The sequence below is a fragment of the Salminus brasiliensis genome, chromosome 13 (assembly GCF_030463535.1).
Source record: "Salminus brasiliensis chromosome 13, fSalBra1.hap2, whole genome shotgun sequence".
NCBI lineage: Eukaryota > Metazoa > Chordata > Actinopteri > Characiformes > Bryconidae > Salminus > Salminus brasiliensis.
In genome coordinates, this window is record NC_132890.1 from 5,962,788 (window position 1) to 6,029,033 (window position 66,246).

The window sequence follows — 66,246 nt, forward strand, 5'->3', positions numbered from 1 at the left end:
ACCATCAAAAACATAACGTGGCTTTCTTTGTATCTTTCTCTCCCTCTCTCTTATTCATCCATTGTGGCTCTCAGGGAGAAATAGGATTGGTAAGAGCATCTGTGGTCTGTAAAGTAGAGCTAGTCTAGTTTGAGTAGCGCTCTCTTTGTCCTGTCTTTTCAGATTTTCACATTAGGAACTTTAATAACATTAATAATAAAAACCTCAGTTTCTCTGTTGCTGTTTTTTAGTAGTTATTAATATTTGATCAGTTTTAGGATTTTACAAAGGCATGCAGTTGTTGTTGTAGAACTTAAAACCATGGACCTATTTAGTGTTGTTTTTGCTCTGTAATACTGTACATTGTCTCCGGTATCTGATCCCATCTTGAGGAGCACATCTGCCAGGCTAGCAATGCTTTCGCCTTAATTGAAAGTCAATACCTGAAGAGTTACAGCAAATACTGCCCTCTGCTGGAATGAAAAGGCATCTGCACTGTCTTGACAAAGACTTTGGAGAAGCTGAGGGTGTTAGAGTGTCACAGAAATAGATTTTAATGTGCCAGTTTGAGTTGTGTATTTAATATAGGCATAAAAAAGCAGTTTATGATATTTGAATTATATGTCTAGTTTTGATAACATGAATTATGATGCCACTCTGTAGGTCCTCCTCCACTGAACGCTGTAGATGATCAGGTATCCTCAGCCTCCATCTTTGAGCATGTGGACCGGATATCCCGAGCAGCGGATGCCCCCAACAAGCGTTTCTCCAGTAAAATCCAGCTGATCGCCATGCAGCCCATGCCTGCCCTGCCCTTACCCAACCCTGCAGTCCCTGACAAGACTGCAGAGAATACCAAGTTCAACAAGGAGGTGTGCTGGATTTAATTTCCATCAATAATTCATTAAAATACCCTGAGCAATAGCCAAGGTGCTATAAAACAGAAGATGCCCCATTTGTGAATTTCAACCTACTTCAATCCTCCTCAAGTTGCTAAATACAGCATCTTTAAAGCTAGATTAGAGCTGTTGAGGTTAAATGACAAGAAATGTGATCAGAGTTTAAACCTATGGAGGCATGGAGTTGATTTATTATTGTCACAATTTTGCCTTTAAGGTTTAAAGGTGGGCACATCCTTTCTAGCTCTCTTTTAGCTCTTGACTCTCTTCTCTGTTCAGATCCAGGTTGCTTTAAGACAGAAGTCTGAGATTGAGCACCATCGTAATAAGATCCGTCTGAGGGCTAAGAGGAAAGGCCACTATGACTTCCCCGCCATGGATGATCTCATCGATGGCCTGGGCGACCCCAAAGAGCAGGACCGCATCTACCAGAAGGCTCAGATGCAGATTGATAAGATCCTGGACCCAGACATCCACATGCCGCCTCTCTACACTGAGCCTAAGAAAAGGTTTGAAAGGACATGGACAATAACTCAGTAGCACCACACTTGAAGGAAGTTGTATATTCCTTTATGTTCATTGTCAATATGTGTGTATGTGTATGTGTGTACATTTCAGTGGCAGAGAGAGGCGTTCTCCCAGGCAGAGGAAGAAGCAGCAGATGAATGGGGATCTGACAGATGCAGACAGAGACCGACTCATCACCACCGACAGTGACGGCACATATAAAAAATATCCCGGAGTCAACAACATAGCATATGTGGTCAGTTCACTAACTGCAAACTTCATGCATAACTTTTACTTTCTTGCTTTGATTTTTTAATGCTGTGGTCACTGAATGCTACCGGATCCTCACAGCAATGCTCCAAAATCTAGTGGAAAGCCTTCTTCCCTGGACAATAGAGACAGCTACTCCAGCAAAAGCAGGACATCCTTGATTTAGGAAAAAACATGAATGAGTAATGTCCAAATACTTTTGTCCATACAGTGTAGCTAAGTAAGCTTAAGTCCCAACAACTGGTTGTAGAACTTAACACGGATATCAGCCAACCGGTCTCTGTAACGTCTGGCACTAATATCTAATCCACTCCTCCGTCTCTTCCAGTCGGATCCAGACCAGGGCCCTGAACCTCACAGCCCATCCCCAACTGATGATGTGTTCCTTGGCCCAGTGTCGCCCCCACCAGGCCACGCTCCCCCTCCTCCACCCTACCTGCCCCCTCAGCCATCTATAGAGGAGGCCCGGCAGCAGATGCACTCCCTGCTGGATGATGCTTTTGCCCTGGTGTCCCCATCCTCGCAGGGCAGCAATGCTGGCATCACTCTGCCTGGTGTGGGAATTAGCGGTGGACCCGCAGCACCCTCTAGCCCTCCATCTCGCGGCCCGCGGCCCTGGGGCCCTTCATACCCAGCTCTCAGTCCCTTTCCTGGGGTAAGATATTCTCCCTTTTTTGGTAGGATCTCTGTTCGATAAAGCAGTACTGTTGATCAGTAGTTAACTATTATATATCTAAACATTCAGCTGATAAATACTGAATTATTTATTTATTCATTACAGTTTTGTCAGGGTAATGCCACTGAACAACACCTTTTCAGAAGCAGTGCTCTTTTTTTTAGCCAAAAAGGCTGGACATTAGGTATCACTTTCAGAACAGCAAGCAGAACAGACCGAAAGCTTTCTAGTCCTAAACTTTACAACATAACGTAAAGTTTAAAAACATGACTCTTAAAGGACGTCAGTGTAAAAAAGAATTTATTTTGGTCATTTTAGAGCATTTCAATTGGTCCATTCATCATGAAGTTTGGACACAGTGTTAAAAACAACTACAAGGTTACAAGGTTTTTGTGTGACAGCCCACACCTCTCTGATTAAAAAAAATAAAGCGGAGCAATGCAGGAAGCAAACCTCCTTTACAGCCTCTTATCTGATCTCAGGCCAGATTAATTTTCTTGTGATGTGAGAGAGTTGCTAAAAGCACTTTTATTTGATTAAGTTCATGATTGAGCTTCACTGCATCCTGTTCAGGATCAGCCTCAGAGATATGCAGTAATGACGAAAGCAGATTAATTGCAGTCAAATGACACTGGTGCATCACACATTTGGGGTTTTCCTAGACGTCAAAGAGAAAGGGTCCTATAGACAAAGCTGAAAAGGTCCTTTACACACTCCTGGAGGCAGGCAGCTGTCCTAAGCATTTTATTCTAGCCCTATTTTTCTTTTATATGGTGGCTTTGGTGTTTGATGTCTTCTCTGCTGACCAGTCAACGTGAAATCCATAAAATGCAGTGCACGCAGTGTATTTTATTCCTTTGGTGTAACTTGTAACAGTAGAATCCTTTATAGAGAAGTGAAATACCTCTGTAGCTCAGTAAAAGCTTTTGCTCTGCAACGGTTCAGTGATTTAATTTGGCCTGAAAGATCAGACTTGGACCCACAGCTCCAACCCTGGTTGCGCACACAGGCTGGCAGTAGGTTTAGGAGGTAATGTAGTGAGTGCTGAATTGTGTGTTTGCACTTGCAGGCTTAGAGGAGCAAGACATACTTGAGGAGTGTGATTTAAATCTTTTAATTGTGTGTGTGTTTGTGTGTGTATGTGCTTTCTTTTACAGAGATACACTGAGTTAGGCTTGCCACCTTCTACAGTACAAGGCTTACTGCAGAGGTGAGTTATAAAAAGTCACAACGGGCAAAGAGGAGTATAATCAAAACTGTCATGAGAAAGAAATTCTCCTTAGATGGGATTTTATTTTTAGCTTAATACTGAAGAAAATGTTAAAATAAATGGTAATTTTCCAAAAATCATGAGTTGATATTCTTCAAAAAATGTCCTTCTGTAGTAAGTATGAGTATATACTCATACTTATCTTACACTGTCTCTAAAAGTGATCAGTTTCTATGGTTCAAATGGCTACATAAAAAAGGAAAAAATGATAAAATCTTAAATAATTTATAATACATTTTGAAAACTTCTTCCAAACGATGTAGTTTTTATCTTAAGACTCTTCATACGTTTTTCTTTTTTTTTTTTTCTTTTTTTTTTTTTATGAAAAGCTTTTGTGGATGATGAAATGTGAAAGTAGCCGTGCTGCGTCACACATTGCATGCTATTTAAATCTTATTAATTAATTTATAGTGCTGTCTACAGTGCGCCACACCCTCTTTACAAGCTGTGGTATTTTTGTGGTATGTTAATGTTAGAGTTTATGCATAATAATATATAGCATGTTTTGTATGTTTACTGGAGACATACAAAGATCAGACACTATTTGAGGGTGCTGATGGTCCTATGAGTTTGATTTAGTTGTAATTTACATCAGTTAGGCCTTTGGTCTCCTACAGCAGTCTCTGCTTTGCCATTTTCATGGAAGCTACTATCAGTGATCAAAATATGCTGCTTAAATGGAACCTATCAGATTTAATAGGAAGCAGTGGGAGGGGCTTATTTTGTACACCAAATAACAATATATCATAGCTAACAGGAAAACAGGAAATCATAGCAAACCTCAAAAATATATGTATCATTACATTCTTGCCAACCTTACTAACCATGCTGTGGCTAATAACACCAAGAAGTGTCTAGTCTTCTCGCAGATCCCCCTTCGCCCTCCCCCTTCCCACTTTCCCCTGTCCTGGGCTTGCCCTCTTCCTTTCTCAGCCAGAGGCCACTTCATGGTTTCTCATCAATAATTCAAACTCAGGCCATTTTTATTTCATCACTCCAGTGTAGTGTGTCTGAGCCTCTGGCGTCAGACAGCGCCTTTAAAACTGCTGTCGAGACATCACACAGGAAGTGACATAGCCGTGTTTTATATGAACAAACAAGGACATTCTGCACTTATGTATTAGAGTGCTGCTTAGTTTTAATTAATTGTCATCCCAGGCAGGGGCTGGGGTCCGGCTACCCCCCAGGAGATGGATTAGGAGGAGAGCAGCTGCAGTCTGAGGTGCTCTACAACAGCAGAGGGACCTACATGGACGAGCTGCCATCTTCTGTCAGGCCACGACCAGTAGGGGGCACTACAGGTATGCACTGTCAAAATACCACAGAGATAAACAACATTGTCCTAGAAATGAAATGGAATTGTGATATTTGAGATTTCATTTTGTAGTCAGACATTTACGTCCCTGATGTTTCATATCCGGATGTGTTTGTCTGTGTTTGCCTTTGTGCAGGTGCTCAGCTACACCACTTAACCCAGGTGGGTCTGCCAGGACGTTTGGGAGATGGCAGACAGCCTGGTAGCTTAAACTGTGGACCTTATCACGAAGAAGACTTCAACAGACCTGCTAACAGAGACCCTGTAAGAAACCTTCTAGATATTTTTCTGTTTCTATTTTTTTGTCAAACTGAAACTGACTTTCTCCTCTCATGTCTCCCTGTCCTGTCCTGTCTTTTCTTCACCTTCATTTCATCCTTCCTTCCTTCTTGTCCTCCCTGTCTCATCCAGGTTTTCAGCTCATTTGACTACCCCCCCATTTCTTTGTTCCAGACCTCCAGAAATGGTATGAGGGAGCCCACAGCTCCCCCTGCCCACCTGAACTCCATCGGTGTGGGCTACCCCCCCTCCGCCCCACCTGAGGAGTCTTCTCCTCCTAACCACTCCTCCGCCTCGCTCATCAAAGCCATCCGGGAGGAGCTGATGCGCCTGTCGCAGAAGCAAGCGGCCGTCCCGGGCTACCACAGCTGAGACCTGGCCCTCCGGCCCCTCCAGGCTCTCCACACAGCAATATTGCACTGCACTGTACTTCCCATGGAAGTGGCTTTTTTTTGTTGAGAGAGGGAAGAAGCCCTATAAGCCCTGTAGGCCCTGCTGCCCTGCCACAAGGAGCGCTGTGGTAGAAGAAGGCATTCTGAGATTCATAAGGACATGACCAGTTCACTGGTAGCCAAAGCTTTACCTGAGATCAGTGCAGCTGAACAATGAAGACCTGTCACTTACACTCTTAAAAAAGATTAAGATATCAGAAAGGGTGACGCTTTTGAAGAACCACTTTTGCTTACCTATAGTTCTTAAATTGGTCCTGAAGAACCTTCAAATGATTCAGATTTGTTCCTCCAACCCTATTTGCAACACATAGAGGGGATAGAGCACAAATGTGGACGCCTGTGAAGGTCTGGGGACCAGTTTGAGAACCACTGCCCTAAAGAATACTTCACTGGATAATTTTTTTTAACTTAGTTGAAATCAACTCAGTTGCAGGTTCTTCAGGGGAGTGGTCATTCTTAAAGATTGCTCCTTTTTAATGGCACCTTCAGTTTTAAGAGTGCACTCCTGTGACGTCACTGCCCCCTTACATTTGGCCTCTTGGCCGCGGCTCATCACAGATGGACAAATACAATGCTGTTCTTAACATAAGAAATGACCCAAGACGAGGGAAGAAGAAGAGCGGTCTTTGACTCAGTACTGGACTTGGACCGTTTTCTCTTGTTTTTACTCATAAAAATGTTTACCTTACTTACTGACGCTTCACGGTAACCCAGGGTCTCTGGTAGCAATTAACTACAATTGACTACAACCAAAACCCGACCACCACACATTCCTTACTGCTTTTATTGCTGGAGGTGGTGTGTGTGGTGTGTCTGTTTGTAAGGGGTTGTACTGTTATTTGCTTTTTCTCACTGCCTTTGCATCTGAGCATCTGAGTTTTCACCAAGCCTCTGGTGGACTTTCTCATCAGCGAAACATATGAAGATACCTTAAAGAAATGCTTTGTACCAGCATCCATTGCTTTGTCATGCACTATTTTTCTAGGTTTTGATTATTTGTGAGTAATAGTATCCCATGGGCACTTCCCTTCACTCCACTCCATCCTCTCATGGTGCTATTATTTGGTTTTTCTTTTCCGTTTTCTGGCCATGAACCACACACTGCCTTCTGCTGTAAGAGATATGAGCTCCTGATCCTTCTCTAAATGTCAGAACAAAGGCTTATACACCTGAATGTCACACAGGCAATGGATATTTATATTAACCAAACTACAAGTCCTAGATCTACTATAGCTTTCGAGAAGTGATTTGAGAAGGGTTAATGTGGTACGCACATTGCTTTTGCTACCTACCGCACAGCATATTGCTTGAGATTGCTTTAGAAAGTCCGCAATCAAAACAATTTGCAAGAGGATGCACGAAGGGGCAGCGTTTTCGTTTGCTCCGCTGCCGACCTGAGGAAGAGTGGTCTGTTTTCTGCACACTTTCTTCTCAAAGCTGAATGAATTTAACCCTTTAAAAGTCAAGGCTGAAAGACACAGTTCTTTCGTCTGACCACAAACTGCACCGTCAGTAAATGAACAATAATTAAACCACATACTTGGTCAAATTGAGTGTGTTATAATTGCTGTTACAACCGTATTCATTCTCGGTAGAATGCGATTGGTTTGAGGACCAAAAAGTGTAACGACTCTGAAAGTCTGATGAGTTTATCAGTATATATTTTTTGTTCCAGTTTGAACGCTTTAAACTAAAGTAATGAAGCAATGCAGCGCTCCGAACTACATTCCAGTGAAGGTGTTTCACACACTTTGCAGTATATTCACAGTTCAGCTGTTTTTCATCAGGCTGTCATCAAGTGACGATATGCTCCACCATTCACTGTGTTTCAAGTATGTGTATTAGCAGAGTACAGTATTCAGTTGCTTTTCCGCTAGTGTTGAACGGAGTCGGAGACGACCTCCGTCCGTGTTACTGACCCTCACTGTACCTTTCCTTATTATGTGCTCTAAAAAATGTGTTCCTGCTTTTCCCGAACAATCCTGTGTTTGGAAGCTGAAGTACTGTTTTTGATTGTTTTTTGTTTTGTTGTTTTTGGTTTACAAACAAAAAAAAGAGAGAGTTGTGTTACTCAGAACACTTCTGAATTGTTTCAGGTTCTGTTGTTGTTTAAATATTAGAGTTTTCTGCTTTGTATTTTGTTGAATTTGTTGTTTTGATGGAACTCCCTCTGCCCGTAGTTACAGATTTGACTGATTCTTTATTTAAATGACATTAAAAAATAACAATAATCATTATCTGTGGTGTGAGTGGTTCACTGAAGTTGCTGCCCTTATGCTATCTTGTCCAAATACTGTAGAAAACATGGACACCACAATGTCTCTCAAAAGTGAAGCCACAACAGGTCTAGCGCCTCTGCTGGCTCGTTGCAATATGACATGTGGCTCCGCTCATCCTCATTTGTTCAATAAGAAAACAGCCCATTTTCCATCTCATTTTCCTCCTCCTAACTGTATTTCTGACTACAGTGTCCAAATCCCACAGTTAGTTTTCCCTGTGCTAATGATGGCCCTTTTATTTTTGGGCGGGGTTTCACTTAGGCATTAAGTGATTGACAGCCTTGTCTGGAAGAGGCTGGTTGATGGAGCTAAGTTGTAGTGGAACTTACATGAGCTACACTTTCACAGTTAAATCATCCACCTACTGGACAAACTGGTAATCCAGGATGAAATGCGCCTTGCTTCAGCGCTCTAAGCTTAATGAAGGTGGTCTGAAACATGCCTGGTCTGGGAGAAGGAGGAGGGTCTATCAAATAATAGTTGAATCTGGCTCCGCCCACACCTGGCGTTAGGCATGGTGCCAAGAGGTTCATGTTGTTTATCTGCTCCAGAGAGTCCTATGCTATTGGCAGTACTTCTCTACAGAGACTAGACAAGCTGTGTGTTAGTAATGGGTGCAGCTTAAAGTAGCTGAATGCATTCATTAGAAGGGGTGTCCACAAACATTTGGACATACAGTGACAATTGCACAAAACAATGCTCCTATACGCTTCCCCCCGGCACAGAACTGCTTCTAGTGTCAGGCTGAAGATGGAGGGAGGTAGAATGTGATGGCATGTAGGAATGGGTCACTACTCATATTCCAGCAGTAAATCCCAGGACCCCAGGTGAAGAAGACCCTCTCAAATACAGGAAATAACTGCTGGAGACTGTGCCATCACTGCATTATCACATATTAGAGTTTCTGCAGGCTCATTCTGTACCCTTTAGGTCATTTTAGGGGCCTTGGATTCTGGGTTCGATCCTCTACATGGGCCGGTTTTCTTATGGCGCTCCAGTTTTCTCCTACCTCACAAAAAAACATGGTGGATGAACTGGCTATGCTTAACTGTACTGTGGTGTAAGTGAATGGGTATGTATGTGTGTGTGTGTGTGTGTGTGTGGAACCCTGTGATGGACTGGTGCTTTGTCCAAGGGGTATTCTTCACTTGCCTGGAACCCAATGATTCTGCGTAGGCTCTGGACTCACTGGGACCGGGACCAGAAGGAAGTGGATCAGAAGATGGATGGATGGATAAATGCTCATGTACCAGATGGTCTTTGCCTGCTGTCATTTAGCAGTCTGGCATGTAGGCACTGGCACTGTGACCTGATGGCCAACTGCACCATCTACTGTTCAGAGTGTGTAGGTGCATTTGGAGTCACTTACACGGTACAGTATTATGCAAAAGTTTGGACACCCTTGGACAACCTCCAAATTCTGCCTCCAAGTCTAAATAAGTACATTTCATCTACAGATCATCTGCAGGTTTTAAGTGGTTTGTATTGCATGTTCAAAAGTTTGTAGACACCTGCTTATCCAGAGTTTTATTTTCCTTCAAAAATCAAGGATATTAATAAGTGAGTTTGTCCACCCTGTGCTGCAGTCTAAGCCTCTATTCTTCCCTGAAAGCTTTGCACTAGATACACATGGCACATTGCTATGAGGATTTGATTGCACTGAGCCACAATAGCATTATTAAGGCAATTTTTTTTAATCACAAATACCACTCCAGGTTATCCCATGGCCCAACACAAAGGGGAGGGGGCATTGTTTTACCCCTCTATATGTCCAAGGCCTCTCTCTTGGCTCATGGATCTTAGGCTCATGTGTGGCTGCTGCAGAGCAGTGTTTCTCAACTCTGCCCCACACATCGCTGTGCTTTCACTGCTCAGAACACACCTTATTCAACTAATCAGCTCATTAACAAGGCCTTTTAGAGTGTCAATGTAGGGAGTCCACTAAAATGGGCCGGGCACTGTGCCTACAGGACTATGGAAAATTGGACAAGCTGTATTCACTAATTAGGAGGGGTGTCTGTTTTTTTGGGGGGGGGTTCTTTTTTTGGGGGGGGGTATATTGTGCATTTTGGAAGACTGGTGGTTGTAAAAGCACATGTTAAAGAAAAATGACTTAAAAACATTAAAATAATATAAATTTCAGTTTAAGAAATTCAATAAGACTTTATAAAAGACTCAATGCATTTCCAGTTTGTGCTCCAAACATTCATGATCCAGAAGTATGAAACATTTACACCACTTAGCTCATGTTTCTGCTGAGCACATATGGTGACTCTGTGCACTCTGGCAGTAGTGGAAACTGAAGTCCTGTTTACATCCCCGAACAAAAGCGTTCATCAATGTTTTAATAGCTCTCTACTGTCCAATTTGTACATTGTGTAATATAATGAGTGTGTGCTGGCAGCTGCATCTGTCAGTACCCCTGAAGAAAATGCATTTTCAGACCTGGTTTATAGGCATTTGATACTTTCATAATCTAATAATTGAAGTCCAAAACTGTCTAAACTACACTATCCATAAAGTTCCTGACCAAACCTATTGACCTCGTCCATAATCATCACCTTTACAACAGCAGAAGCTGCCACCAAGGCGACAGACACTCTTCATCACTGCCTTTATCTACATATATGAATATTTCACTGTCAGTAACCCCAGAGCATCTGATGTTCTTTTTTCTAACCTACTGCTTTTGTCTTAACGGTGGGCCGCACAATGACTCCCATAACACCTTGCCACACTCTTATTCCCTGGCTTGATTAGGCTTCGCATGGGGGCTATCACTTACTGTGGCCGGGGAACCGGACACCTGATCAACTCCAGAGGCAGTGGACTGGAGCTCTGCAGGGACAATGCAGCCCAGCCTTGGCAGGGGGAGTACCTGCTGAGGTAACTGGACACCCTGGACACCCCCACATGCATACCGCTCTCTAGTTGCTTCACAACACTCTTGACGGGACTGATGAACAGGACATCATGGAAAGCAGAAAGAAAGGCTTAAGCTGAGGAAGCAGTTTGGTCCTGAGCCTTTTCAGCAAGGTGATCCAGCTTGTGATCTGAAACCTGGAATCGTAATGGAGCAGAATATGGGAATGACTCTCCAATGAACAAGCAGGTTCCTGGGGCCAAGATAAGGGGACATGCACCCCTGAGCTTGGGTCTGGGATTTGACATTTTCTAGACGTTTTCACCAGTCCCCATCACACTTGGGGAATTGGCTCTGGACCTGCTTTGCTTCCAGCTGTTGATGGTGATGGTGCTGTGGTTGTGATGTTCTTTCAATTCATTTTGGTCCATAGTTTCCTAAAACTGTGATGTTTTCTTGATATAACTGTGGTCCAGTCCACTGTTCTTGTTCTACATCTTCTCAAATGCATCTGTGGGATAGATCTGTTTTCTCCAGTCTCCATCACACGTTTTGATGGAGACACACATGCATCTGCTACTACTGAGAGTCTTCTGCATCTAGGGTGTGTTGTGTTCTGGTACGGTGATGCATGGGCTTCCATGCTCCTCTCTCCAGCAGTGCTTTGGGGCTCCTGCAGATGTTGCAGATGTTTCAGCTGACCCTGCTCTCCATGTGGACTCTCTGGAGCCCTGCAGAACCCAGCCTGATGCCGTCACCACCACCACCACCTCCACCAACCCCACTATTTTCACCCAGCCTGGTGCAGCAAAGGCCGCAGAGCTGCAGCTCCAGCCTGCGTTCAGCAGCGTCTCAGTTCACACCACAACTAACGGAACCCTGTTCACAGAGACGGTCCCAGGTGACAAGCACACCCTACACTCTTCTCCCAGCTCTGAGGGCTTCTCCGAAGATGACAATGTCCAGGAGGAGAGTCCAGTTCTGGAGACGAAATATCCACATATACCACGACCATCCATCATCAGACCACCAAAAGTAAGTGCAGGATCTTTTACCTGTTCATTTGAAATACACTCCATGTCCAAATGTTTGTGGACACTGCTTTTTATGGATGCATTCAACTACTTTAAGTTGCACCCATTGCTGAATACTAAAACACACACACACACACACACACATACAGAGCTTGTCTAATGTCTGTAGAGAAGTACTGTCAATAGAATAGGACTCTCTGAAGCAGATAAACAGGGCCTATTGGCACCATGCTGCCTAATAATGCCAGGCGTGGGCTAGAGGGGTATAAAGCCCCCCAGCATTGAGCTGTGGAGCAGTGGAAGAACTGTGTTCTCTGGAATGATGGATGGTGCTCCTTTCAATTCTTTTAGGATGAGCTGGGTACGAGATGGGGTGGAGATCATCCAACATCCAGATCTCACCAACCAGACCTCGTCACTGAATGCCATCAAATCCTCACAGCAATGCTCCAAATTCTAGTAGAAAGCCTTCCTCTCTAGACAGTACAGACAGTTACACTAACAAAAGCAGGAACTTTTTTTTTTAGTTTTTCAGAAGGAGCAATGAGTGAGCAGGTGTCCCAATACTTTTGTCCTACAATCTTCCGCTGCATGATCATAATTACATTTCTTATATGTTTCTGGACAGAATATACATTTACATAGACACTAATGTGGCTTCAACAGGGCCACATTAGTGTCCTCAACCAGCCATGGTTAGTATGAACTTGTGGACCACAGTTCATAAGGTCATTGAACATAATCCCCACTAGAGGGACCCAACTTCACATCATGGAGAATGCAGGGCAGGCCAGTGAGTGAGCCAGCATTGCTTCATTCACCATCATCTCTGTTTTAGATAAAGGTCCTAACAAAAAGTCTACGTCTCATTTAAACCACCTGCCTCATTCAGAGTAGGTCCTCCTTGCGCCACCACAACAGAACTCGAGCATTCGAGGTATGGACTCCACGAGACCTCTGAAGGTGTCCTGTGGTTTCTGGCACCAATATGTTAGCAGCAGATCCTTTAAGTCCTGTAAGTTGTGAGGTGGGGCCTCTATGAGCATGAGTGAGCCTTGGGCACCCATGACCCTGTTGCCTTTACGACGATTGTTCTTTCTTGGAGCACTTTTATTAGGTACTAAGCACTGCATACCAAAACAACAAACCCACAAGACGTCCCTGCCATTTCGGAGATCACAATTGGGCTCTTGTCAAAGTGGCTCAGATTCCATGTTCACTTGCTGACAAATATATCCCATCCATGGACAGATGCCACCATAGATGAAGATAATCAATATTTTTCTTATGGCTGATCGGTCTAAACTGCAGAATTGGACCCCATTGTCTTCCTAAATTGAACAAATCCTAAATAAGAAAACACTGAACGTCAGAATCTATAATCTGAAACCTGCTGTGTGGGGTTTAAGAAGCAATTCTTCAGAACGATTGGTGATTGAGGCCCAGTCAACAGTATTTAAGACCAAGTGGAGACTAGAGGAAGTATCAATATCAGTCATTTCAAATCTTATTTTTGTGTTAAATCTTATTTGGAGTGTGTGTACGTGTGCTCTCCGGTGTTGACCAGAGGAAGATGGGTTCCCCTTTTGAGTCTTGGTTCCTCTCAAGGTTTCTTCCTCTTGACTGAGGGAGTTTTTACTGCCTCTGTGGCCACTGGCTTGCTTTAAAGAGGCTTGGATCTGTATCTCTGTAAAGCTGCTTTGTGGCAACATTGGAAGGGAAAAGCCTATAGAAATAAATTGATTTGAATTAAATGGCTCACACACATTTTGCCATGAAGAACACACAGTAAAATTGTGGGAAGGGTTAAGAGTAGTCCAGTTAAAGTCAGTTCAGTTTAATTCCATAAGCTTTGTTGACTGATAAAGACCTAACATGGATTTCTTTGTGTGAATTTCTCTCTCCCTCTCCCTCTCCCTCTCTCTCACTCTCAACACACACCCTGTCCCTATGGAATCCATGCACGCTTCCCTCCATAACGTCCACTCGGAGAGCTGAATGATATCATTATAATGTTATTTGTAATTCTGGAAAAAGTCAGGCCCTGTCTCTCAGAAGGAGGAGTGAGTTCTCTCTCTCACTCCACACAGCTCCAACAGTTCGGCCTCAGAGGAGCTATTTCTTGGCCCGATGGTTTTTACAGCAGTGAGTGTGTGTCAGCATTACACCATGTTTGGTGAAACGGGTCACATTACAGTTCGAAAGACTGTCCTCTGATATCTAAGCTTATCAACTTAGATTTGTCCAGATCTGAAGTAGAGCTCAGTTGTTACTTGCAATTGTTATCTGCCCATAGTCATATTGCACAGGTGCAATATAACAATCAGCCATAACATTAGTACCGCTGAAAGGTGAACTAGAGAACATTGATTATCTTCATCTACTGTGGCGTCCATCAAGGAGTGGGGACTACATAGTAGACAACATAGTATGCAAGTCACTTCTTGATGTAAGGTGAGGTGATAAAATCAGGAAAGGTTTTGGGGACAAGCATCACAAATCTAAGCCACTTTGTCAAGAACCAAATTGTATCGGGTAGATGACTGGAGAACATCAGACGATGTCAGAACATCTCCTAAACCTCAGGCAGGTCTTTTGGGTTTTTTTTCTGGTTTGTAGTGTTCAGTAACTTCCAAAAGTGCTACAAGAAAGGACATCCAGTAAACCAGTGTCAGGGTCATGGGCTCCTAAGGCTCACTGATGCTCATGGAGGCCCCACATTAGGAACTTAAAGGACCTGCTGCTGCTAACGTCTTGGTGCCAGATACCACAGGACACCTTCAGAGGCCTTGTGAAGTCCATGCCTTAAACAGTCAGATTTGTTATGGCTGATCGGTGAATAATGATAGCTGGGTAAGGCCTCTGTTTGCTCTCAGAACAACCTCAACTCTTCACTGTTTACGACTGCATTCAGCATTGCTCCTGCCGAAGAACACTGAACTCATTGTCATGTTCCTGAAACCAGTTTAAGAGACTTTTGCTGGGAGTAGCCATTAGAAGATGAGTAACCGAGACAAGCAGAATGTTGTGGCGACACTGTGTTTCCAGGTCATGGTAGGCTGAGTGTTTGGCAAAACAGCGCCACCACTGGATGGGAGCTCCTTGTGAATCATAATACATGCATGAATATCTTCAAGTATATGTTTTTTTTGAGGGTGCACTTTAGTGGTATATGTTTTATGAGATCTTGTAGGTTGTAGCCCATCTGTCTGCAATTTAGAGATGCTTTTCTGTTCACCACAACTGTACAGAATGGTTAGCTGCGTTACTGTAGCCTTTCTGTCAGCTCCAGCCAGTCTAGCCGTGATCGATCTAGTCTTGACCTCTTTCATTATCCAAGAAGAAATCCATTCAGATGGTTGATGTGAACATGACCTGAAGCTGCACTGCTAACCTATTGCACTGCTGACACATGATTGGCTGAATACATAACTGTGTGCATAAAGGTGTACAGGTCTCCCTAACCAAGTTCATGAGCTAATGGCATACATGTCATCTAAATCAAGTCATCTAAGTGTGTGTGTGTGTGTGTGTGTGTGAAGTAGATTGACAGATGTGTTTTTGTTTCTTCACGCTGTGTCAGGAACAGGAGTGTCCACTGCGGGAAGTCCAGTCAGACTGCACAGATTATATGGAGACAGAGGATGGACCTCTATCAGGTACAGATAAGCGCACACGCACACACACACACACACACACACACAAATATACACACATGCGTATGTGTCCTCACTACGATGAAATTCCATGGACGGAGGATGGACCCTTATCACAAAAAAGTGCAGGTTTCCTCTCCTCCTCTTCCTCTCTGTGTGGTTCACAGAGGACCAGAGAGGAAGCCACACACACAGACACACACACACACACACACACACACACAGGATGGAAAAGGACAGCAGTGGTGCAGTTTCAGTGGAAAATGTAATGACTTGGAGTCAGAAAGTGGGTTATGTATCAATGTAAAGCTGTGTCGCTGCAGTGCTGTAGGGCTGTAAGGCTGTAAGGCTATAAGGCTATAGGGCTATAGAGATGTAGTGCTGTAAGGCGTAAGGCTGCAGTGCTGTAGTGCTGTAGTGCTGTAGTGCTGTAAGACTGTAGTGCTGTAGTGCTGTAGGGCTGTAGTGTTGTAATGCTGTAGTGCTGTAGTGCTGTAAGACTGTAGTGCTGTAAGGCTGTAAGGCTGTAGGGCTGCAGTGCTGTAGTGCTGTAAGGCTGTAAGGCTGTAAGGCTGCAGTGCTGTAGGGCTGTAGGGCTGTAGTGCTGTAAGGCTGCAGTGCTGTAGTGCTGTAGTGCTGTAAGGCTGTAAGGCTGTAAGGCTGCAGTGCTGTATGGCTGTAGGGCTGTAGGGCTGTAGTGCTGTAAGGTGCAAGTGTAAGATGGAGCAAGTCTAATTGCAGCTCTGCAGTCTGACTGACCATCTCTGATAAACACAACCAAACTTAGCCTTTTATTTCTCTCTCACTATCATTACAGTCGGGTCAAGTCAGGGACATATAGTACACCCCCCCCCCCTTCTCTCTCTCTCTCTGTCTCTTCTTTTTTAAACAGCTAATGCCCAGTATTTATATTTATTTATGCACATTCCATATTCCTGCACAGTGAGAGCTTAATGTATACAAGTGTGATAAATCAGTCTGCTGATTCCAACCATATCTGCACTGATACAGACATATATACACATATACAGATATATAGAGTGTAACCTGCTGATCAGATCTGGACTCTTCATTGGTCATCACACCCAATCAATGAAACACCTGTCACTGTCTGACAGGTTCACACATACTGAAGCTGTTCTATTGAAGGGGGGGGGGGGTGCTGAAAAGGCTGTAGCATAAGGTCCTAATTTAACACACATACACACACACACACACACACACACACACACACACACATACAGAAATACTGCAAATGTTACAGAAATACTTCAGATTTAGACCATATCACAGACCATAGACAGTCAGTCTGTAAATAATAGCAAGCAGTTTTGAACTGATATGAAAATGTGGCCGGAGGACTGTAGAGATCTGGAGCTGGATCTCTGTTTCTTTCTTTTTAAAGTAGGCCTTTACACAGCTGAGGCAGAGCAGAGCTCCTGAGAGCAGTGGGTTTGTGGGATTTGTTGGTGTAATAGATGATCTGATTACGCTCCAAAGCCACTCCCATAGATACCCAGCAGACCCCGCCATATGATGGGCTCCTTCTCCAGCCACTGCAGCCAATGACAGTCCAGCTCTCCTGTCTGATCCCACTTCATTCAGAGGCATTAAGTGGACGTCCTGCCGCTGCTTTTTAAGGATTATTGCTGCAGAATGGTTCTCCTGTATTAAAGCTAAGTCCTGCAGAAACTGATCTGGCTACTGCTCGTCAGGCCAGATCAAAACCTGGTCTGAACTTGAGAAACACAGCAGCTTTTCCATTAAATGGCCTTCCCTTGCTCTCTTGTTTTGAAGGAGCATGCTCGCCTGTGTGTGTTTATGTGAGGTCTTTCCTGTTCGGAGCTGAAGTCCTTGCTGATTCAGCATATTAATAGTCACTTGGTCAGTTGGTCACCCTGCTCTCTATTGTTTTCTCCATGTCAGTCTGCTCTACTGCGTCATGTGTGATGCACACACCGCGTGTTTACTGAATAATACACAGCCCCAGAGAAACAGAGCGACAATAAAATACTGTTTCTGTTTGAGTTCATGTGTTTCAGTTCCTGTTTTTTTAATATGCAAATATATCTATCTGTCTATCCATCCATCCATCATTCATCCTTCCATCCGTCTATCTATCTATCTATCTATCTATCTATCTATCTATCTATCTATCTATCTATCCTTCCATCCGTCTATCTATCCTTCCATCCGTCTATCTATCTATCTATCTATCTATCTATCTATCTATCTATCTATCTATCTATCTATCCTTCCATCCGTCTATCTATCCTTCCATCCGTCTATCTATCTATCTATCTATCTATCTATCTATCTATCCTTCCATCCGTCTATCTATCCTTCCATCCGTCTATCTATCCTTCCATCCGTCTATCTATCTATCTATCTATCTATCTATCTATCTATCTATCTATCCTTCCATCCGTCTATCTATCCTTCCATCCATCATTCATCCTTCCATCCGTCTATCTATCTATCTATCTATCTATCTATCTATCTATCTATCCATCTATCTATCTATCTATCTATCTATCTATCTATCTATCTATCTATCCTTCCATCCATCTATCTATCTATCTATCTATCTATCTATCTATCTATCCTTCCATCCGTCTATCTATCTGTCTCTCTCTCTGTCTGTCTGTCTGCCTGCCTGCCTGTCTGTCTGTCTGTCTGTCTATCTATCTATTTATGCATCTATCTATCCATCCCTCCATCCGTCTATCGATTGACCTATCAATCTATCTGTCTGTCTATCTATCTATCTATCTATCTATCTATCTATCTATCTATCTATCTATCCTTCCATCCGTCTATCTATCCTTCCATCCATCATTCATCCTTCCATCCGTCTATCTATCTATCTATCTATCTATCTATCTATCTATCTATCTATCTATCTATCTATCTATCCATCTATCTATCTATCTATCTATCTATCTATCTATCTATCTATCTATCTATCCTTCCATCCATCTATCTATCTATCTATCTATCTATCTATCTATCTATCTATCTATCTATCTATCTATCCTTCCATCCGTCTATCTATCTGTCTCTCTCTCTGTCTGTCTGTCTGCCTGCCTGCCTGTCTGTCTGTCTGTCTGTCTGTCTATCTATCTATTTATGCATCTATCTATCCATCCCTCCATCCGTCTATCGATTGACCTATCAATCTATCTGTCTGTCTGTCTATCTGTCTGTCTGTCTGTCTGTCTGCCTGCCTGCCTGTCTATCTATCTATTTATCTATTTATCTGTCTGTCTGTCTGTCTATTTATCTGTCCATCCGTCCATCAATTGCATGCCTTTCTCCATATCCCTGTCTCTCAATTGTCTACCTTTACATATAAATCGCCCCACCTCTCTCTCTTTCTCTCACTCTCTCTCTCTTTCTTACTCTTATGGCTCATGCATCAGGACGTCCACAGATATGAAAATGTACCACAACATTTGCAAAGCCCACATGGAATAGGTCTAAACACCTGCTTGCCTGCAGAGCTGTGTAATGTGTGCGCTGGTGTGTGCGCTTACACGTGTGTACAGTGCTTCTGCTCATGTAATGACTGTGTGTGCTTTCACATAAATACATGTCAGGTCAAACCCTGCAGGTCGTGACTGCAGAACATGCCTGCAGCCCCCTGCTGCGTGATCAGATCAGGACTGAAGTCTGATTGATTGGTATTTACATTGCGGGAGTAAAGTAGTATTATTACATCACCTCCGCATCTCCTCTCCTCCGCATCACTTTCCCCATTCATTTCACTTAGCTCCATTAGCCTAAGTGCTCGGCCTGCGCTGAGCTGTGAGCTGTGTGTGTGTGAGTGTATTTCACAGTAGAGTCAGTGTGAGTGACAGATACAGCCTGGTGCAGGGGCTGATTTAGGACTGAGTGCTGTTTTTAGGCCTACAGACCCTTCCATTCACTGTAAATACACTGCTGTCCACCGTAATGAACTGCGTCATCTGCTGTCATTTATTAGAGAATAGGTCAGTGTCCAGACATGTTAATTGTCTTAAGTAGAGGAGGCTGATCTGAAGGAATGCTGAGCAGAAGTCTCTGCACAGACATGTTTTATTTAAAGCAATAATTTTAAGGAAATTGCATTTAAAAGAGGACATGCTGTATTTGTAATCGCTGATGCTCTGATTAGAATTAGAATTCCATGTGTGTGTGGGGTTTGTGTGTGTGTCCTGATCTCACCTTTTGTACCGGAAACAAAAAGGCACTAAAGCTTAAAGTGGATAAGATAAGATTGGGAAATCCCAATCAGTGGTGTTTTATTAAGTACTAACAGTAGCGCCTGTGATTCTGCAGATAATCTTTTATATCAACAACCATAAAATCATCATCAGCAAATCAGCCCTGAGGCATGTTACCACTGCAAATGCAGGGCCAAATTGTAATTAGCAAACTTACAAATTCTCTGACTCTTCAAAACTTATAAAAAACACACGGACGCCTCCAAGCATCTGTCTAATGATCTAACAACAAAATCTGACACTTAGCTTGTGGTTTCTACTGAGCAGAATGGCATTAAGAAATGGCAGTTCAGAAGAACTGTTGAGGTCAAGACGGCCTCTTTTCAACCGCGGGGCTAAATGGTCACGAAGGCCGGGCCGTACTGTTCCGCACTGGTGCAGACCCATTAGACCAGTTACGGTATCTTTTTCCATTTGCCATTTTTGCTAAATCAGGACCAGGAAGTGTTCAGTGTGTGACCCCTTCTTTCTTCAGTCTTGCACTACAACTACAAGGCTAATATAGCTAGCTAACTCTAGCTAATGTACTGAAGACATTCTCTTAAACCACGCTAAGGAGGCCTTTTTATAGAAGCAGTAAACCAAATAATGTTGCAGTCCAACATTAAACAAGTCTGTTTGAAACTAACTTGGCGTGAGCTGAGTGTGATGGCTTCAGCATTGATAGCTATAGTCATGGTTCTGGTATGAAAAATTGGGGCACGGTCACTGAATCATGAACATAGTCCAGCACAGCTGTTACACACAGCTCCGGCCCAAGGCATACTCAAATTACGTGGCCGCTTAGGGCCCCAACGTCACCTAGGGGCCCCCAAGAACACCAAGATATCAGGATTAAAAAATATACATTTTAAAAATAACTTGAATAATAAAACGAAAAACATAGTAAATGTGTACATAAATTTATTTTCATAGTTGGTACACTGATACACCGATACCCCAATTCCTGCTGTTGGCTGCTGCCACTATTGCGCAAATGCAGAAGTGCCCCGTTTGGATGGTCAATAAAGGCCCGGCGCTTCAGCACATTGCACAATATTTCTCTTTTGGCAAATCACTCTAAGCATAATAATAAAAAACAAAACGTCAGCTCCCGCCTTAGGCCTTCTGCTTCCTTTTTTTGACTTCCTTTTTTTCTGGCCCAGGGAGAAAGTGAATTGCACAATATGCAGAGGTGGTCGGAGTTGGGGACACATCGGTTTAAAATGAATTTAATTAGACGTTTACTGTAAATGCAGTGTCTTGTCTGCTGAATTACTGAACGTAATTTGTAATTAAAAGTGAAAATTAATTAGAACATTTTTGTAAGTTTGCTCCCCTTGTAAAGTTAAAAACAATAGCCAGTAACAATAACCATTATGATGTATGATGCTTATTACTCATATCATTTTGCACATGAATAGTTGCACTACTGTACTTGACTGTTTGTGTCTGCATACAGCTGCACACATCGTTTTGCACATGTAACTGTTCTTATATGGTTATATTTCAGCTCATTTTGCACAAACACCACTTTACTACAGACTGTTACAATGTAACTAATGTAGCACATACCTGCACAATGTATATAGCCTGTATAATTCTAAATTGTTTACATTTTATATTTTATTTTATATATTCTCTGCATGTTTAATTTTTGATCCTTGTTATTTGTCTATTTATATTTATACTTTTTATTCTATGACATCCAATGTGGGCAGCAAAGTAAGAATTTCATTGTACAGGGAAACTAGTTTCCTTACTGTGCATATGACAATAAAGCTTTGAATCTTGAATCTTGAATCTTGAATCTTGAATGATAGTAGGTAGGTTATACACACAGTGTAGCATATGGAATGATGAAGCATCTGGTGCTGAGGTGGTGGAATGGGGGGCCCCAAATGAAAATATGCTTAGGGCCCCATAAAAGCTTGAGCCAACCCTGGTTACATATCAACTTTTAATACAGAAACCCTGCAGTTAGTAGCAAAGTAATGCTAGTTTATGTCAAGTGAGAAGGGCCATGCTAAGGCTGCGTTAGCAATGTTGGACGAGGCCAGTAGTTGGCATACTAACAACATGGTAGCGATGTTAGATGAGGTCAGTAGCCGATATGCTAATGCTGTGGTAGCGATATTGAACGAGGCCCATAGCTGACTCAAGTATGCTTAGTTTTATTATGCTACAGTGCACATGCTGCCTAATGCCAGGTGTGGGCTAGAGGGGTATAAAGCCCCTGGCATTGAGCTGTGGAGCAGTGAAGAACTGTGTTCTCTGGAATGATGGATGGTGCTCCATTCAATACTTTTTGGGGGAGGTGGGGTGGTGATCATGCAATATACTGACCTCACTTAACGCTCTTGTCACTAAATGCAATCAAATCCTCGCAGCAATGCTCCAAGAACAATCGAGTAGAAAACATTCTTTCCTGGACACCAGAGACAGTTACTCCAACAAAAGCAGGATACATTCTTTTTAATACCCTTGATTTCAGAAGAAGCAATAAATGAGCAGGTGTCCCAATACTTTTGTCCATTTAGTATATATGTTTATGAGAAATCCATGGGAGCAGCCTCAGGCCACAGACACAATCCCCTCATCTGAGTATCATCGCCATTGACAACAAGAACAAAAGTGCATGGAGGAACATGATAAGAACCACTCTGCACATGCTCTTACTTCAGACAAGAGTCAAAGTCCTCAGCGGAGCAACAGTGCTCGTCTGTTTTCTGGAGATGTGACTGTGTTATTAGCACGAGGGTGATGACGTCAGGCAGAGGACACAGTGAGGTCATTCAGCTGCACGGCTGCTGCCTCCCGTCCTTCTGGCTGACTCAGTATGAGCTATTAGATTAGGAGTGTCCGAGTGGCGCTGCGCCCCTCTCTCCTTCTTGTGCTTCAGCTGGCTATGAGCTCATTCAGCCTTAGCAAGCAGAACACACTAGACGTGTTGCATTTGAGGCTGTTTCTGATCTGAAAGTAAATGAGTATTGATTGGTTATTGATTATTTAAGATGAAAGAAGATGCTTGGTCTCTGGACAGTAAAGCAGTTCACGCCACTATTTGTATAATAGATTTTAATTAGCATTTTTATTGGTGTTGCGTTTTTGTGTGTGGGTCACTGTATCGGGCACCAACACCGTTGAGTGATAAAATTAAACGTCGGGACATCATTTAATGCCAATGTCAGTTTGAAGTAGAATACTGACAGCAGCTGATGTTGAAGTTTAGTTGGTTTGAAGATGTGATGTAAAGCTTTCCAAAATCCAACGCCTTCCAAACATCACAAGCTGACGTCATATTGACGTAAAAAAAATCAACATTCAGTCGTGAGGTACGGAGACCAAAATCCAATGTCTGCAAGCGTCATTATGTTAATGTGCACACAACACGAAATTCTAACGTTGTTAGATGTTATGTTGTTAACATCTAAGTGATGGTGTTAAGTAAACCAAATTCAACGTCTATCTAACGTTGGAGCTTGATGGTTCTTGATGGATATGTGATTTCCAGCCAAAAGTCAACATCTGTTGAATGTTTGGTCTTGATGGTTACTGACAAATATGTGACTTTGTTTTCCAACCAAATTCAACATCTATCTAACGTTGAAGGTTGAAGGTTTTTGATGGATATGTGATTTCCAGCCAAAAGTCAACATCTGTTGGTTACTGACGAATACTTGACTTTGCTTTCCAACCAAATCCAACATTTATCTAATGTTGGAGCTTGATGGTTTTTGCAAGCTATGTGATTTCTGTCCAAAATTCAACATCTGTCTAACGTTGGAGCTTGAAGGTTTTTAATGGATGTGTGATTTCCAGACAAAATTCAACATCTGTTGAACATTTAAGCTTGATGGTTACTGATGAATTTGATTTTCAGCCAATTCAACATCTATCTAACGTTGGAACTCGTAATGGTTTTTAATGTATGTGATTATATGTGATTTCCAACCAAATCTCAATGCCTGTGTAACGTTGGAGCTTAATGGCTTTTGACAAATATGCAACTCTGATTTCCAACCAAATTCAATGTTTATCTAATGTTGGAGCTTGATGGTTTTTGCAAGATCTGTGATTTCCATGCAAAATTCACCATCTGTCTAACATTGAGCTTAATATGTTTTGACAGAAATGTGACTTTTGATTTCCAGTCATGTGTGTTCAGTGTTGATGGTTGATGTCAACCCGACCTGATCAACCCTTTTTTAACATCTATCCAACATCTGTCAAATGTCAAATGTAGCAACAGTGTTGTAATTCAGATATACTCACAGTGCACTGGTCTCAGCGGAGCAGTGGAAAACTCCTGCTCCCGGCTATGCAAGCAACCGTCATGTGTGCAATATTGATTCTTCAGTGTCCTCCTCCCCCTCCTGCTCCCTAAAAACTGTTAGTGTGTGTACGTGGTAACTGTTGGCATAACTGCAAGATTAGCTTTACTGTCTTTTCAGCAGAACCAAAACCATTGCCATTAAATTCAGTGTAAAACTGAGAGTATAATGATGACCATTGAGAGCAGAAGAAGATTAACCACATCTTGAGGCCTTCACACAGCTTTATATTGAAGGAGAAGAAACCTTCACCCCTCTGTTTCCTTCAGATACATTTTAGACAGCTGTACTCATCAAGCATTTCTCCCTCTGGACTCATATTCCCAAAGAATCAGGGTTCACTCCGTTGCATCATTACAGCATGTCTGTGTTTTTCAGGAATCTTCACAGATGCTGGTTGAGCTCCCAAAATGACTACACTATGGGCGGGTCTGTTTTCCAGTTAGATTTAATCTTATTGCTGAAGTGGGTCTCCAGCGCCACAGAAGTAGGTCACAATGAGGAAATGTGCATTTTTATCCAGTTATTTATAACAGACGGTGTGTTTACAGTACATATGGAGATTATGGAGTTATAAAACAAGAGGCTGAGCTGTGGGTCATCATTACATGTATGAGTTCATGGTTGTCTGATAGGAAATGTGGAAAATATACTTTTCCAATGTGGCTCTTCTTGTTTTCGGTCAGAGAGCAGCGCAAGAACAGCAGCTGATAAACACTCTAAACAGTGTGAATAGAGGGGAGTGTTTTACACCAGTGTGATTCAACTCTATAGTCCCCTAAAATCACACAACAACTTGGGTTAGTTTGTTGGTGTTTATTCTTGTTGGTGTTTGTTGGTGTTGTCAGTGTTGGCAATTGGTGTTGGTGTTTATTTTGAAGTTGTTTGTGTTTACTGGTGTTAATTGTTGTTGGTGTGTGCTGGTGTTAATTGTTGTTGGTGTTTACTGGTGTTAATTGTTGTTGGTGTGTGCTGGTGTTAATTGTTGTTGGTGTGTGCTGGTGTTAATTGGTGTTGGTGTGTGCTGGTGTTAATTGTTGTTGGTGTGTGCTGGTGTTAATTGGTGTTGGTGTTTTCTGGTGTTTATTGGTGTTGGTGTTTACTGGTGTTAATTGGTGTTTTTAATGCCACATTGTGTTTTTGTTATTAATTGGTGTTTGATGTGTGTTTATCAGGGTTCTTGTTTTTGGTGGTGTTGGTGTTGTTGTTTGTTAACAATGTTAATTAGAGTTGTTGGTGTTAGTTGAAGTTGGATGTTGTTGGGATTTGTTAATGTTGGTGGAAATGTTTAATTGTGTTGGTGTTTGTTGATGTTAATAAGACTTATTGGTGTTAATTGATGTTGGATGTTGTTGATGTTAATTAGACTTGGTGTTAATTTATGTTGAATTGTGTTTGTCTTTGGTGATGTTAATTAGAGTTTGTGTTAACTTATGTTAAATGGTGTTTGTTGATGTTAATAAGCCTTACTAGTGTTAATTGGTGTTGGATTTTGTTGGTGTTAATTGGTGTTGGTGTTTATTGTTTGCTGGTGTTAATGGGTGTTGTCAGTGTTGGTAATTGGTGTTGGTGTTTATTGTTTGCTGGCATTAATAGGTGTTTTTAATGTCAACTTGTGTTTTTGGTATTAGTCGGTGTTTATTGTTTGTTGGGGTTCTTGTTTTTGATGGTGTTGGTGTTAATGTTGTCTATGTCAATTCGAGTTGTTGGTGTCAATTAATGTTTAATTGTGTTGGTGTTTGTTAATGTTAATGAGACTTATTGGTGTTAATTGATGTGAGATTTTGTTGGTGTTTATTGGTGTTGGTGTAATCAGTGGTGTTGGTGTTTGATGGTGTTTGCTGACTGTGGTATTTAATTGGTGCTGTTTATTTTTCATGGTGTTTATTGGTGTTGATTAGTGTTGCTGGGTTTGCCGCTGTTGGTGTTGTTACTGTTGTTTTTTATGTGAATACTGTTGCTGTTTGATGGTTCTGACATATGTTGGTGTTAATTCGTGGTAGTCTGGAGGTACTCACTGGGAGTGTTTGGTGTTAATTAATGAAGATGTTTTTGGGGTTTCTTGGGGTTCTCTGTATTGCTGGTTTTCTTGGTGTTTGTTGACTGGATGTGCTTTAGCTTTGATATTTCTCCCTGCTGTTTGAAGACACGCCTGACAGTACCACAGAACAGGAAGGTGCATTGCCATGGTTTCATATTTCCTGTTTAAGGGCCAACAAACATGTGGTATTTACTGTACCCAAAACCCGCTGAGTCGTTAGAGTGAGAAACCGCAGTTTCATTAACGGGAACAGCTTGTACGATAACAGGCAAGATAGAGCGTTACCACAGATGGGCTGTAGTGACAGATGTGACATAAGCTGTCTTATGTTGTGATGAATGAATGATGCCGTTGTCATGGCAATTCTAATCTATAGGACTGTGACTCCTTAAGGCCGCAGGTCCGATCTGTTCAACCGTCCTACAACTGTGATGAGTCCGGTTGTGATTCCAGCACAGTCAAAGTCAGGGTCAGCTCTAGCTCTGTCATTCCTTCCCATCAGACACGTGTTGAATGTATGGACGGGAAATTCACTTCGAGGGTTTTGCTGTGGATTTCCCGTCATTAGGACTCTGAATTATTGGCAGAATCTCTAGAGATTGCTTCATTCTTGTCAGCTCCAAACATCAGACCCCTCCCCTCTCCCCCTACAGGGCCCACATCTGCTTCCTGTATGCTGGGTTGGGGCTGCAGTACTGGGTGACCTCTAGATCTGTTGCAGCTATGAGTCACCCTTCTGTAGTTATATCATTTTATGGGGTTCTCCTCTACAGCACACATGAGACAGGGCAGAGGAATGTACTGTACGGCTACATCATGCTCAAGCTAAAGTGGGCTAGAGGACTGAGAGAATTCTCTGGAATAAGGGTCTACGTAAATACAAATGGGGTTGTAGGTTTTTGTGGGGGTTTGATGGAGTTCATGTCAACTGAAGAGGAATTCTGGGTGACTTTAGGACACCTGTAAGTTTAGGGACACTTGTTTATTTTGTAAAAAAGAGCCGATCCTGCTCTGGTTGGAGTAACCGTCCCTACTGTCCAGAGTAGAAGGCTTTCTACTAGATTTTGGATGAGCATTGCTGTGAGGATTCGATTGCTTCAGCAACAAGGATGACCACCACCCCCAACTCATCCAAAAATCCCAACTCAGCACCAACCAACCAGAAAACACAGTTCTTCCACTGCTCCACAGCTCAAGGCTGGGGGGCTTTATACCCCTCTAGCCCACCACACCTGGCATTAGACAGCATGGTGCCAATAGGTCCATGCTTATCTGCTCCAGAGAGTCCTATTCTATTGGCAGCGCTTCTCTCTCTGTGCACATCAGTGTCAGCAATGGGTAGCTGAATGAACTCATTAGAGGGGGTGTCCGCAAACATTTGGACACACAGTGTAGGTTGTTTCTTGGGCAGTGTTGAAAGTGATGGTGGGACATCCCAGTAGTTTTTGGACTTAACAGACAGACAAACCATTATACAACACTGGGGACGCAGTTTTCTGGCTGCTGCTGGTCTGGGGGTACTGGAAAGACTCATGGGTATTCCCTTCTGCGCCTACAGTTGGGGGGTTTCCTGAGACAACGCTGTGTCCTGTAAGCTGAGTAATTCCCATCCTCGCGCCCATCCCACATAAAAATATATTTAAAAAAATTAATATATGATCACGTGACTGTGATATAGGGATTCTGGAGGGAAGGGGAACTCGATAACTCGTCGTGCTGTGTGTGTGTGTGTGTGTTATGCATGAGTCGTTATTTCTACCCCCCACCCGTATTAGGACAACCCCTCCCTTCCATACGGACCAGTATAAACAGTAGCCAATCGTAGCCTAGTAAATCTGCCCTATTGCGTCCTACTAGCCAATCCCAGCGCAGGAGGGCGGGGTGTGTCTGAATACAGGTGCGTTTCAGAAAAGCTCGCGCACGCCCTCCTCGTCTCCTCGTCTCCTAGTCTCCTCCCCGCCCCGGCACGGTGCCACGCCCAGACGACTCTCGGGGGTCTCCCCGCTCTGCAGAAGCACGAAAGCATGAAAGAACTGGGCGGAGACTTACGCGTTGGGTCACGTAGACCCCACCCCCTCCCCCCACTAGTATTAATTTCCATTTTCGATGGGTTTCGGGCTACTACTGAACTGTTTCCAGCAGAGCAGGAGAAGCTTTGCAGACACACCTTAAACGTGGAAAGTGCTCCAAAACACGAGCCGATGTGTTTCCAACAGCTCCTCGTCCCTTCCAGTTGAACTCGCGGGTTGGAGAAGTGTGTGGAGGGGTCGTTTTTCGAGGTGGGTCTGGAGGCTTTCTTTATGCTCTTAATGGGACGTGGGGGCAACCAGAGCGCACTATCTTTGTTGGGTTCTGCTGGAGGGGGTCTGGCTCCTGGCGCTGAGCTTCAGAGCTTCTGAGCAGTCCCAAACATCTCCCAACACCTCAGTCTGGGGGAAAGTAGTAGTAGAGCCAGTCTTTTGTTCAGCAGTGTTGTTGTTTGTTGTCAGTAGAACAATACTGGAGGACCAGTCCAGCTCTGAAAGAGAGGAAAACCACCACTTCTGAGAGGCGAACACTGTTCATTAACAGTACAGGCACTGTTTATGGCCTCAACCTGTAATTTACGTTTGGTCTTGAGGAGAAGGCTTCAAGCTGAACTTTTTATTGACCAAAAATCACGGTTCTGCAGTCTGTCTACATGTCCAGCTCAAGATCTCCCCATACAAGACGTGTTCCAGTCTCAGAACTGGCCTTTATTAATATACAACACTTGTTGGGACATTATTTATTTATTTGTTTATTTATTTATTGTTTACTATATGAGGGTAATCAGGCTTGGTTAGGTTGCTCTGTAGGTCTGTTGAGAAGCAGCAGTAGATACAGTGAGTCAAATCACATGGAATTGGGCATGTCTTGTCTGTAGTGCTTGACAGAGCTATTGCCATTGATGTGTGTGTGTGTGTGTGTGTGTGTGTGTGAGAGGTCAGTTTTTCCATTTGTTTACATGTACATTCTGTACTTTAAGCACCCTTCACTTGCACATATCGTGTTAATATCTATATCTGATTAGTCTAATTTCCCCCGGCCTGCATGTTCTCCGGGTTTGCCTGGGAGCAGATCTGCAGAGCTTTCTATAAATGGGTTACAGTGAGTGTTTATCACCTCTCTGATCATATTAGATTAAGTCTGGTGTGTGATTTCTACACAAAAATGCTAAACCAGAACCACCAGGAATTCTGCATGGGTTAAAGCACTTTACCTGACGTCTCATACCTGGACGTCAGTGGCGAAGTATTAGAGAACTTGGAGAACACAAGCTCAGGTCAGAAACAGTGGAGAGATTGGAGGTGAGGACTAGTTCACTAGTCCACTTCCAGACTGTTGAGGACTGGATAGCCGTCACTGGGAGACACTGATAACACCCTGTTAGCAGTGATACGAGGACTATGTGTGAGAGCACATGCATACCAGAGTGAGTTCCTTTAGTTTGGAGTTGGGGGGGGTGGTTTGTTTCGGGATAGGGTAGGGATAGATTCTGACCACATGTGTTTGCTATTTGCAGAGTATTCCGTCAAACGCCTTACATCTGTTTTTTGATCTTTGAACTAGTTCCACCCCCTCCAATGCTGTGGAGCTCTTTCCCTTCCTCTCTGTGTGTGTATGTGTGTGTTTCTCTCTGTCTTTTCTTGTGTATGTATGTCCCCATGTGTGCGCTAGAACTCGTAGAAAAAAAAAACTAAAGTGAGAGAATGTGAATAAGAGGGTGAGCAATGTCCTCTTGTTTCCCGGACGATGATGCAGTCCCCGGAGAGGTGGGATTGGGTGGGAAGATTGAAACGTGGTCTTCCTGTGCTTGGATTGCTGACATAACATGAGGAATCACTTCTCCTGGACTGGATCACATGTCGCGTCTTATTAAATGTGCTTGGTGAATGGGGATCGTTGTTGAAGAACGTTTTAGTATTTTCACTGAGGCTCGAAGAACTGGAATCGGTAATTGTGGGGATGGAGATGTCAGGTTCAAATTACTGGGTGGATGTGATGGGACTCCTCACGCATCCGCTTTGTTTTTAATGGGGGTATAGCATCCTCTTGAATCCTCCCTCAAATCAGGCCCTGTCTGGAATATATTTAAAGGGCTCTTATCCTACAAATCCTGCTTGTCTACTCTCTGGACCATGCCCAATGCCAGGCGTGGGCTAGAGGGGTATAAAGCCCACCAGCATTGAGCTATAGAGCAGTGGAAGAACGGTGATCTCTGGAATGATGGTGATGGTGGAGCTCCATCCAGTACTTTTGGGATGAGTTGGGGAGTTGGGGAGTTGGGGAGTTAGGGATGATGAGGTGGGGTCATCCGACATCCTGACCTCTCGAACGCTCTTGTCAGTGAATGCAATCAAAACCTCCCAGCAATGCTCCTCCAAAATCTAACATACAACCTTCTTAATGCTCAATACGTTTGTCCACATAATGTATGTAAATGGTCTCTGTTCTGATTGGCTGCCCTGGGCTGTGTCTCATTCAGAAAGTAGTATGGGGTTAAATGTAAGTCTGCCTTAAGGCCCAATATTATGTATACTGCATAAAAATGCATTGGTTTTAGTGACATCACAAAACCTTGATGTTTTTTTACAGCTAATTTCCGAGCTGTGTGGACTGGGATGTGAATGATATGTGGGATGTGAAATGTGTTTGCAGTGTCAAGCACTTATACTTGAGTATACACTTGTCTATACACTGAAATGTGACCAAATGTCAGTTTTCTATGATGTGCGCCCTCTGAAATGTGCTCTACAAGTACAGCCAATGCCCATGATATGCTCTGAAACACAGAGCAGCCCCACTTTCTTTATCTAAAGTATAAAACCAGCATGATTTTAATCCCACTATGGATAAAATCAGTATAAGTGGTACAGCCAAAACAAACCGAAAGCAGCCAAACTGTCCTGTTGACCAACCTTGCCCTAAATGGTCCTGTTACTGACTCACTTACATGACTAAGAAAGTGCTATGACTAAGAAAGTTGGCATTAATGAAGCAAGCTCTCTATTTCACTGTGATGGTATCAGGCTGACTGTCTGTACACTCTTAAAATAAAGGTTCTTAGATGGTTCCTGGTAGGACTGAGCGATATACTGAAAATATGGTATCACAAGATGCTTATCAGCGATACATGATAGGAAACCACAATATAGGAGCAATTGCTCTGGTACGTGTGGTGGTCAAGTGTGAAAGCTGAGACTGGGAGCAGTCCAGGGCACCAATCTCTGGTCTTGGTCTGAAGTTGGTGGTCTTGGGTCCGCTTCTAGTGAAGTCTGGTGTGGTCTGCTGTAGATGTGGAAGCTATTCCCTCTCAGTGCTGCATGTGAGGTTAATTTTTTTGACGTGACTGCTGCACCTTACCGCCTGGACGCCAGGTAAAAACCTTTTTGTTTGCAGGTAGTCCTGCACGGTGAAATGCCATGACTCCAGGAAACACTGTTGTTGGCCGTTTCATTGTTTGTGTCCAAGAAAAAGCAGGAAGAGCAACAAATGGATGAACCTAGGCCCTAACATTTGGTTAGTGAGCTACCACACCATGTGAGAGACTGGGGTTCGATTCCCCGTTTGGGAGAGTGTGCTCTGCTACACCAATAACACTGTTCTTGGGTAAAACTCCTAATGCTACGTTAGCCCACCTCTGTAATAAGACTGTCAGCAAAATGCTGTAAATGTAACTGTATCCCAATACAAATATTGTCATATTGTCCATCCCTAGTTCTTGGCTTTGGTGAACCGTTCTAGGCCACATAAATGTAAAAGGAACCTTTAGATTTTGCTGATGTTCTTCACACTTTCAGATCTTTACAAATCCTCTTTAAGCACCCAAATGTGCTTCTTCTGTGGCTCCAGTGGACTCTCTTCGGCCTCCTTTGGCAGCTTTATTTTACCAGAGCAGCTGAAATTGATTTGTAGTACAGTGTGAAAGGCTGTATTACAGTATTTTCAATAGGTGCACTTTCACACATACAGTATAGCTTGGTGGGACTGGACCCTGGTGCCGTTGTGACGGTGGTTGTGTCTGATCGCTGGAATCCCTTCTTTATTCTCCTCTAGCCCTCAACACAAACACTCCCATGAGTCAGCTGCTTGCCAGGGTCCACACTGCACATTCTGTCCACACTGCACATTCTGCATTTGTGTGAGTGAGTGAGTGTGTGTGTGGATCTGTGTGTACATGCCTACTGTGTTTATCCTAACAGTTGACAAGGACAAACATCTTCCCAGAACAACTTCTCTGAGCATCTGCATCCAAAACCACTTATTTGCATTTTTTTTATATGTTTATGTTAACACAGCTGACTGATATCACAGTTGACTGCGATACGCAAACGAGGCTGTCTGACCAGTCACAGTGGTTCTGACGGTGTGTTGGAGGCCTGGCTGGGCCTCCTTCTGATTGAAGGACACATGTACTTTGACCTCAACTGTGACGAGAGCTACCTGTCCGTCCCGTGACGACATTTTAGGACTGTTGGAGACTTCTTTGGAGTCTGTTTTTGGGCTGACCTTGCTTGGATGGCCTGATCTGGCCATGTTAAATGTTCTCCACTTGTAAATGATTTAGTGGACAGTGGAACAACTGGTTTCTAAGTTTTCTGAGAGCTGTTTAAACCTCTTCCTCTACAATCCTCTTTCTGAAGGCCTCAGAGAGCTCTCTGGATCTGGCCATGGTGATCTCCACCACCCACGTAAACAATTTAAAGCAAACCAGACTCAATGTCTGAGGTTTAAATAAGACCGGCTCCTCCAGAATCCTCTCTAACCACGTTCTGATCTACTGCAGGTGATGTTCTGCTGCTGATTTTGATGTTTCGGTGTTTTAGCTAGTAATAAATGTGGGGTGTCCTAAAGTTGCATTTTTATTCATTACATTTTACAAATAATTTTACAAGGCATTTCTTCAGGTGTGTGGGTTTAGTTATAGTACCCCATCTCTCAATATTGTTCTAATGAAGATCAAATGCCCAGTACTACGCAATACTACTATATTGTCCATATCAGGCAGCCCTGCTGTGTGAGCTTTGTTCTTGGCAGCGGAGCTTTGTGCTTTGATGTCTCTCAGTGTTTGACTTTTCCTGCTTCCTCTCTTGGCTGATATTCTCGTTCTTCTGCTATCGGCCTTCTCTCCGACTGTAGGCTAATGATGAACTACTTTGATTGGGTCCAGATTACAGCGCTGTGGTGCAACACCGCTGCCTCTGGTCTTGCATCACAAAGCGCGGGACCCTTGTTTACGCTCTTTGTTTGCAGTTGCCATGGATTTCCATTGTGACGTCATCATCCAGGGACCAGGGTCTGCACTTTGGCATGTGGCTGTGTTGTTTTCGATCTGATTGGATGATGATATGACAAAGGGGGGTGTGCTTAAGAGATTATCTCAAACCAGTCATCGTACAGAAGATGTGTCAAACCCGAGGCCCGCCTCAATCTGCCATTCATACACTTCTGTTCTCCACACACAAACACAGACACAAAGAAGGGGAAAATCTCAGTGTGCAGGGATGCTGATTATTGCATTCGTACGCTAAAACGCAACCCCAACACACATGAACTGATCAACTAAACGACTGAATCAGGTCACCAGGCCGGCGTACATATGATCAAAACCGCCCCGGAGGTTAAAGGGATAAGCTCATACAAACAAACATCTGAGTAACATCTGGGTGGCACAGGAGCTTATCTTGGGACTAGCCGATCATCTGAAAATGATTCCGAAGACCGGCTAACCCACTCGCAATGGGTATTTTCTGTTGGGTGCATGCTGAGAGCTGGTATTATGGTGTCAAACAAAGGTGTAGCTTTGCTGTTTTTGTTCTCTCGTGAACAAAGGAGAGCTAGCCCGTGCCCACTACCCAACCACCACTGTGAGAGACCGCAGGCAGGGAGCAATATGAAGGAGGGGGAGGAGATCACGTGCTGTTATCAGTAGCAATGCATGACTCCTGCAGGACATGTAGGACTTTGACTGTAGGCTACTGCAACAACGAGGATGGGAGTTTCTTAGTCTGTCCTGGGTCCACAGGAGAAATCAATGGGAGCTTGTTTAGAGGCTCTTCTGGGGAGAAATGAAAGGAAATGTCACTAAAATTGACCGTTTAGTAAAGTAATATTGAACGATGAGATGGTTGTGGAGACGGATGCACTGATCTGGGATTTGCGGGCTAATGTTGATATCAGATATTGATATTTTTCATATACATATTTGCTGATGCTGATGCACAAAGTTTGACATACTAAGTTTGTCACAAAAAAAATAAATATATATATATATAAATAAATAAATAATATGAATATTTCTATTGATTAGATTTTACTCTTATTATTTTTGCTCTTATTGAATTAAGAGGGACAGCAGACATTAATCCACATCATTAAGTACCAGATTGAGCCAAATGCTTCATCTTCATCTGCAGTTCCTGGGCAGTTAGATGTTATCTACAAAGAACAGAGACGAGAAAGAGTGATATAATAAATAAGATATACGTTCAAATAGATTATATAGAAGTAAAGATAGATATTTAGGAAGAGTTTATTTTTTATTTATTTACTTAACAAATTTTGCTCCCCAATTTTAGATTTTTTGGGGCAATTTTAGCCAATTACCCAAGTCACTCGTTAGTACTCGCCTCCTATAGGGAAGGTGAGGACTGACTCATGCCTCCTCAAACATGCACAACCAGCCCCCGCCTCTTTTCAAACTTCTACCTAATGCAACATCACCAGGCAACCAGCACAGTTGGAGAAAAAGCTCTGGGTACCCAGCTCTACTGCATCGGCTAGCAAACATCCTTGCCAGTCAGCATTGCAGTGAAGTTATGCGGATTGTGCGCTCTCTGGCTCTGACTGCTGATGGCAAAGCATAAGCATTTATAATGTGTAGAAATTAGTACTTCCCCTACTTGAATAAGCGATACGGAGACATGTACTATTTTTAGTTCTTCAGAGTCACAAATGCAGTGAAATTTAGTAAAAGACAGATATTTTAGTGCCACAATCTATCAGCAGTCTATCTAAGTTTTAAGCAGCTTCTATTGCTAATACTGATTGTCATGATCATAATATCCCTGATATGATTCCAATATCATCGTTCATCTATAGAGCTGCTGATGGAATGAGCGATTACTGTGCGTTTGATCCATAATCAATAGTATTCTCTATGTATAAGATGGGTATGGTGCAAACGGCTACAAACGGTTCTTTTAAACAGTACCATAGAAGATCCCAGTTTTGGTTTCATAAAGAAGCATGTTTGTAATAGAGATTATGAATATAATAATAAATGAGTCTGAAGAACCTTTACTGTATATAAAGCCTCTTTACAAATGTGAAGGTTCTCTGTTTACAAACAAGCTTCTTTACAGAACCAAAAGAGGTTCTCCTATGGCATCACTTAAAGAACTATATCTGTAGTTTTAACATTATACAAGTTAGCTCTGTGTGTGTGTGTGTGTGTGTGTGTGTGTGTGTGTGTGTGTGTGTGTGTGTGTGTGTGTGTGTGTGTGTGTGTGTGTGTGTGTGTGTGTGTGTGTGTGTGTGTGTCTGGAATCCATAAAGTAATTCAGTCATGGATAGCTGTTTGTAAATCTGCCAGCTCTCCAGTGGCAGCCTAAAGCTGTGCTGCTCACATTGATTTTCCTTCCATTCAGTCAAGAGCTTCAAATTGGACAAAGGAACAGAACGTCTCTCTCCCATTCTTGTGTTTTTCCCCCATTGTTTTATTGCAGAGCTGCATAAACAGTCCAGGAGAGCCCAAGCAGGAAAGCTCATGCAGAAAATACTGATGGACATAATTAATGTCTAGGTCCAAGAAGACCAACAGTAAAGCTCCAGAGAGTGGGCCATCTATAAGTGTAGTGATGAAGATGAAGACGAACATGGAAGTCTTCGTGCTTTTAATGCCCTTTTGTGTGTGTGTGTGTGTGTGTAAGTAGGTGTGTGTGCACGCGTGTGTACATGTGTTTGACTGTGACATGACCACCTGTCCGTCTGCAGTGATGGACAGAGCCAGGTCAGCAGGCTCTAATGGCTTACTAACACATTGTCTGGATAATAGCAGCAGTTGTTTTTTGCTGTGTGTGTGTGTGTGTGTGTGTGTGTGTGTGTGTGTGTGTGTGTGTGTGTGTGTGTGTGTGTGTGTGTGAGTGTTTTTGGGGTCCTGACTAATCCTCCTTACTGTGCCAGAGAGCCAATGAGAGCCTCAGAATGAAAGGTGGGCTTAAGAGACCATCGCTGTCCTTTGTCCGCTCAGACACAACAGATAACCTCACGGCCCTTTACTGACCGGCTCTTACTCTCTGTGTGAGTGGTGGGGTCTCTCGATGCAGTGTTGTGTACATGTTTTTAGTGGAATGAGAGTCAGGGATTGGTGTAAGCAGCAGAGGTGTACCACTCTGTGCTTGTACGTTGCTCTGCACCACTTTCTGTATGAGTGTGTCGTGCCTGTTACTCTGGAGTGGGAGAAAACTGGAAGTTGTAAAATATTCAAAATGTCTGTGATTCAGATTTCGGATTAAAGCTGATCATTAACTAATCATAGCGCACTGTTCTCTAAACCCCGTCCCCACAACATCGAGCGTGCCGTCTTAGCTTAGCAACCGTAACTAGGCCGGGCCGGGCACCTCAGGCAAGCTTTGAGGATTATATATTACACTTTAATGTTGTGAATCATATCATTTTTAAATTGTTATCCCGAAGGTTTTTGAAATTCAGAAGTTTTTTTGATAAAAACCATTTTAATTAACAATTAACAATTAATTTTGGCTTAAAGCTCACGTCTACAGGCACACAGGTCTGGGAATAGAAAAATCCAATCCAAATAATACAGCAGAAATGAAATAGCTAAAGTAAATCATATTGTTTTTCATATTGATAGTACTTTTTAAATGCTGAAAAAGCATGTATTGAGTGTTTATGTTGTTTATGGTGTATAACTAGTGAGTAGGTGACTTTGGTTGTGGTGATAAATGCTCAGATATAATGTTACAAGCCAGTTTACCACCCTGTTATTTGATCTCAGAATTAAACACACTGACAAGCCCTTCTTTTAATGGCTAGTTTACAACACTGGCTATGGCTCACAGAAGCCACATATTATAGCATAGTTTTAACACTGTAACAAAAACAGTCATTATTCATGATTCCCGGTTAGCTTTTAGCCTTGAGCCCACTCCCAGGTTTGGCTAGTGCTTTCCTTTCTGATGTGTGTTTAGCTCCAGTCCGGTTCAACCGAGGTAGTCCTGCTTGTTTTAGAGGGAGCGGATGTTGGAGAGAAGAGAGCAAATGCGTGGTGTTAGCTTTTAGCCTAGCGCAGATCACTGTTCGCCCTCTCCAGCTTTTGCTCCATCGAATGTTAAGTTCGAGCTCCTCTTCTGACTCAGGAGTCTGGAGGTGATGAGCTGCTCTCCATGTTCCCCTAATGTCACCATCACGCTTTACTGCTTTTTTTCTTTGGATAATAAATGTTTTTTTTTATTATTCTGTTATTAATTATTTACTTATTACATATAAAATAAACAAAATGGGCAAAGAAGATATTGATTTGAGTCCCTTTCAGTACATTTATTATTTATTTCAACTACTTTTACGTTAACTCAAGTATAATAAAAAAAAAAATATATATATATATATATATATAAATAAAAAAAACATTTTATGGTTTAACTAGAGTAATATTTGACCAAATTAATGGCATTAATGTACAGTGCTATATGTCTACCAACGAATATAGCCAATAAAACAAGTATAAGTTACAAAAAAAGTTTTATTTTATACACATAATAAACTAAAAATCAATCATAACTGATTATAAATCTTTTAGATCAGTCTAGTACATTTCTACACTAATAGTAAGCCGACATATTTCCATAATGAATTTGTTTCTTTAGTGTAGCACAAAAAGCTCCATAGAAGTGAAGAAGTGATTTTTCCATAAAATGAAAGTAACATGTAAAGAATTATAACCAATCCACTTTCTCTCTGTGCCATTTGACCTCTCTCTGACCGCTCTCTCTCTCTCTCAAACACACACACCTCTCGTAAAGCCGTCTACTACACTTGTGGCATAACAGGTGCTGGTCACAGCTGAGTGAAATCTATAGCTTTGCTATACTGCAGCCTTGTTGTTCTATAGCGCGCAGCTGCGACAGTGGACCGCTTGAACATACACGCTCCCACATGCACACACCCTGACCCTTTCTGAGCAAGTGCTGTGCCCTCTGACCTCCTTCTCAAATGGAGGTAATCTTTAACAGTGGTCTAAGAGTTCAGAGCACAGTGGTGCAGGCCATGTGACAGGAGAACAGGTGGGCTGACATAGGGTAGCCCTATACTTCCCTAGTTTTAGCTATATGTGTGTAAAAATGGGATTTACATGTGTGTGGGTGTGTGTGGGGGTGTGGGTGTTCTTTTGATGGAGCATTTGTTTAAGCATAACAGCTCCATACAAAACCTCTGCAGGTTCATCACATTCAGGCACGCTTACGTAAACTGGTGTGCCAGTCACTGTGAATGACCTTCATTCAATCAGGGCCGCTCCAGGCTACATTATGCACAACCACACACGTGCACCAGGATATCGTTACTGTCATGCAAAACCTTATATCCCTAAAAGTGAAACTTTACAGGGCAAGGAAAAAACCTTCTTAATTTTCAATGGAACAAAAAATATTAAGTCGTTTTGGAGCATTTCTATTGGTCCATTCATCATGAAATGATGACATATTGTCATAGACAACTGCATTATTCATAGTATGACAGAAAAAAAAATAAAAATGACAAAAATAGACATAATTTTTGAAAAGAAATGTGTATATGTGTATATTTTTATTATTGTAATACATGGTATCACAATACGCCGGGTTCTCTGGATACGCCATGACCATCGCCAATACTAAACAGCACATTTCATACAAACCCATACAAAATACAATTTAGAGGAAGTATCGCCAGCCTGCGAACAACAGTAACTGATGTGTGAGGAGCTTGGTAGCAAGTGGTTGGCCATAAAAAAACCTCTAAAGCCTGAACACTGCTGTATCCGGCATAACCCAAACAGAATATGAAAGAGAGCCAATTGGCAAACCCTAAAACTGCCATAAAACCAGCGGATCTAAAGTACTGCTCATCAGATCATTCATGAGCTCACCATAAAAGGAAAATCAGTGTTCTTAACTGTGGGGCAAAATAACAGGGTGGTAAATAGGCCTGTTACATCGTGTCTGAACATTTTTTACACCAATCAAAGTCACATACTTTGTATTTATACATTAAAACAGCTTAATTGCATGTCATGGCACCTTATTTAAATATTTTACTCTTTATTACCACTGATTTATTATTCATATTCCTCAGGAAAGTGGCACCACTGATACAGGTGGTCTTTTCTAGCTGCTTCATGAACTTTAAGCTGCTCTACTTAGTCAACCTTAGTACTGAGCATTTCCATGAGCTGTGAGCACATGTCTCTGACTTGCCTTCCGTGTTCCTGTGGCGCATGGTTGTTACTGAAGTACGTGGCTTTATCAGTTGAGACATTGACAAGGACAGTGAAGTCACTGGTGTGGGAGAGGCGAGAGCTAGAAGCAGAGGAGGTGGGTTGCTTGTTTTTTGTTGTTGTTTTTTTTTTCAGTTACAGGAAATGGCCATGCTGCTGTTACAGTTGGCACATTTCACACCGGAAAAGGCCTGCTTGTGAAAGTGAGTGTGAACATCTTACTGCCTAATATATCTGTAGATGTGTAGATGTGACTGTAGCTGGAGTGGTGCTGGGGGTTTCTTTTTCCTAGGTTTCCTAGAAGAGTACAGCTACAACAACTTTGTCTGCTGCTGCTGATTGTACTTCTTCAGTAATCTTCAGTAATCTTCAGTAATTTTCAATTACTAACTAAAAGACTATCCGTTAGACCTTCTCTCTCGTGTTGGAGCAGCCGTTAGTAAAGGGAGAGGGTGATAATTCAATGTTCCTTCCTCTTTTTGTTTCTTCGTTGAGGGTTTGCAGGTTCCGACATGTGCAGGTATGAGCACCAAAGCCATGCAATGATAGAAACCCGTACAGTCTAATAAATAATAAAGCATAAGCAGCACGCTTCTCATATTCCTGAGCGATAGATGCACTGTACAGTCCATGGAAGTGCTCAGCAGCACCATTAGGTTCCAGACAAGACATCCTGAGATGCCTCCAGAGCTCACCGAAGCTGCATAACCCAAAATCCAAGAATTGTCTGTTGTAAAGGAGCTGTCCAGGGCATTCTTAGAGAGTGCTAACACACACTTGTCCAAATGTTTGTGGACACCCCTCCTAATGAATGCATTTAGCTACTTTAAGTTGTACCCATTGCGGACACTTTTGGACATCTCTGGAACAGATAAACATGAACCTGTTTTTGGTTAGAAGGGTATAAAGCCCCCCAGCGTTGAGCTGTGGAGCAGTGGAACTGTGTTCTCTGGAATGATGGATGATTCTCTATCCAATACCTTTGGGATGAGTTGTGATGGTGATCATGCTCTTGTCGCTAAATGCAGTCAAATCCTCACAAGAAAGTAGAAAGCCTTCTTCCCTGGACAGTAGAGACAGTTACTCCAACAAAAGCAGGGTCAACTCTTTTTTTTTTTTTTTTGGATGAATGAGCAGGTGTCCCAATACTTTTGTCACTATAGCTTATGTGTAGATTTGCTATATACACATTCACTATAGGTGTGTGTGTGTGTGTGTGTGTGTGTGTGTGTGTGTGTGTGTGTGTGTGTGTGCGCGCGCGCATCTGCATCTCTGTGCTCTGTACAGGTTTTTGCATGTTGAACATGCAGTTGATGTTTTCAGGAAATCGAGATGCCATGGCGATCTCTGATGTCAGCTCATAGCTATGCAGGTGTGCAGATGTTAAGAAATAACTGATCCTTAATGAACAGTGGGTGCTTCAGTTGAGCTATTTACTTTAACAGCTTTGAAGGTTTTTATTAAGCTGATTTTTAATAAACACTGAGATCCACTAAACACGGGATCCATCAGGTTATCATGAGGAACCCTCATTTATCAGAGGATGCACTGGAAATGGAAAGATGGAGGAACCCGGTTCTTTCTCTTTTTGAGACAGGTCCGAACATGTAGGACTAGTTTTCTCTCAGATGCGACACAGTTACACTCAATGTAATATTCCATGCATTTCTGTGTTTTCAATGTCTTTTTCTAATCCATTACATTTGATTTATCATATTAGCAAGTTAGAAGGGCCTTAATGAGCTCGGCATGGAGAACGGCGATCCATAGGAAATCACCTCAACTGGCCATAATTGACCATCTAACATTAGCTTGGAGCCAAAAATGCTTTAAGATTTCGACTTTCTGCATACCTAGTGTATGCAGATCTGGGTGTATGCCCTTTGTGCGTCTGTGGTTGGTGTGGGGCAAATGTGGGTGGGGAGTTGGTTGTTTAATCAAAGGAAGCACAGATGTGTAGTTTTCTTGTAACTTTGTGTGTGTGTGTTCAGTGTGTGTGTGTGTGTGTGTGTTGTTAAGTAGATGGTTTCTTTAATGGTGTTCCATGATTCCAGGAATGTCCAGTTTGCACTGCTAGCCTATAGTGTGTCAGTCCAGATGTCATATCTCTCTCTCACTCTCTCACTCTGACCTGCTTCAAATGCTCACCCGGCGTTTAAATTAGAGCTCTCCTCTACTGGACCAGAAACAATACACTGGGGGCAATGCCCAGGTGGGCCTACATCGCACAGCACAGATGGTGTGTGTGTATTCGTCTCTTTGTTGGGATGGTATGGGCTGTTTTCTAGTGAGCTCTAATGGTCTGTTCTTGTTTTGATTATAGAAGCTCAGGCTAAAAATGTAGTCTGGAGTTTTTCCTTTTCTTCTCTGAGACAAATTGCCTTGTTTTGAGTCTGAGCTCATGCTTGATTTGGCAGACCTGATTTTCCGATATCCGTCACAGAGACGGGACTTTAGCTTCTGGGAATGCTAACTTTAAAAAGACTGTTCTGACTGAACTCTGACCCCTCAGGAGAAACTCTCTACGTCTCGATCTCTTTCTTGCTCGCTCGCTTGCTCTCTCTTTCACTTTATGGCTGCTGTCTTTGCCATTGGAATCTGGGAAACTCTCGACTTTGTGGACTGTAAAATTCCGTCTGAGGGAAATGGATGTGATTCCCTCCAAATGCAAATTCTTCTTTTCCAGCTCGGGGAACAAAAGTGTGTGTAAGTGTGTGTAAGTGTGTGTAAGTGTGTGTAAGTGTGTGTAAGGTTCATGCTTTAAGTGTTGGTCTCTTGTTGGTGATCATTTTTTATTCCACATGATCAGCGTTTTCCTTTCTTATCGTAATGATCCTGAACCTCGTGAACTGGAACTGTGTAAGCTGTGATCTACAGCAGACTTCCTGTTAATCAAAAGGTCTGAGAGGTCAGACATGTCCAGTCAAAAGTATATCCAATATTAGAATGGTGTCACAAAGAATTTTTTCTTATCATTATTATTAGTATTGCTGTCCTAAATCTATCCCTGCTTGGATAACTTAAAACACTACATGCCAAAAAGTTTGTGGACACCCCTCCTAATGAATGCAAGTTGCACCCATTGCTGATACAGATGTAAAAATACATACTCACAGCTGTGTAGTACGTGTAGAGAAGTACTGCCAATAGAATAGGACTCTGGATCAGATAAACATGAACCTATTGGTGCCATGCCTAACGCCAGGCATGGGCTCTCTGGAATGTTGCTGGTGCTTCATCCAGTACTTTTGGGATGAGTTGAGGAGTTGGGATGAGGTGGATGGTAATCATCAAACACCCTGATCTCACTAATGCTCTTGCCATTGAATGCAGTCAAATTCTCACAGCAATGCTTCTCCAGAATCTAGTAGAAAGCCTCCAGTATAAAGTCTGGACAGTAGAGACCGTTATTCCAACAAAAGCAGGATGAACTCTAAGCAGGTGTCCCAATACTTTTGTCCATATATTGTACGTTAACACTAGTTACTCATCATATGAACACATTTCTTTTCTTATTTCAGGTTGAAAGGATGCAGAAAGATCTAATAATAATGGTCATCACTGCAGAGCAACTGTATAATTAGAAGTGGGCTGTTTAATATTATAAGGATATTGATGGAAATGAATTGCCTGGATTCTTCCAGCCAGAGAGCTGCCTGCTCGAGTTATGATTTGTTACTGGGCAGAGGTTTAAGGCACCTAATGCACATTATTTAAAACCAATTATGTAATCAATAAAAGTGTTTTGCTTGTGAAAACATCACTGCACATTAAAACAGTGGAACGGCTGATTTCTGATCTTTAGAAATCCCCTCCCAGACTCCTCTGCGTCTACACCCTTCTTTCTGAAGGCCTTAGAGAGCTCTTTGGATCTGGCCATGGTGATCTTCACTCACTTCAACGATCAGGCCGGCCTTACAGCAAACGACAGGGTCAGAATAAAGCTGTGCGAGTCTTGCTGGAGTTACAGCGTGCTCCAGTCCATTTCCGGTCTCCGGCCATCTCCATTGTGTGGTGTAAGGTGGCTCAGGATAGCTTAAGTCTTAAGTCAGTGTCTTCTCGTTGATATTAAGTTTATAGTCTTAACTTTCTATGCAAATTGTGACATGGACATTGTGAATAACCAACAGATGAGCTCTCTCCAGCAGCAACCAGGAAAGTGGTTAGAGGAACATCTCTGTCAGGTTGGGGAGACATGTAGGAGACACTTAGGGGTGGCTTTGTAATTTTGAATAATTCAATTAAATAAAATAATGAATTAAAGAATTACATGGAATAGAAAAATAAAGCAAAATAATGTAATAATAAAATAATAATAATAATAAATTAAATTAAATAATGCAATAAAATTACAAATTTATAAATAAAGTGAAGAGAAATAATAAGAAAGCTAGTTGGAATTTTGTGAACCGCAACCCTGCAAGATTCTCAGTCTTTATTAGATCATAGTCTGTGACTAAAACTAGTAATGCTAATGACTGCTTGTCTTTAGATGTAAAAGAGTGTCAGATTTTCAGTGACAATATTGTATTATAACGTGATAAATTTGATTATTGTGATACACAATCAGCTTGTCTAAGCATATTGAGGATATCACCAGTGGTTAAAGAACCCTGATCACCACGTTTCATTACAAACCGTGTAATAAGTCTGGCTGAACTGGATGAAGTGCATCAGATTTTGAGTAAAAATCACTGTACTCGGTTTGGGACAATATTACAATAGCAGTGATTTAATATTTTACCATATCGCCCAACCCGGAGTATAAATGTCTGAGGTTTAAAAAGAGCGGCTCCTTCAGTATCCTCTCTAACCATGTTCCCAGAAAGGGATTAAGCTGATTCCCAGACTAAATTTTGCTTTCAATGGAGAGTCACCATTCAGAACAGTCTGTAGTCCTAACTAGACTAGGCCTAATTCTGGTTAAAACTGCATTTGTGTGTGTGTGTGTGTGTGTGTGTGTGTGTGTTTACAGTATATACATGAATATCAATATTGGTCAATTGAAAATCAGTGTCCAGACATGATGCCTAAATGTGAGAAAGGAGAGACAGGGAGAGAGAGAGAGAGGACTGTGCAAGGCTGTTTGGGATTACTGTGGGGGCTTTTGGAAGATGGGGGAGGAGAGATGCTAATAGAGGGGGTTGTTTAAGGCCCTTCTCTACAGGACGTGAGGAGTGGCTTTGGTAATAAAGACTGAGCTGAAATTGAGTCTGGAGACGACGTGTCTGTAGGTCTGTTTCTGGCTGGCAGTTGGTGGTGTTTGGTGGTGACATGATAAAAGTAAGCGTGTCTGTGTGTGTATTAGTCACTGACAGCCACATTACGAAGACTGAGGGAGAGTGACAGTGGCATGCTGCCAGTGAAAGGGGGGTTTGAAGGGAAGCGGTGGGGGTAATAGACCCTCCTGCCGAGTGTAAAGTGTGCCCAACGAGAAAGACAGAGGGTCAGATGGTGGAATAGAGCGCCAGCTGCTCCCTCCCTCCATTCACCCCCCTGTCCCGCTCTGTCCTGCGCTATCCATACTAACAGCCCCGCAACTGCAGGGACAAAGAAGAGCCCGTTAAATGTAAATCTCTGACCTTACAGCTTACAGCAACATCAGACCTCTTTGATTTTATTCAACTCAAATATTTTATAAAGATTAAGAATTATTTTAATAATTTTAAAAGTGCGCACTAATATTAAGGGCCTATTTACACAGAAGAATAATATAATAAGGTAATTTTGGATTTTTGTGTTTGTAACTAGGCCAACAATTTTATGTGCAAACAAAAATGGCCCGAAAAACGTAACTAAATTATAGTAAAATTGCTATTACAATTCAACAATGGAATTAGATATTATATAATCATAATATTATAATAATATACATTATTATAATTATACATATTATATAATGTATATATTTTTTATATTATATATACAAAATGATACTATTATTACTATTATTATTATGATAATTAACTGTTATTCTAACATTATTATTCAACTGAACTCGTTTTACAACCCTATTGCTCCTCATTTCCACAGCTCTTGTGCCCCCCCCCCCACACACACACCCCCATACTGAATCCTGCCTATTCTTCACCCTCACTGCAGAATCAGTCCGAGGTCACGGCGCACTCGTGACTCTTTCAGGTTTTTGTCTGTTTCCTGTTATTGTGACCTGGTGATTTTAGCTTTGTGTGTGTGTGTGTGTGTGTGTGTGTGTGTGTGTGTGTGTGTGTGTGTGTGTGTGTGTGTGTGTGTGTGTGTGGTCAGTGAGGTTAGAGAGAGATAACTGTATGACAGTGGAGGAAGCTGTAGATGATAAATGGCTCACTGGGCAGTGTCTCTGGTTCGGCTGCTGATACTAAAGGCCATTATATTCCAAATCCTCTCACATGTACAGAACATGAGCCATGGGTTGAAAACCTAGCTCAGGATGGGGTTTGATGGGTAGAGCCTATAAAGCCTACACTGTGTTTCTGTGTATTTTTTTATTATAATATTATTAGCGTTAATAATAATAATAATAATAATAATAATAATATTACCAGGTTTCTATGTTCAGCTACATATGTACATTAAGCTGCACTAATTGCTGACACAGATGTGCAAATGCACACACACAATAGAATAGGACTCTCTGGAGCAGACAAACCTAGGTAAAACCTATTGGTACATGCCAAGTGTGGGCTAAAGGGGTATAAAGACCCCAGCATTGAGCTGTGGAGCAGTGGAGATGCGTTTTCTGGAATGATGGTGATGGTGCTCCATCCAGTACTTTTGTGGGTGTGAACAGAAGAGTAGAGTAAGTTGTACAGGTGTGTATGCAGAGGTAGGCGTGTGTGCAAAGTGTGCAGTGCAGTAGGATGGGTATGAAGAGTGAGTTGGAAGGATCAGCGATAACTGTGTGTGTGTGTGTGTGTGTGTGTGTGTGTGTGTGTGTGTGTGTGTGTGTGTGTGTGTGTGTGTGTGTGTTCAGGTTGTGCTGCTGTGACCAGTTTATCGGTGCACGATTCAAGAAGAACGTAAAAGCTGTTCTTCATTCTGGTGGCTCCTGCTCTGATGTCCCTGTACCTCTTTCTGGATGGCATGGGTGGTAACAGGAAGTGGCAGGGGTGTGTAGGGTGTAGGGGTTCTCACCCTGACGTCCACTGAGAGTTCAGAAGGTCAGTTCTGGCTGATTTAGAGTCACTTTAGCTTTTTTTAACAATTTTACAAACATTTTTCCGACCAGCAGAGCTGCTCACCCGCACCAAACTAATGGACAGGGCCTAGGTGGGGGGTAGGCACTCTTTTGCCCTGTGTGTGTGTGTGTGTGTGTGTGTGTGTGTGTGTGTGTGTGTGTGTGTGTGTGTGTGTGTGTGTGTGTGTGTGTGTGTTGACTGTGGGAGTAGACCAGGCTCTGGTGAACAGATGTCATCTTAACACCTTCAAGCCTTTACATAATGAGTGTGTAGAGTGTTTAACAAGCATTTCCTCTCCACTTACAAACCTACACACACACACACACACGCGCGCACACACACATGCACACATGCACACATGCACACAATCTCACAAGGACTGAATCTTCAGTAAACATCAGAAATTAAAAGTTGTCATACACTACATGGACAAAAGTATTGGGACACCTGCTCGTTCATTGTTTCCTCTGAAAGAAAAAGTTTATCTCTGTCTCTACTGTCCAGAGAAGAAGGTTTTTATTTTTACAAGGTTATGCTTGGAGCATTGGTGTGAGGATTTGATTGCATTTAGTGACCAGAGCTTTAATGAGTGTTGGACGATCACTCATCCCAACTCATCCCAAAAATATTGGATGGAGCACTATCCATCATTCCAGAGAACACAGTTCTACTTCACCACAGCTCAGTGCTGGGGGGCTTTATACCCCTCTAGCCCACGCCTGGCATTAGGCAGCATGGTGCCAATAGGTTCATGTTGTTTATCTGCTCTTCAGAGTCCTGTTCTATTCTAGAGCTTCTTCTCTACGGGGACTAGACAAGCTGAATACATTTATCAGAAGGGGTGTCCACAAACATTTGGACATATAGTGTATTAGAGTTTGGGAATGTAAAGTTGTTATGTGAGTACAGAGCGATTTAGGCAATGAGCTCTCTCTCTCTCTCTCAAACTCACACTCACACACACACACACACACTGTGTTTTGGTCTCGAAGGTGGTTGCAGTTAGAGATGAGTGTGTGTTTAGAGCTACAGAGTGCAGCTCTGTAATTAGAGGCTACACATGCTCTTTATTAAGCACATCCACTCTACAGAGACACAGTCTCAGAGGAAATGGTTGCACAAAGCTCTTGAGTACTGAAAATGTTCAGTGTGTTCCGACTGGGTGGGTGGAGCAGGAGGAGAGCCAGCAGTGGTGAAATGTCTTCTTATAAGCGGAAGAGATAAGATCGTATGGTTAATACCTGTTGACTCATTGTGGAAATGTCGCAATCCTTGGTTTACTCTGGAACGGACGTTTCATCTCGCCGCCACTTTCACACATACGATGAGTTATCCTGTTATTCTTTGGTATTCTCTGGTATTCTTTTTCCAAATGCCGTTTCCAGCTTTTCCACATTTGTCACATTTTAAATGTTTCCTATTTTTAATATCACTTAATTTGGATGGTGCATTATAGATGCCTTGTAGATGCTCACCTGACATTCAACTAATATTCAACCAAATCTGTATTAAACCTATCTGAACTGTGAGCTAACCTTAACTCCTAACTCTAATCTTAATCTTACTCTTGACTGAACCCTAAATCTGAATCTTACCCTTGACTGAACCCTAAATCCTAACCCTAACCTTACATTTGACTGGACCCTAAATGTTAACCCTAATCTTACCCTTGACTGGACCCTAAATCTGAATCTTACCTTTGACTGGACCCTAAATCCTAATCTTACCCTTGACTGAACCCTAAATCCTAACCCTAACCCTAACCTTACCCTTGGGGCAGTGGTGGCTCAGCAGTTAGAGCACCGGGCTATCGATAACAGGGTTGTGGGTTTGATTCCCGGACAAGCTGCCACTGTTGGGCCTATGAGCAAGGCCCTTTACCCTCTCTCCCCGGGCACTGGAGTTGGCTGCCCACCGCTCTGGGGGTGTGTGTGTACTCACTGCCCCTAGTTCACAAGTGTGTGTGTGTGTGTGTTCAGTACCACAGATGGGTTAAATGCTGAGGTCACATTTCACTGTACAGTGACAAATACGTGCACCTTTACCTTGACTGGACCCTAAATCCTAACCCTAACCTTAACCTTAACTCAAACCTTAAATCTAACCCTACATCCTAAACCTTAAACCTCACCCTTAAATCCTACCACTAACCTAAACCTTAACCTTTAAATCAACCTTAAATCCGACCTCTATACTCTTAACCTAAACTCAAAGGTTAAGATTAGGGTTAGGGTTAGGTGTAGGGTTACATTCAGTAGACAGTCATTTACATTCAGCTCACAGTTCAGCTACATTTAATACACATTCAGTTGAACGTTAGTTGAATGTCAGGTGAGCACCTATAATAACTCATCCCAGTGAAGTGTTGCCTATTTTTACTCCACAATAAGGACAACACCAGTAAACACACGCTGCAGCTTGTAAATGTATTCAAAACCTGAATCGACTAAAGGGCAAAACCGCATTGTGCATTGTGATTCTTACTCACATTGTCTTTATCCTACAATAAAATTAGCTGGATTATCTGCAGACACTAAAATGTGAAATTGAGGAGGGGCTCATACTTTTTCACAGCACTAAAGTAGTAGTTTAAGATCGTTTGCCACTGCAAAAAATGCATGAGAATTAGTCCAGCAGAGCAAAAAAAATTATAATAAATAATAATCATAATAAATAAGGCCAAGGTTGAGCCTCAGGGCATTGGCTTTTGTAGCCAAAGGCATTTCTTATGAATAAATCATAAAGGCTGAAACTGACGGCTGGTGTTTATGAAGCCTCTACAAATGGGAACATGTTGCCTTGCAGGTCTGCGTAGACTTTTCTAGTTGTGTAAAATTCAGCCCCCTTGTTTATACTAAATGTCCCTGCATTTAGTATTTTGGATGTAACCCACCTTAAAGAACTTTCTGCGGAATTGCCCACTTACTCTCCCACTGAGCTCAATGCCACTGTGACTGTCAGATTGGCCTGCGGGATTCAGCCTCAGCTGATGGATGCAGGTGGATGGCTTTTGTCGACCTCTAGAGGCCAAAGTGTGACATTGCGTGTATTCCACAAACTGTGCCACACTAAAGAAAATTACCACACAATTTATACACAGCACGCCAAGAAATACACAACAAGACCTAAGACATATTTTTATGTTACTTTGATATTTTATTTTTATAACAATAGATTTTGAGTTTTTTTATTTAGATTTTGATATTTGATTTTATTTAGATTTTGAGAATTTTCTAGTTTGTATTTAACCCACCTCAGATAGCTTTAATGAGTAACTTGAAATGAATAATGAATAATATTTTCTATGATAATTTATAATAAATTAATGTAGTATTTGGTGGAAAAAAAAAAATAAAAGTCATATTTTAAGGCCAGACCAGCTGCTATGTGAAACTGCGGAGTTTTAGGTTGTTTGTTTTTTAGGATTCAAACAAAACCCATAAAAACTATTTCCCAAAATGACATTGATTACAACCTGCCATCCAATCAGAGCGCAAGAAGGCGTGGCTTGTGTAATGACGCGCAGGCTGTGGTGTTTACAGTGTTTGCCACTGAATCAGCAGCAGCAGCAGCAGCAGCAGTGTGGGAGCCTCTCTCCTCTCTGTTATTCAGCCTCACTGGAATACACACTAAACCGCTCCAGGCTGTTTTCCTCACTGTAAACTCTCACATTCAGCCACGATGGCCACCATGTTCAGATACCCAGTGTTTCCAGTCCTGCCAGGTGAGACTGTATACTGGCTTCTTCTGTCTGTATCTGTCTTGTGGTTTTGATGTGAAACCCAGCTTTTCCTTTTCTGTGTGTTTCAGTCCGGCCAGGTCACACGTTATACAAAAGTTCAGCTGTTTTTCAGCTGTTGTCTGACTTGTTTTAATGTGAAAGCAGCTTTTCTGAGTTCTGTGTTTTTACTGTCTGTTTATTTTCTGTATTTGATTGTAAACAGTCTCGGGTTGCTGGTTTTCTGTTTCGTCATCATCCCAAAGTTTTGTGTTATATAAAGTTATGCATATCTCCGCAAGTTAGACATCACTTCATCTTTCTGCTCAAATCTCTGTGCTCTGTGCAGTTTGGCTAGTGTACATATACATATCGCACCCTTATTGTGTGTGTAAAACAAAAATATATAAATAATATATTACCCCAGTTGGCCTATGTGTATATATTATATCTATCTATCTATCTATCTCTCTATCTCTCTGTATGTATGTATGTATGTATGTATGTATGTATGTATGTATGTATGTATGTGTGTGTGTGTGTGTGTGTGTGTGTGTGTGTGTGTGTGTGTGTGTGTGTGTGTGTGTATGTATGTGTGTGTGTGTGTGTGTGTGTGTGTGTGTGTGTATATATATATATATATATATGTGTCCAGCCACTTTACCAGTTAGCCTATGTGTATATATTATATCTATATATTATATCTGTCTGTCTGTCTGTCTATATATATATATATATATATATATATATATATATATATATATATATATATGCTTGATCGGTACACTTATAGACTAACTAAGGTAAAAATATATATGTGTATATATGTTTGTACTTTTTGTTAGATCTTTTTTGTATATAGTGTATTTATTATATATTCTCATATTTCTCTTTATCTCTGTGAGTCTGATTTGTAATTATTTACCTGCTCCTGTGTTATTGCTATTATCACTGGCTTTATGCTGCTGTAATATCTGCCATTCCTTCTGGGATTGATATAGTTATCTATCTATCTTTTTCTTGGGTAAATAGCAAAGCACTTTGTAAGTGCTCTGCATAAGAGCGTCTGCTAAATGCCGTAAATGTAAATGTAAATCTATCGATCGTTATTATCTGTTGTCAGTGAATCCTATTATGGTCCTAGGTGTTGTATCCTGGTCCTTCTCCTGGTTATTCCATATGCATGCACATAGTAGTACAATCTGTACCATCCTTGAAGAGCAGCTGCTGCCACACACACACACACACACACACACACACACACACACACACACACACACACACACACACCTCAAAACATCCCTCCAAACAAACCCACCTTTATGATTTCCTCTTGGGCTGAGATCCAGGACACGTGTTGTTTTGGAGCGGGTGTGATGTTTATGGGCTGTTGTGTGAAACTGCACGTTCTGGGGCTTCGTGATCGTGGTTGTCATCGTGCCACACGCCCTCTCTTCAGCAGAGCGAGTTCAGGTTGCATAACTGTGCTCATCTAATATTCTGTTCTTTAGCGTGTGACGTGTTTGAGAGAGTGTGGGGTTGGTGCAGACCTGCTGGAAACGACTCAATCAGATCTCAAGAGCTTTTCTCTGAATGTGAATTATGTAAAGATCTGAGTAGAGGAGGGAACTCCGACGCTCTGATTAGACTGATTGACTTTCTGAATCTGTGTGTGTTTAACCTTCCTTCTTCTGACTGATAGTTTTAGTAATTTGAGGATAATCAAAGGGACTGAGGGACTGATTTGACCAAAGTTTTATTAGCAAGTCTCTCTCTCTCTCTCTCTCTCTGTCTCTTTTTCTCTCTCTCTCTCTCTCTCTCTCGGTCTCTTTCTGTCTCTCTTTCTCAGATCTTATTAGTACATTAGTAATATACAGGTTTCTGTGTCTCTCTTTCTTTCTCTCTCTCAGATCTCATTAGCAAGTTTCTGTCTCTCTCTCTCTCTCTCTCTTTCTCTCTCTCTCTTTTCCTTTCCTTCTAATCTTTCATTCTTCTATATCTCATAACCTCTTAATATCCCCTTTTCTGCCAATTCAGTTTAAATCTCTCTTTCTCAAAACTCAAGATTTACAGTATCTTTATTGGCATGACTGTAATGACCTACAATATCACCATATATTAACAACAACAGAAAATATCTGTTTTTACCCATAAAACCACCAGATCCCATTAGAGATGCAGATGCAGGTAAACACAGATACAGAGTGTTCCACATCTTTAAGAAGGTAGTCAACAGAAAAGAAATTAAGAGATTAAATTAAGCTAGCAATAACAATCTTCTCTCTCTCTCTCTTTCTCTCTCTCAGGTCTGGACCAGTCAGAGTTACCGGAGAGATTGCCTCGCGTGCGGAGCATCATGGCGGAGCCAGACTACATGGATGGAGACTGTGACGAGCTCATCAAGCCCAAGAAACTCATCAACCCAGTGAAGACCTCCAGAAACCACCAAGATCTACACAGAGAGCTCCTCATGAACCAGAAAAGGTGAAGCAGTGCTCTTTCTTCTCCCTCTCCTTAGTTCCCTAAAGACCTCTCCCTCTTTCTCCTCGTCTTCTTGGGATGAGAAGTAAGAGCTCAGCACTTTTACTCTCCAGGTCTTCGTTTACTCTTTCTTTCTTCACTTCTTTGCTTTCATCTAGGCCTACCTGGTGCTTCATCCTTGTGCCACGCTTATCCAAGTGTCTTGTCTATCAAGACCACTGTTATCATCACCATCAACCTCATCAGTGTGCTGCAGATTGAAGGTGATGACAGTGGTCCATTTATAGCAAGGTGGGGTTTGTAATTTCAGCCAATCACATGATGACAGTACACTTTTAATAACTGGGGTTCCTCAGGGGGATTTAAAGGCAATATAAATGCAGTCATGTGAATGTTTGGTTAAATGGCTCCTCAGATACCAGGACATGCTTCTGTAGATTTTCTTATTAAACCTTTTAATAATGCTTCCATATAGCACCAAAAAAGGGGCAACCATTGTTAGAAGTCAAAGAACCCTTAGTACCACCTGCCTAATATTGAGTAGGCCACCCTTGTTCCACCACAACAGATCAACAGACCATTCGAGGCATCATATGGTATCTGACACCAAGATAGATCCTTTAAGTCCTGTAAGTTGTGAGGTGAGGCCACCATAAGCATCGGGGAACCTAAGGTGCCCATGACCCTGCCTCTGGTTCACAGGTGGTTTCATTTTTAAACCAGTTTTGGTAGGTACTGATCAATACATACCGGGATTACCCCACCACCAAGACCTGCCTGATGTTTTGGAGATGCTCTGACCCAGATGTCTAGCCATTACAATGATTCTTCACTGTTCACTTGCTACCTGATATGTAGATCCCACCTGTTTGACAGAAGCCACAGTAGATAATGATGATGGTCAGTGTATTTCCCTTGGTGTTAATGTTATGGCTGATCATAACAAGTGTGTATATCACTTTTGAATCCCACAAAAATACAAACCCACATCGGCACAGCAGCTGACCACGTCCCAACTTTCCACCTTTGGGCAGCTCACTGCAATCTTCATGTCACTGCATCTTTGAAATACTGAAGAGCTCTCCTGGGCTTTGAGACGTAGACAGAAGGTTCAGACTCCTGATGTAAGAGTCTGCTGGCAGGTCTGTGTGTACCATTCTGTCTCCAGGCAGACAGGAAAAAAACAGATGAGGACAAGCCAGAAATGAATGTCCCTGGCCCTCCCTCTGTCTTCCTCTGTCTTCCTCTTGACGTTGATGTGCTTTGATATTTAATGACTTGCACACTGTTGTGCAGTTTGTAGGTGTTGTAGTGAGTCCCTGCCTGCCTGCCTTTAAAGGGTCTTTCTCACAGACACACACATGCCACATTCGTTACCATCAAGTTGCATAACTTCAATGCACTCACCCCATACCCCCCACACCATGCTTTAGCTGTAATTGGTTGAGCATAAAGAGCTGTCTCACCCCCCAGTGGTTCAGTATTATAGTATTGCATAATATAGAGCAGGCAGGGGGGCCCAGTGCAAGTCTTTTAGCAGATCAGCTCATCCAAAATCTAATCACTGATGGGTGGTACACAGCCGTGTCTACACATTCATGGGTGATATTAGTGTCAGTGATGTTTTAGTTTTGGTTATTAATTATACTTAACAAAGTGTTTATTGTGCATTATTACAACTAATAATGCAGTCATGAAATAATGTGAAGGTAATAGAAAATAAATGCTTAATGCATAGTTAATAAATCATTTATAAATGTGTAATTCAGGCTTTTTGAGAGCAATAGCAAGAATTTAATTAACACCTAAAATATCAACATTAATGCAGGAAAGTAATGCTAATGTGGCATTTAGCGTTACTGAGGTCTGGATGTTGGATGATCGCCACTCCACCTCACCCCAACTCCCCAACTCATCCCAAAAGTATTGGATAGAGCACCAAACATCATTCCAGAGAAGACAGATCTTCCACTGCCCCACAGCTCAATGCGGGGGGAATTTCTACCCCTCTTGCCCAGGCTAGGTTCATTTTTATGTGCTCCAGAGGTTTATTGGCAATACTTCTGTACAGGGACTAGACAAGCTGAAAGTGTGCAGTTGCACATCTGTGTCAGCAATAGGTGCAACTTAAATTAGCTAAATGCATTCATTAAAAGAGGTGTCCACAAACCCCATGTATATAGGATAGGCAATAGGACAATTAATTCATTGATAAATGGTGGCGGTGTCGGTACAGTGATATTTGAGCTTATCGCCCACCCTCTGTGTGTTGTTTTGGTTGAAGGAGAAGGAAGATTTTCACTGTCTGAGTGGCTTCAGATCCAGCAGTGATGCTTGCAGGGATGCAGAGAGATGAAGAGTTACATAAGCAGGATTACAGCACCCCCCCCCCTTTTTTTTCTTCTTGGCCTTACTCTAGCTCTCTCTCTCTCTAACTCTCAAACACTCTGTTCCTCCCTTGTTCCTTGCTCCTCACTCTCGCGCCTTCTCTCTCCCTCCCTCCCTCCCTCCCTCGTCCTCTCACTCCTCCACTCGGAGCATGGAGAGTTTTGTCCTGCGTATTAATATGATTACAAAACCGTTTCAGCTGGCAGGACAGGGCCGTAAGTGAAGAACAACAGAGCGAGGGATGGAGGTCAGGCTATATATAGGGTGACGTATTGCATCATATATTAGATAACGTAGTGCATGAGGGGGGAGGCAGGGCGCAGATGTTTATGTAATAAAGGGCTCGACCCCTTGTTGGTTCGTATTGTGGTGCGTATCTCTGATGCGTGCAGTCTGAGAAGACGGAGGATGCTTAGGAGAGGACTGGGTACAATCTCCGTCTGCACTGTTACATCATCAATGGCTGTAGGATTTACCACCCACGTATTCACTGAAAGTGCTCAAACTTGAGTCGTGCAGAACATCACGACTTACGAAACTGTGATGTTCTTCTATAAATGCCAGAAAGAGGAGCTTCAGTGAGATTGTGAGACCCTCTGATAGCCACTGATTGTGAGAGACAACATTCATAAGGGATTATCAGGTTCCCCCAGGAACCCCCTAGCTCTACTCGGAGTTCACGAGACGTTCATATGTGGTACATAGTTGTAGGCCAATGAGTCTGAATCAGTCTGGAGAAATGGCTGATACACTATAGGTCCAAATGTTTGTGGACAGCCCTTCTAATGAATGCATTCAGCTTCGTTAAGTTGCACCCATGCAGCATTGTCTAGTACCTGTAGAGAAGTACTGCCAATACAATAGGACTAGAATAGGACTCTCTAGAGCAGATAAACATGAACCTATTGGCACCATGCTGCCCAAGGCCAGGCGTGGGCTTGAGGGATGTAAAGACTCCCAGCATTGAGCTGTGGAGCAGTGGAGGAACGGTGTTCTCTAGAAGGATGATGGTGGTGGAGCTCCATCCAGTACTTTTGGCATGAGTTGGGGGGTTGGGCATTGGGTGGAGTGGTGATCATCCAGCATCCTGACTTCACCAACGTTGCTCTTGTTGCTACGAAATCTAGTAGAAAGCCTTCCCTGGACAGTAGAGACAGTTGCCCTTGATTTCGGAAGCAGAAATGAATGAGCAGGTGTCCCAATACTTTTATAGTCCATATAGTGTATCTTCATTTAATTAATGAAGTCATCATGGCGATAAGATAATACACTGACTGACTGACTGATGATTCAACTTGTCGACTTTCAGGGAACTTGCTGGTTTTTCTTTCAGTCAATCACGGGTCTATACAGTGTCTATACAGTGGTTGGTGTGGCGCAACAGATAACACCACTACCTGCCACTGAGCTACCATACCACGTGGGAGACTGGGGTTCGATTCCCAGTCTGGGTGACTATGCTGCGCTACACCAATAAGAGTCCTTGGGCAAGACTCCTAACACTACATTGGCCCCTTCTCTGTAATACGAGTTACCTTGTAAGTCGCTCTGGATAAGAGCGTCTGCTAAATGCCATAAATGTAAATGTAAATGTCTATACCAGTAGTTGTCATGCCTGTTTACGCTTAACAGACTTCACATGAAGTTACTGTCACACGTCAGGGGTTTGTAGGTACTTTACGTAGAAAGATAATAATAATCATAATGAGAGATAAGACACCAGGCTATAACAGTAAATATTAAACTTTTATGATTTCCTTCTCAATTGGGATCCAGACCACGTGTTGTGCTTGCCTGGGAACTATGCTGAGATCCTGCACCTAGTTTCGCTGGTTCATTTCATTGCCCTGTGTTGAGCTCTCTTAATCAGAATGAGATTTGGTTCCATAGCTGTACTCATTTAATATTCTGTTCTTTAATATGCTTTTATCCAGCTCTTTCATTAGGTCAAGTATAATAACTATCAATTGCGTAATACTGGAATAATATATTTATATTTGGAATGCTTTGTTCCTCAGAAGCTGAGGAGGCGTGGTGTGAGACGAAAAACATGCATAGATGGAGGTAAAGACCTTGGAGACACTTACAGGAAAACCTAATCATTAACCAGGAACTCTCCAAGTACTAGGCTGACCATAATTCTGCTTTCATAAAAGAGGACAGTGGGGACACATGGGTATCCACTGTAGTTAGGATGTTGTTTTGACTGGTACTGCAGTGTAAAAGGCTCTTATTTAAAGTCATTTTGGAGCATTTTGATTGGTCCATTTATTAGGACATGTTGACCCAATGTAAAGAAGAACTGCCAGATTCTAAACATGATGAAAACGGCAAAACTGGAGCCCCACCTTTTTTTTTGCATACAAGGAGAGTGGTGCTAGGTCAGGCTGGAACATGCTGTAGGCCCGGTCAGGCTCATTTGGAGCCTAAGTTGTGGAAAATCAGAATGTGGATGTTTTCCTTTTCCATTCCTCGCCTCAGATGCAGAGCCACATTATTATGTAACCACAACCCAAACACCCAGAGCATCACATTTCAGCCGTTCCTCACTCTATTCCCCGGCCTCTTCAGCTTCGCCTGGTTTTCTTTCTTAAAGCCAGGAGCCGTTATTTTAGTTTCCATCACTGTTTCCATGCATCATACCATTTCCAAGGGTACTGTCTTTAGTATTCCTCAGAAAGCCTTTTAACAAGCCTTTTACACCTTTTAACAGATTGCACGTGCAGTTGCTGTCACACAGACGTCAGTGGATTGTAGCTCATTTACAGGGAACAATAATGTGGGACTAGCAGTGAGAGATGAGACACGGCAATAAAGTAAATATTTCCTCTTTCCCTGAGATCCAGACCACGTGTTGTTTGCGTATTCTGTATATCTCCAAATGTTTGTGGACACCCATATTTTGGAGCATCACTGTTCTCTAGATTTCTGTATATCTCCAAATGTTTGTGGACACCCATATTTTGGAGCATCACTGTTTGAATTCAGCAGTAAGAGCATTAGCGAGGTCAGGATGTTCGTGCCAATAGGTTCATATTGACCTCCCTACAGGGACTAGGGAAGCAGTGTATTTGTGTGTGTCCGCAATGGGTGCAGCTTAAAGTAGCTGAATTCATTCATTAGAAGGGGTGGCCACAACTATTTGGACATATAGGTTCACTCAAACTCTTTTTTTTTTTCTTTTAGCTTTGCAGCAAAATAAGCAGCAAAGTCGGCAGGTCCGTCTTTTTAAGAGTGGAACAAGTGAATAAGGGTACAGATTAAACAGCAGATGAACATCACTGGCTTCTGAGAATAAGAGCCAGGCTGTGTTATGAGCTTGGTACATCATCCGGACTGCTTTGCAGCTGTTTTAGACGAGCAGGCAGGGTGCTTTCATTCAGGCAGTTTATTATAGGTCCAGCGAAACTGTCAGCGTTTGACAGTAAAAAGGGGGTCAGCTCTGTACGCTTTGAAACTAGAGCACTCCTCTATTATCATTTAGTCCCCACGTCTCTCAAGCCCATGCAAACATCCCGAGATTAGCGCATGTGGGCCAGTCAGGCGGGCTTTTTTCTGTAGACAGGAGCTGGTGTTGCGTAAGTTTCTGTGAATTAATATTCCCTCTCTGACTCAGCCTGTTCCCTGATCTAAATCACAGAGCTAAATAGTTGCTGCCATGGTGACACACAGGGGATTGGGGTTCTGTTGATGGCAGTCTTGGCAGCAGGGACAATCTGATTTACTCCCTCACTCACATACACACACACACACACACACACACACATTACTCAACGCCAGACTGCTGCCATGGACTTTAGGCCTGTGTCTGCCTGTTTTGGCCTAATCCGCGTGTGTTTTCCATCAAATCTGATGTGTGCGTGGCCTGTTTCTTCTCCACAGGGGCCTGGCTCCTCAGAACAAGCCCGAGCTGCAGAAGGTGATGGAGAAGAGGAAGAGAGATCAGGTGCTGAAAGCTCAGAAGGAGGAGCAAGAGGCTCATAAGAAGCGGTCAGATTTGGAGATTGAGCTCATGAAGAGACAGCAAAAACTTGAACAGGTACACACACACACAAACACACACACATCAGGATTTTGGAGCTCTGTAGGCTAGTTTGGGCCTCAGTCCGCGTGACCCTGCTCATTCCACAGTCCATAACACAGAGTTCAGCCCAGTAACAGCCAGCATGCACACGTGCAGACGGGTAATGATCTTCCTCTCTGTCTGCAGCTGGAGCTGGAGCAGCAGAAGATCGAGGAGGAGCAGGAAAACACCCCCGAGTTTGTCAAAATGAAGAGCAATCTGAGAAGAACCAAGCAGGAGGTGGACGAACAGGAGCGTACCACCTAGACACCCTGGGAGAGGTTTAAAAGGGTCCATGGCACATGACGACCTGGCGACCGGACTGCAGTTTTGTGGGGATTTCCTGGTGTTCCTGCTCCCTGTGTTCTTGTGAAAAACCATGAATGGCTCCTATTGCCGACCTATTGCAGACACGACCAGTATTCACTCGACCCTGTCCCTGAACACGGCAGCAAACGGAGGGACTGAGATGAAAAATGCACACTCTCCGACACAATGGCACGGTCTCCCCATCACTGGTTGGTCGGCTGGCTGGCTGGCTTCGGTGGACTTGCATGGCAGGACGAACAGAACACACAGAGTCTTTTCAATGGTTTCTCAGTCTCTCTCTTTCTCCAGCTTGTCTTTCTTTTTAGTTTTCCTGCTGTTTTTGTTTGTTTTCTCTTTCTTTTTTAACTTATTTTCATCTTTTCAAGGTTAGAATGGGACACTGGATGGACTTTTGCAAGCCAAAATAAGTGTTTATGTTGTGTTTTTGTTTTTTAAATTCAGTTTTGCCTTGAAATGATGAGGAGGTTTCACAAGGACTTTAAACCCTCCTTTTGGTTTATGATCAAAAAAAAGAAAGAAAAGGAAAAATCTTGAATATGGATTCTCAACAGTTCAAAGTTTGACTGTGTGATGTACAGACTTTAGCTTTTTTGTTGTTTTAATCTTAATACCTGTGCACTCTCTCTGATCTCCATCTCGTTTAAGCAATACTAGATCTAGGTTGGTGTGTTTTTTGAATATTTCTGTTGATTTCTTTTCTTTTCTGTTAAGAAATAAAATTGTTACATTTTAGTTGAAATATTAGGCAATGTTATGTTAAAGCATTCGTGTCTTTTTTCCACACCTGAATAGTACCTGAAAAGCTCGAATGCATTTTTTGTTAGTTCAGTATTGAAGACTCTCAGTTTTATGTAGATTTGAGCCAATACCCGACCACCCGTGCTCTCCTTAAATCAGAAAAACCTCTTTTAATAAATATTATTTTGTCATGTTGATGATGTGATGTGTTTCACTGGGACTTCAACACTATAGCTTCCCCTCCTTCCTCAGGCGTAGTTATCCAGCACTCAGTAAGACATGGTGGTGTCTGAGGCTTGATTCTACAGCTTTTCACTGGAGATACAAGGATAATATAATGGAAGTCTGTCAACCAGAGAGATTTTACTACATTAAGAAAAGAATGGCTATAAACACACACACACACACACACACACACACACACACACACACACTAGTGACCTGGGAGCAATAATGTGTTAAAGCCCCTCAGCTATGAATGTTAAGGGAGGAGAAGGCTCTGTTCCTTGACTACGCCCCTCAGCTGAACCAGCGACGGTCCAGCCCTGTCCTTCAGTATTAGTATATGTGTAGTCTATAGCAGCCAGGGTTGAAGGCCTTGTTCAAGGGAACCAGCACTGCACCACCCTCCCACCACTGGCCCACATTCAGAGCAATAACTGAAGAAGCAACTTTCGGACACCAGCATGTCTTGTGAGGTTGACTACACCTGCAGTGAGAAAACAAGAGAATATTCAGTGCTGTGTTTATTCTGGATGATCATCATAAAGAGCTTTTCAGATCCTGTAGGTGGCAGCATTGGCTCAGTTTCACTTTGGTGAGACTGAACAGCTGCAATTTCAAGATTATCCAAATTGGACCTTGTTCTGGGCGATAAATAATAATCCCAAATAATTTATCCAGAAATTAATAAATTATAAATTACAGGAATTCTCTTACACTATTTTAATGGTTGGACTGTGGGGAAAATGTGTATCCTGCCCTGGAGCTGCACTTAGTCCTATAGCTTTATTTATTCTATTATGATTTTTAGTATTATATTATTAAAGCTTTTTAACTGGTGTCGTTATTCTACTCTCCAAAAGACTAAAGAGAAAACATGATATTCAGTCTGTTTAATTTACTGATTTCTGGATTTAAAGACATGTAATCCTAACTAATACACCTCAATCATAGTGTTAGTGTTCATAAAGTGTTCATGATCGACAGGACAACACTACACACACTCTTCTGGAAGTGTCTGCTGTCAGTACAGTATAATGACAGTATCATTAGACAGTAGAGCGGCAGTGTTAGTTCAGCGCCGCTAGATGGCGCTTCTCTCATGTTCATATGCCGTGTATAAAAAGTACACACTGAGATGTACCTCTTATAAAAAGCAGATCAATTCCAGTATGTTTACAATATAAATAATAAATAAAAACAACATTATTTACAGACCATTTACAGATAATTGCACATTGTAATGTTAATCTGGGAGCTCTATTTTCTGTAAGTGTGCAGTCTCTTTACTCATCACTAAATGAATAAAGAGGAAAGCAGTAAAATAAAATCAACGAGATAAAATAATAAGAAATTAATAATCAATAGAATGCAGTACAGTATAAGGAATATTTTATTAATATTTTTATTATTGTAATGAGTGCACTCGTTTTAAAAATACAAATTACTGTTAATATGGCAAATAATGTGAATTAAAATAGCAGTATCTTGTTTCGTGTTGCTTATAAATATTTATTGTTTTTTATTTTAGTCATTTAATTTATTTTACAGTTGATCCCGTTCATTTTCTATTTGTTGCTATTATTATTTTTGAATATTATTATTTTTATTAGTAATAATTCTACTACTACGACCACTATAATAATAATAATAATATTAATAATAATAATAATAATAATAATAATAATAATAATAATAAAGGGTGAAAATAACGACGTAACTTCAGTAGACGAGAAGAGCTGCTCACGTGATGACGTCACAATGGCAGAAGTCTATATAAGGAGGTGACGCAGCGACGCCTCTCAGTTCTGCAGTGTTCACTGTACGAGGACGCAGCAGCGCAGCGGCGGTAGTACCGGCAGCAGTACCGGCAGGAGTACCGGCAGCAGTAGCGGTAGTACCGGCAGGAGTAGCGGCAGTAGTGGTGGTAGTAGCGGTAGTACCGGCAGGAGTAGCGGTGGTAGTACCGGCAGCAGTAGCGGTGGTAGTACCGGCAGGAGTACCGGCAGTAGTGGTGGTAGTAGCGGTAGTACCGGCAGGAGTAGCGGTGGTAGTACCGGCAGGAGTAGCGGTGGTAGTACCGGCAGCAGTAGCGGTGGTAGTACCGGCAGGAGTACCGGCAGTAGTGGTGGTAGTAGCGGTAGTACCGGCAGCAGTAGCGGTGGTAGTACCGGCAGGAGTACCGGCAGTAGTGGTGGTAGTACCGGCAGGAGTACCGGCAGTAGTGGTGGTAGTAGCGGAGTGACGATGGAGCTCAGCGAGGAGATTACAGAACTGCAGGTGATGGTGCAGGAGGTTCAGGAACTGCAAAGGCAGCTCAATGAACAGGACAACCAGCTCCTGCAGGATGAGGTAGAGTGGAGCCTGCCAGTGAGAGAGGAGATTGAGGCAGAGAAGAGAAAGTTAGAGAGCGAGAAGGAGAGGCTGAGAGAGAGACAGATAAACATGGAGGAGCAACAGCAACACCTCTGCATGGACCTGGCTGACTTCTGGAAGACCGTTGCCTATGAAGCTATGGAGCAGAGGAAATGTGAGAGCGAGAGAAGAGAGGTGGAGACTCTGCAAGAGCTGGAGAAGGAGGAACGCTTGCTGAAAGAGCGAGCCTACATGGAGGAGGAGATACGGCAAGCGTTCATGGAGGTTCAACAGCTGAAGGAGGTGCAGGAGAATTTCCTGCTGGAGGAGCAGAAGATCCTCCTGAAAAAGTCAAAACAGGTGGAGAAAAAACGGAAGCAAATTGAGAATGAAAAGATCAGAATTGAGGAAGAGAAAGAGGCCATGGAGCAGAAGCAGGAGACCAATGAAGTCATACAGGCTTTCAAAGCAAAAATGACTGAGAGTGAGGTCAGAGAGCTCAGGAGAAACCTGGATAGGCTGGAGAACGAGAGGAGGCAGGTGACTGAGAAGGAGTGGAGGGCTATCGAGGCGGAGAAGCTGAAGATTAAGGTGGAGAGAGATCTCCTTAAAAAAGAGAAGAAGGTGGCTAAGAAAGAGCTCAGAAAGAAGATGAAGAAAGCTCAGAGAAAGGACAAGAGAATGAAGAGGGAGAGTGATGGGCTGAAGAAAAAGGAAGTGATAGCCATTGTGAGAGAGGAGACGTGCAGGAAGGCAATAGAGGAAATGAGAGCGCAGGTCCGAGCAGAGATAGAGATGGAGCTGCTCAGACGAGAGAGAGAGGGGACTGTAGAGAAGAAGGAGAAGAAGAAGAACCGGCTGTGTTGCGCTTTTCAGAAGGTGAAAGATAGGTGTGCAGATATGGCCACAGAGATGAGGAGGAAAGCAGAACACATAGACCTCAAAAAAGCTGTGAGGGACAGTGTTCTAATGCAGAGACTGAGGAGCATTGGATCAAGGGTCTGCTCCTATCTTACTGACATCTTCTCGAGCGTCAGCGCTTCCCTTTCATACCTGCAGATCAGGATTGAATGGTGGTGGAGATTTTCAGTGGCTCCCCGGTTTGACCTGAATTAGAAACAAGTAGATAAATGTGCAGGGCCCTCTCAGTCTCTCTCCATCTCTCCATCTGTACTTCTCAGAGAAGATGAAGGAACTTGGCTCTCCCTCTCCTCTGCAGCCAGTCCAAAAGTCCCAAATAAAAACAACAGGTCCCTCTACCTCAATCAGCCAGCCCTCCACCTCCACCACCTGTCCACCTGTCCACCAACTGATAGAGCTCTTAGGCCACGGCCCCAAAGACTAAACAGCAGCTTCTATCTCCCCTGAACCCAGAAAGCACAAACACTCAGCGCTCTCAATTCAAACCTACAATAAAAAAGTCCTCCAGATCCCTGTGACCAAAGCAGCCAAACTTATTAACCTCTGCTTTCTCTGTCCTGACTGAACTTCTCCGAGAAAAAGACAGAAAAAGAAGAAATAACGTAAGAAGACATGAAAGATCCAAGACCCCCAGTGAGCAGCCAACGGCAACAGTGGCAAGGAGAACCTCCCTCAGAGCTGGAGGAAGGGAGGAACCAAGACTCACAAGGGGGACCCGACCCGACCCGCCCTACTCTGAAACAGAACTATTTATTAATTATTGATAAAAGTTAACAAACCATCAATACTGTTGAACTGCTCTGATCATAATCAATATATATTAATCATGGTGTAGTAGAACTTCATCTAGATAAGATAATCCTTCATTAGTCCCACAGTGGGGAAATTCTCATTAGTTATTATTAGTCATGGCAGTGATGGTCAGAGTAATGATAGTTAATAGTGGTGATATTAATAGTGGCAGATAGTTAAGAGTTAGGAGAGTGTGTTCACTACCACAGATGGGTAAAATGCAGAGGACACATTTGGCTGTACATAGTACAGTGACAAATACTGCACCCTTACCCTCTAATGATGGAGCCCAACTGGTAAACCCAACTGTCTTCAACCCAGAACAGAAATAATTTAATGACACTGTCTGATGTGGTTGGTGTGGCGCAACAGATAACACCACAACCTGCCAGTGAGATACCACACCATGTGGGAGACTGGGGTTCGATTCCCGATCTGGGTGACTATGCTGCACTACACCAATAAGAGTCCTTGGGCAAGACTCCTAACACTACATTGGCCCACCCCGTAGTACGAGTAACCTTGTAAGTCGCTCTGGAGAAGAGCGTCAGCTAAATGCCATAAATGTAAATATGCAGATGGAGAGAGATGAGCAGCAGAGCCTCTGTAGAGAAGAAGCTGAGCTCTGTAGAGAAGAAGCAGAGCTCTGTAGAGAAGAAGCTGAGTCAGCTCTACTGTGTATTTGAAAAGGCAAAAGGGAGATGTGCAGATATGGCCTCGCAGATGAAGTGGTAAGTAGAACAGCTAGGCCTCAAACACGATGAGGCAAATCAGGCTGGAATGGTGGTGGAGTGAAAATCTGAGAATCTGGATTAGTTGGACATGGTTGGAAATAGTGGTCTAAGATACCTCCACAGGCGTCCTCCAACTCTGTTCAACACTAAAGCAGGAGAGGCTCTACCAAATACTGAAATTTGGGATGCAGATGTTCCTGGAACCTGAAGCGGTAGTAGCGGAGTGACACTGAGAGAATAACGATGGAGCTCAGCGAGGAGATTACAGAACTGCAGGTGATGGTGCAGGAGGTTCAGGAACTGCAAAGGCAGCTCAATGAACAGGACAACCAGCTCCTGCAGGATGAGGTAGAGTGGAGCCTGCCAGTGAGAGAGGAGATTGAGGCAGAGAAGAGAAAGTTAGAGAGCGAGAAGGAGAGGCTGAGAGAGAGACAGATAAACATGGAGGAGCAACAGCAACACCTCTGCATGGACCTGGCTGACTTCTGGAAGACCGTTGCCTATGAAGCTATGGAGCAGAGGAAATGTGAGAGCGAGAGAAGAGAGGTGGAGACTCTGCAAGAGCTGGAGAAGGAGGAACGCTTGCTGAAAGAGCGAGCCTACATGGAGGAGGAGATACGGCAAGCGTTCATGGAGGTTCAACAGCTGAAGGAGGTGCAGGAGAATTTCCTGCTGGAGGAGCAGAAGATCCTCCTGAAAAAGTCAAAACAGGTGG

At 42.6% G+C, this 66,246-nt stretch overlaps 2 protein-coding genes across 6 annotated transcripts in view; both read left to right on the top strand.

Moving 5' to 3' along the window:
* The window catches only part of LOC140575122 (UPF0606 protein KIAA1549), a 54,742-nt gene extending 46,860 nt beyond the window's left edge, over positions 1 to 7,882 (top strand). The window contains exons 14-21 of one of the 2 annotated variants that reach the window (XM_072695290.1): positions 643 to 851; positions 1,158 to 1,387; positions 1,497 to 1,641; positions 1,984 to 2,310; positions 3,489 to 3,541; positions 4,760 to 4,902; positions 5,053 to 5,180; positions 5,328 to 7,882. In XM_072695290.1, coding sequence (XP_072551391.1) covers positions 643 to 851; positions 1,158 to 1,387; positions 1,497 to 1,641; positions 1,984 to 2,310; positions 3,489 to 3,541; positions 4,760 to 4,902; positions 5,053 to 5,180; positions 5,328 to 5,567 — 1,475 coding nt within the window. In that variant the 3' untranslated portion in view covers positions 5,568 to 7,882. The remainder of the gene's footprint in view (positions 1 to 642; positions 852 to 1,157; positions 1,388 to 1,496; positions 1,642 to 1,983; positions 2,311 to 3,488; positions 3,542 to 4,759; positions 4,903 to 5,052; positions 5,181 to 5,327) is intronic. The other variant, XM_072695291.1, reaches the window with a different exon arrangement.
* Positions 7,883 to 28,276: 20,394 nt separating this feature from the next.
* Positions 28,277 to 60,702, top strand: fam107b (family with sequence similarity 107 member B). Of its 4 annotated transcripts, none has more exons than XM_072695643.1 (4): positions 28,277 to 28,377; positions 52,814 to 52,991; positions 59,259 to 59,415; positions 59,587 to 60,702. In XM_072695643.1, the coding sequence occupies exons 2-4, from the start codon at positions 52,864 to 52,866 to the stop codon at positions 59,704 to 59,706; spliced, it is 405 nt and encodes a 134-aa protein (XP_072551744.1). In that variant the 5' UTR covers positions 28,277 to 28,377; positions 52,814 to 52,863; the 3' UTR covers positions 59,707 to 60,702. The 4 variants fall into 4 exon arrangements, with proteins under 4 accessions (XP_072551744.1, XP_072551746.1, XP_072551745.1 ...); XM_072695645.1 differs by lacking the exon at positions 28,277 to 28,377 and adding an exon at positions 39,674 to 39,711; XM_072695644.1 differs by lacking the exon at positions 28,277 to 28,377 and adding an exon at positions 39,760 to 39,817.
* Positions 60,703 to 66,246: the final 5,544 nt, after the last annotated feature.

Coding starts and splice junctions, on each gene's coding strand:
- fam107b (XM_072695642.1), top strand. CDS start 50,471: ATGGCCACCATGTTCAGATACCCAGTGTTTCCAGTCCTGCCAG. Junction 50,514..52,813: donor AGTGTTTCCAGTCCTGCCAG/GTGAGACTGTAT, acceptor TCTCTCTCTCAG/GTCTGGACCAGTCAGAGTTA. Junction 59,416..59,586: donor GACAGCAAAAACTTGAACAG/GTACACACACAC, acceptor CTCTGTCTGCAG/CTGGAGCTGGAGCAGCAGAA.